Source organism: Scyliorhinus torazame, chromosome 1, assembly GCF_047496885.1.
Source record: "Scyliorhinus torazame isolate Kashiwa2021f chromosome 1, sScyTor2.1, whole genome shotgun sequence".
NCBI lineage: Eukaryota > Metazoa > Chordata > Chondrichthyes > Carcharhiniformes > Scyliorhinidae > Scyliorhinus > Scyliorhinus torazame.
The window spans coordinates 113872200-113944288 of record NC_092707.1 but is presented as its reverse complement, the minus strand read 5'-3'; the positions used below and the strand labels follow the sequence as shown (position 1 = coordinate 113944288).

Below are 72089 nucleotides of genomic sequence, written 5' to 3'. Positions count from 1 at the left end.
CACTCCAACCTCCGACACAACTCACTCTGCACTCTCACCTCCGACACAACTCACTCTGCACTCCAACCTCCGACACAACTCACTCTGCATTCCAACCTCCGACTCAACTCACTCTGCACTCCAACCTCCGACTCAACTCACTCTGCACTCCAACCTCCGACACAACTCACTCTGCATTCGAACCTCCGACTCAACTCACTCTGCACTCCAACCTCTGACACAACTCACTCTGCACTCCAACCTCCGACTCAACTCACTCTGCACTCCAACCTCCCACACATCTCACTCTGCACTCCAACCTCCGACTCAACTCACTCTGCACTCCAACCTTCGACTCAACTCACTCTGCACTCCAACCTCCGACACAACACACTCTGCACTCCAAACTCCGACACAACTCACTCTGCACTCCAACCTCCGACTCAACTCACTCTGCACTCCAACCTCCATTTCAACTCACTCTGCACTCCAACCTCCGACTCAACTCACTCTGCACTCCAAACTCCGACACAACTCACTCTGCACTCCAACCTCCAACTCAACTCACTCCGCACTCCAACCTCCGACACAACTCACTCTGCACTCCAACCTCCGACCCAACTCACTCTGCACTCCAACCTCCGACTCGACTCACTCTGCACTCCAACAACCGACACAACTAATTCTGCACTCCAACCTCCGACACAACTCACTCTGCACTCCAACCTCCGACACAACTCACTCTGCACTCTCACCTCCGACACAACTCACTCTGCACTCCAACCTCCGACACAACTCACTCTGCATTCCAACCTCCGACTCAACTCACTCTGCACTCCAACCTCCGACTCAACTCACTCTGCACTCCAACCTCCGACACAACTCACTCTGCATTCGAACCTCCGACTCAACTCACTCTGCACTCCAACCTCTGCCACAACTCACTTTGCACTCCAACCTCCGACTCAACTCACTCTGCACTCCAATCTCTGACACAGCTCACTCTGCACTCCCTCCTCCGACTCAACTCACTCTACATTCTCACCTCCGACACAACTCACTCCGCACTCCAACCTCTGACACAGCTCACTCTGCACTCCCTCCTCCGACTCAACTCACTCTACATTCTCACCTCCGACACAACTCACTCCGCACTCCAACCTCCGACACAACTCACTCTGCACTCCAACCTCCGACTCAACTCACTCTGCACTCCAACCTCCGACACAACTCACTCTGCATTCGAACCTCCGACTCAACTCACTCTGCACTCCAACCTCTGCCACAACTCACTCTGCACTCCAACCTCCGACTCAACTCACTCTGCACTCCAACCTCTGACACAGCTCACTCTGCACTCCCTCCTCCGACTCAACTCACTCTACATTCTCACCTCCGACACAACTCACTCCGCACTCCAACCTCCGAAACAACTCACTCTGCACTCCAACCTCCGACTCAACTCACCCTGCACTCCAACCTCCGACACAACTCACTCTGCACTCCAACCTCCGACACAACTCACTCTGCAGTCCAACCTCCGACACAACTCACTCTGCATTCCAACCTCCGACACAACTCACTCTGCACTCCAACCTCTGACACAACTCACTCTGCACTCCAACCTCCGACTCAACTCACTCTGCACTCCAAGCTCCGACACAACTCACTCTGCACTCCAACCTCCGACACAACTCACTCTGCACTCCAACCTCCGACACAACTCACTCTGCACTTCAAACTCCGACTCAACTCACTCTGCATTCCAACCTCCGACACAACTCACTCTGCACTCCAACCTCCGACACAACTCACTCTGCACTCTCACCTCCGACACAACTCACTCTGCACTCCAACCTCCGACACAACTCACTCTGCATTCCAACCTCCGACTCAACTAACTCTGCACTCCAACCTCCGACACAACTCACTCTGCACTCCAACCTCCGACACAACTCACTCTGCACTCCAACAACCGACACAACTCACTCTGCACTCCAACCTCCGACACAACTCACTCTGCACTCCAACCTCCGACACAACTCACTCTGCACTCTCACCTCCGACACAACTCACTCTGCACTCCAACCTCCGACACAACTCACTCTGCATTCCAACCTCCGACTCAACTCACTCTGCACTCCAACCTCCGACTCAACTCACTCTGCACTCCAACCTCCGACACAACTCACTCTGCATTCGAACCTCCGACTCAACTCACTCTGCACTCCAACCTCTGACACAACTCACTCTGCACTCCAACCTCCGACTCAACTCACTCTGCACTCCAACCTCCCACACATCTCACTCTGCACTCCAACCTCCGACTCAACTCACTCTGCACTCCAACCTTCGACTCAACTCACTCTGCACTCCAACCTCCGACACAACACACTCTGCACTCCAAACTCCGACACAACTCACTCTGCACTCCAACCTCCGACTCAACTCACTCTGCACTCCAACCTCCATTTCAACTCACTCTGCACTCCAACCTCCGACTCAACTCACTCTGCACTCCAAACTCCGACACAACTCACTCTGCACTCCAACCTCCAACTCAACTCACTCCGCACTCCAACCTCCGACACAACTCACTCTGCACTCCAACCTCCGACCCAACTCACTCTGCACTCCAACCTCCGACTCGACTCACTCTGCACTCCAACAACCGACACAACTAATTCTGCACTCCAACCTCCGACACAACTCACTCTGCACTCCAACCTCCGACACAACTCACTCTGCACTCTCACCTCCGACACAACTCACTCTGCACTCCAACCTCCGACACAACTCACTCTGCATTCCAACCTCCGACTCAACTCACTCTGCACTCCAACCTCCGACTCAACTCACTCTGCACTCCAACCTCCGACACAACTCACTCTGCATTCGAACCTCCGACTCAACTCACTCTGCACTCCAACCTCTGCCACAACTCACTTTGCACTCCAACCTCCGACTCAACTCACTCTGCACTCCAATCTCTGACACAGCTCACTCTGCACTCCCTCCTCCGACTCAACTCACTCTACATTCTCACCTCCGACACAACTCACTCCGCACTCCAACCTCCGACACAACTCACTCTGCACTCCAACCTCTGACACAGCTCACTCTGCACTCCCTCCTCCGACTCAACTCACTCTACATTCTCACCTCCGACACAACTCACTCCGCACTCCAACCTCCGACACAACTCACTCTGCACTCCAACCTCCGACTCAACTCACTCTGCACTCCAACCTCCGACACAACTCACTCTGCATTCGAACCTCCGACTCAACTCACTCTGCACTCCAACCTCTGCCACAACTCACTCTGCACTCCAACCTCCGACTCAACTCACTCTGCACTCCAACCTCTGACACAGCTCACTCTGCACTCCCTCCTCCGACTCAACTCACTCTACATTCTCACCTCCGACACAACTCACTCCGCACTCCAACCTCCGAAACAACTCACTCTGCACTCCAACCTCCGACTCAACTCACCCTGCACTCCAACCTCCGACACAACTCACTCTGCACTCCAACCTCCGACACAACTCACTCTGCAGTCCAACCTCCGACACAACTCACTCTGCATTCCAACCTCCGACACAACTCACTCTGCACTCCAACCTCTGACACAACTCACTCTGCACTCCAACCTCCGACTCAACTCACTCTGCACTCCAAGCTCCGACACAACTCACTCTGCACTCCAACCTCCGACACAACTCACTCTGCACTCCAACCTCGGACACAACTCACTCTGCACTTTTACCTCCGACACATCTCACTCTGCACTCCAACCTCCGACACAACTCACTCTGCACTCCCACCTCCGACTCAACTCACTCTGCACTCTCACCTCCGACACAACTCATTCTGCACTCCAACCTCCGACTCAACTCACTCTGCCCTCCGACTCAACTCACTCCGCACTCCAACCTCCGACACAACTCACTCTGCACTTCAAACTCCGACTCATCTCACTCTGCATTCCAACCTCCGACACAACTCACTCTGCACTCCAACCTCCGACACAACTCACTCTGCACTCTCACCTCCGACACAACTCACTCTGCACTCCAACCTCCGACACAACTCACTCTGCATTCCAACCTCCGACTCAACTAACTCTGCACTCCAACCTCCGACTCAACTCACTCTGCACTCCAAACTCCGACACAACTCACTCTGCACTCCAACCTCCGACTCAACTCACTCTGCACTCCAACCTCCATTTCACCTCACTCTGCACTCCAACCTCCGACTCAACTCACTCTGCACTCCAAACTCCGACACAACTCACTCTGCACTCCAACCTCCAACTCAACTCACTCCGCACTCCAACCTCCGACACAACTCACTCTGCATTCCAACCTCCGACACAACTCACTCTGCACTCCAACCTCCGACTCGACTCACTCTGCACTCCAACAACCGACACAACTCACTCTGCACTCCAACCTCCGACACAACTCACTCTGCACTCCAACCTCCGACACAACTCACTCTGCACTCTCACCTCCGACACAACTCACTCTGCACTCCAACCTCCGACACAACTCACTCTGCATTCCAACCTCCGACACAACTCACTCTGCACTCCAACCTCCGACACAACTCACTCTGCATTCCAACCTCCGACTCAACTCACTCTGCACTCCAACCTCCGACACAACTCACTCTACATTCCAACCTCCGACTCAACTCACTCTGCACTCCAAACTCTGACACAACTCACTCTGCACTCCAACCTCCGACTCAACTCACTCTGCACTCCAACCTCTGACACAGCTCACTCTGCACTCCCTCCTCCGACTGAACTCACTCTACATTCTCACCTCCGACACAACTCACTCCGCACTCCAACCTCTGACACAACTCACTCTGCACTCCAACCTCCGACTCAACTCACTCTGCATTCCAACCTCCGACTCAACTCACTCCACCCTCCGACACAACTCACTCTGCACTCCAACCTCCGACACAACTCACTCTGCACTCCAACCTCCGACACAACTCACTCTGCACTCCAACCTCCGACACAACTCACTCTGCATTCCAACCTCCGACACAACTCACTCTGCACTCCAACCTCTGACAGAACTCACTCTGCACTCCAACCTCCGACTCAACTCACTCTGCACTCCAAGCTCCGACACAACTCACTCTGCACTCCAACTTCCGACACAACTCACTCTGCACTCCAACCTCCGACACAACTCACTCTGCACTTTTACCTCCGACACATCTCACTCTGCACTCCAACCTCCGACACAACTCACTCTGCACTCCCACCTCCGACTCAACTCACTCTGCACTCTCACCTCCGACACAACTCATTCTGCACTCCAACCTCCGACTCAACTCACTCTGCCCTCCGACTCAACTCACTCCGCACTCCAACCTCCGACACAACTCACTCTGCACTTCAACCTCCGACTCAACTCACTCTGCATTCCAACCTCTGACACAACTCACTCTGCACTCCAACCTCCGACACAACTCACTCTGCACTCCAACTCCGACTCAACTCACTCTGCACTCCAACCTCCGACACAGCTCACTCTGCACTCCAACCTCCGACACAACTCACTCTGCACTCCAACCTCCGACACAACTCACTCTGCACTCTCACCTCCGACACAACTCACTCTGCACTCCAACCTCCGACACAACTCACTCTGCATGCCAACCTCCGACTCAACTCACTCTGTGCTCCAGCCTCCGACTCAACTCACTCTGCACTCCAACCTCTGACACAACTCACTCTGCACTCCAACCTCCATCTCATCTCACTCTGCACTCCTACCTCCGACACAACTCACTCTGCACTCCTACCTCCGACACAACTCACTGCACTCCAAACTCCGACACAACTCACTCTGCACTCCAACCTCCGGCACAACTCACTCTGCACTCCAACCTCCGACACAACTCACTCTGCACTCCAACCTCCGACACAACTCACTCTGCACTCCAACCTCCGACACAACTCACTCTGCAATCCAACCTCCGACACAACTCACTCTGCACTCCAACCTCCGACTCAACTCACTCTGCAGTCTAACCTCCGACTCAACTCACTCTGCACTCCAACCTCTGGCTCAACTCACTCTGCACTCCAACCTCCCACACATCTCACTGCACTCCAACCTCCGACTCAACTCACTCTGCACTCCAACCTCCGACTCAACGCACTCTGAACTCCAACCTCCGACTCAACTCACTCTGCACTCCAACCTCCGACACAACTCACTCTGCACTCCAACCTCCGACTCAACTCTCTCTGCACTCCAACCTCCATTTCAACTCACTCTGCACTCCAACCTCCATTTCAACTCACTCCACACTCTCACCTCCGACACAACTCACTCTGCACTCCAACCTCCGCCCCAACTCACTCTGCACTCCAACCTCCGACACAACTCACTCTGCACTCCAACCTCCAACTCAACTCACTCCGCACTCCAACCTCCGACTCAACTCACTCGGCATCCAACCTCCGACGCAACTCTCTCTGCACTCCAACCTCCGACACAACTCACTCTGCACTCCAACCTCCGACTCGACTCTCTCTGCACTCCACCCTCCATCTCAACTCACTCTGCACTCCAACCTCCGACTCAACTCACTCTGCACTCCAACCTCCGACTCAACTCACTGCGCACTCTCACCTCCGACACAACTCACTCTGCACTCCAACCTCCGACTCGACTCTCTCTGCACTCCAACCTCCGACACAACTCACTCTGCACTCCAACCTCCGACACAACTCACTCTGCACTCCAACCTCCGACTCAACTCACTCTGCACTCCAACCTCCGACACAAGTCACTCTGCACTCCAACCTCCGACACAACTCACTCTGCACTTCAACCTCCGACTCAACTCACTCTGCACTCCAACCTCCGACACAACTCACTCTGCACTCCAACCTCCGACACAACTCACTCTGCACTCCAACTCCGACTCAACTCACTCTGCACTCCAACTTCCGACACAACTCACTCTGCACTCCAACCTCCGACACAACTCACTCTGCACTCCAACCTCCGACACAACTCACTCTGCACTCCAACCTCCGACACAACTAACTCTGCACTCTCACCTCCGACACAACTCACTCTGCACTCCAACCTCCGACACAACTCACTCTGCATTCCAACCTCCGACTCAACTCACTCTGCACTCCAACCACCGACACAACTCACTCTGCACTTCAACCTCCGACTCAACTCACTCTGTGCTCCAGCCTCCGACTCAACTCACTCTGCACTCCAACCTCTGACACAACTCACTCTGCACTCCAACCTCCATCTCATCTCACTCTGCACTCCTACCTCCGACACAACTCACTCTGCACTCCTACCTCCGACACAACTCACTGCACACCAAACTCCGACACAACTCACTCTGCACTCCAACCTCCGACACAACTCACTCTGCACTCCAACCTCCGACACAACTCACTCTGCACTCCAACCTCCGAAACAACTCACTCTGCACTCCAACCTCCGACACAACTCACTCTGCACTCCAACCTCCGACTCAACTCACTCTGCACTCTAACCTCCGACTCAACTCACTCTGCACTCCAACCTCTGGCTCAACTCACTCTGCACTCCAACCTCCCACACATCTCACTCTGCACTCCAACCTCCAACTCAACTCACTCTGCACTCCAACCTCCGACTCAATGCACTCTGAACTCCAACCTCCGACTCAACTCACTCTGCACTCCAACCTCCGACACAACTCACTCTGCACTCCAACCTCCGACTCAACTCTCTCTGCACTCCAACCTCCATTTCAACTCACTCTGCACTCCAACCTCCATTTCAACTCACTCCACACTCTCACCTCCGACACAACTCACTCTGCACTCCAACCTCCGCCCCAACTCACTCTGCACTCCAACCTCCGACACAACTCACTCTGCACTCCAACCTCCAACTCAACTCACTCCGCACTCCAACCTCCGACTCAACTCACTCTGCATCCAACCTCCGACGCAACTCACTCTGCACTCCAACCTCCGACACAACTCACTCTGCACTCCAACCTCCGACTCGACTCTCTCTGCACTCCACCCTCCATCTCAACTCACTCTGCACTACAACCTCCGACTCAACTCACTCTGCACTCCAACCTCCGACTCAACTCACTCCGCACTCTCACCTCCGACACAACTCACTCTGCACTCCAACCTCCGACTCGACTCTCTCTGCACTCCAACCTCCGACACAACTCACTCTGCACTCCAACCTCCGACACAACTCACTCTGCACTCCAACCTCCGACTCAACTCACTCTGCACTCCAACCTCCGACACAACTCACTCTGCACTCCAACCTCCGACACAACTCACTCTGCACTTCAACCTCCGACTCAACTCACTCAGCACTCCAACCTCCGACACAACTCACTCTGCACTCCAACCTCCGACACAACTCACTCTGCACTCCAACTCCGACTCAACTCACTCTGCACTCCAACTTCCGACACAACTCACTCTGCACTCCAACCTCCGACACAACTCACTCTGCACTCCAACCTCCGACACAACTCACTCTGCATTCCAACCTCCGACACAACTCACTCTGCACTCCAACCTCTGACACAACTCACTCTGCACTCCAACCTCCGACTCAACTCACTCTGCACTCCAACCTCCGACATAACTCACTCTGCACTCCAACCTCCGACACAACTCACTCTGCACTCCAACCTCCGACACAACTCACTCTGCACTCTCACCTCCGACACAACTCACTCTGCACTCCAACCTCCGACACAACTCACTCTGCATTCCAACCTCCGACTCAACTCACTCTGTGCTCCAGCCTCCGACTCAACTCACTCTGCACTCCAACCTCTGACACAACTCACTCTGCACTCCAACCTCCATCTCAACTCACTCTGCACTCCAACCTCCGACACAACTCACTCTGCACTCCTACCTCCGACACTACTCACTGCACTCCAAACTCCGACACAACTCACTCTGCACTCCAACCTCCGACACAACTCACTCTGCACTCCAACCTCCGACACAACTCACTCTGCACTCCAACCTCCGACACAACTCACTCTGCACTCCAACCTCCGACACAGCTCACTCTGCGCTCCAACCTCCGACACAACTCACTCTGCACTCCAACCTCTGACTTAACTCACTCTGCACTCCAACCTCCGACTCAACTCACTCTGCACTCCAACCTCTGACTCAACTCACTCTGCACTCCAACCTCCCACACATCTCACTCTGCACTCCAACCTCCGACTCAACTCACTCTGCACTCCAACCTCCGACTCAACTCACTCTGCACTCCAACCTCCATTTCAACTCACTCTGCACTCCAACCTCCATTTCAACTCACTCCACACTCTCACCTCCGACACAACTCACTCTGCACTCCAACCTCCGCCCCAACTCACTCTGCACTCCAACCTCCGACACAACTCACTCTGCACTCCAACCTCCGACTCAACTCACTTTGCATCCAACCTCCGACACAACTCACTCTGCACTCCAACCTCCGACACAACTCACTCTGCACTCCAACCTCCGACTCGACTCTCTCTGCACTCCACCCTCCATCTCAACTCACTCTGCACTCCAACCTCCGACTCAACTCACTCTGCACTCCAACCTCCGACTCAACTCACTCCGCACTCTCACCTCCGACACAACTCACTCTGCACTCCAACCTCCGACTCAACTCTCTCTGCACTCCAACCTCCGACACAACTCACTCTGCACTCCAACCTCCGACACAACTCACTCTGCACTCCAACCTCCGACTCAACTCACTCTGCACTCCACCCTCCATCTCAACTCACTCTGCACTTCAACCTCCGACACAACTCACTCTGCACTCTAACCTCCGACTCAACTCACTCTGCACTCCAACCTCCATCTCAACTCACTCTGCACTCCAACCTCCGACACAACTCACTCTGCACTCCAACCTCCGACACAACTCACTCTGCACTCCAACCTCCGACTCAACTCACTCTGCACTCCACCCGCCATCTCAACTCACTCTGCACTCCAGCCTCCGACTCAACTCACTCTGCACTCCAACCTCTGACTCAACTCACTCCGCACGCTCACCTCCGACACAACTCACTCTGCACTCCAACCTCCGACTCAACTCTCTCTGCACTCCAACTCCGACACAACTCACTCTTCACTCCAACCTCTGACACAATTCAGTCTGCACTCCAACCTCCGACTCAACTCACTCTGCACTCCAACCTCCGACTCAACTCACTCTGCACTCCAACCTCCATCTCAACTCACTCTGCACTCCAACCTCCGACACAACTCACTCTGCACTCCAACCTCCGACACAACTCACTCTGCACTCCAACCTCCGACACAACTCACTCTGCACTCCAACCTCCGACTCAACTCACTCTGCACTCCAACCTCCGACACAACTCACTCTGCACTCCAACCTCCGACACAACTCACTCTGCACTCCAACCTCCGACACAACTCACTCTGCACTCCAACCTCCGACACAACTCACTCTGCACTCCAACCTCCGACACAACTCACTCTGCACTCTGACACCACTCACTCTGCTACCCAACATAGCAGAATAAATACAGCTTCGCAGTGCATGATGAGATCAGAATTGACATTTCAGGTCGATTCAAAACAAAGAATAGACTGTAGCTAAAAATCATTCCAATATTTTTCACCCGCTTGCTGCAATGAGTTAGTAACTCACAGTAATAGTAAACATTACTGAAGTTTATCACAGGATTTACACATGGAGGCTAATCTAATAAAACTAAGTTTTGATCTTCTGCTTTGAAGGACTCCTAAGGTTTGAAAAGTTGAACCATTCGGCCCAAAATATAGAGTGCAACCCCTGTTAAATAGTTCCTGGACACGTTTGATTCTTTTGTTGCTATCCTATAAAGCATATGGCTGCCCCCACATCATTAGCACTGATAGATTTTCCAGTGGGTAATGCTCCTACCTGAGGTATCAGTAAGATCCCGAAGAGATAGGAACACTACTGCTCCTGTCAAGGATTTACATTTAACCCAACATTGGGAGTACTTGGTTAGTGTGTTTATTCATCACATTAGCTCAGTCCCAGCTTTGAGTGAGACTGAAACTTTGAGGCCAGCGGTTTCCATGGTCATATTGCAAATGAATGTTCCAGAATCAAATGGCAAAGCTTCTTGCTCCCTAGAAAGTGTGGAACTAGTTCATTACAGGTAGATATGCTGAGGCCTGCCAATGGCAGCGCCTGGAGCTGATCTGTTTGCGATTAACCGGCCCGCTCCTGTTGGTGAAATCAGTATCCCGCCTTAGCATGGCGAGAACCAATGATCACCATTTAATCCCAATCTCCACACAATTAATGGGAGCGACCTCCTAACTAACAGCCTCCCAGAATCTATGGCCTCCTCAGCAAGTGGTCTCGCAGGCACTGATTAGCACTCCTTTGTAAAAATGTGGTTAGCGGAAGGGCTCCTGCGGGGACCCGAGGAGGTGAGTAGCTATCTATCCCAGGCAATGAGCCTCGGAGGGGGGTGAAGGAGATCCTGGAGGGCCAGGCTGTCGGAGTTGGCCGCCATCAGAGGAGGGGGTTGTGAAACAGGAGCATGGCCTGGGCTGGGTGGGGAGGAACGGGTGTTTCAGTGCCTGCAGATCCGCCATGCTAACCCCTGGACCATGTGGTCCCGTTCCGGGGGCAACCCCTGCCGCAGCCCACCTGCCCCACCGATCACACGTAACTCCCACTGACTGCGGAGGCCTCTGGTCACACAGCTGAAGGCTATTGCTAATTGGGAAGTGAGCACTTTACAGCTCCCAAGTGGATTCCTGTGGGTAGGCGTGTGTGCCCGTAGCCTCTGGAACTCCTCCCATCAGCTACACACCCACTGGCATGTCACGGACGTATCCCTTTGAATATCACGGCCACACGTTATCGACTGCGTGAGCTCCAAGTAAACCTGGTCCAGAGGCTCAGCATCTGACTGGGACCCAGCTAAGTCCTGGGATCCAGCTGCTCTCCAACTGCTGTCTCGCCTGAATGTTCCTGCCTCCACCTGACGTACACCCAGTAACTGTGTGGTGCTCACCAGAATGCGCCCCAGAAGCCTGACCACTACTGTCGCCCACCGAGGTGTGTGTCTCTGCCCTGGGTTGAAATTCTCCGGAAACGGCGCGATGTCCGCCGACTGGCGCCCAAAACGGCGCAAATCAGACGGGCATCGCGCCGCCCCAAAGGTGCGGAATGCTCCGCATCTTTGGGGGCCGTGCCCCAACCTTAAGGGGCTAGGTCGGCGCCGGACGAATTTCCGCCCCGCCAGCTGGCGGAAAAGGCCTTTGGTGCCCCGCCAGCTGGCGCGGAAATGACATCTCCGGGCGGCGCATGCGCGGCAGCGTTAACGGCCACTGACAGCATTCCCGCGCATGCACAGTGGAGGGAATCTCTTTCGCCTCCGCCATGGTGGAGACCGTGGCGGAGGCGGAAGGGAAAGAGTGCCCCCACGGCACAGGCCCGCCCGCGGAACGGTGGGCCCCGATCGTGGGCCAGGCCACCGTGGGAGCACCCCCCGGGGCCAGATCGCCCCGCGCCCCCCCCCCAGGACCCCGGAGCCCGCCCGCGCCGCCTTGTCCCGCCGGTAAGGTAGGTGGTTTAATTTATGCCGGCAGGACAGGCATTTTAGCGACGGGACTTCGGCCCATCCGGGCCGGAGAATTGCGCGGGGGGGCCCGCCAACCGGCGCGGCGCGATTCCCGCCCCCGCCGAATCTCCGGTGCCGGAGACTTCGGCAACCGGCGGGGGCGGGATTCACGCCAGCCCCCGGCGATTCTCCGACCCAGCGGGGGGTCGGAGAATCTCGCCCCTGGTGTGGGTGGGGATCACAGCTGTGCTGCAAATATGGTGGTGTCCTCAGAGCTCCCCTCTGAGGTGTTCTCATGGGAGCGGGGGGAGGACCACGCTGAACAGGATGGCACCATCGATGAGGATCCTGTGGGATAATGAACATGTGGTCAGTGGGAGGGATGGGTCAGTCTGCATGGCATTAACACCTTACGTGTGACAGGTCATCTGGGTGGGGGCAGGTGTAACCTTACCTCTGCACCTCACACCAAACTCTTCGTCTGTGACAGATCTTTCCTTGGCCACCCCCTGTAACCTCCAGCACCCGTTCCCCTTAGGGGTTGAGGACTCCGGTGTCCCGCCATCTGTCTGGGCCCTCTCCGGTCTGTTGTGGGCCAACATCTCCTGTGGGGACACAGAGAGGTCACCGTGAGCCGCACAGTTTGTTCATCGTGGGGTGGTTGGGTGGGGGGAGATGGGGTGGATGAGGGATTATGGGGATTGGGGAGAAGGGGGTGGGGCTTGTGCATGAGGTATGGGAGGATGACGGGAAGGGGAGTGGGGCGTGTGCAGGAGGTGGGGGGTATGAGGGTATGGGGAGTATGGAGGGATGGGGAGATGGGGGGATGGGGAAGGGTGAGATGGGGGCATGGGGTGATGGAAAGATGGGGGTATGGGGAGATGCGGGAATGGGGAGAGGGGGAGTTGGGAGTATGGGAGATATAGAGGTGGGGCGATGTGGACGGCACTGCTGGATATGGGTGGGCCGGGGCACAAAACTCTGCTGGGTAAGGGTAGTGCCAGCTGCATTCTTGGGGGGGGCGCCAGGAGTCCAGTGCCAACTCCCCCGTGTAGCCCGGGGGAGGGTGTTGAACTTCCTATGGCACTGGATGCTGGTCTTCCCAGCGACGCGACCCAAGCTGACTGCTACTGCCATTTCCTTCCAGGGGGCACTGGCTGCCTTGTGTGGCTGACCCTCTGATACCATCAGGGGACAGGGCATCCCGTCTGGCCTCTACCTCGTCCAAACATCTGCCCAGGTTGGCATCCCCGAATCGTGGGGCTGGTCTCCTCGGTGGCTTGGCTGCGTGTTGTGGGGGGGGTTGGTTGCGGAGGATCGGTTTAAGTGCTGCTCTCCTCTGTTAGCAAGGGGTTGGCGAGTGCGGTCTCAGCAAATCAGCCAGTGGGACCATCAGTGGCGGCGTGAAGCCCGTGGGACCTCATTAAGTGGACCAATTAACGTTTTATAGCAGTGACGGCCTCGCCGAACTGAGTGTCAGGAAATGTTTGGCAGTTCCCGCTTGCTACCACACTTGGAAACCTTTCCATTAAATCGCACCCTATACGTGAAGCTTATCCAAATCACAGGAGCTAATACTTAATACATTGTTGCTTCCTAAACAGCATTTCAATCAAAATGGATATTGAAGAGTTCATTTCCATGTTCCTTTTTTGTTTCTGCTAAAGTCTTGGAAATGTTTATTTCTATTCCATTCTTGATAATAGCGGGCAATGATAAGCTGTTAGTTTTTTTTAAAATTTAGAGTACACAATTATTTTTTCTCCAATTAAGGGGTAATTTAGCGTGGCCAATCCACCTACCCTGCACATCTTTGGGTTGTGGGGATGAAACGCACGCAAACATGGGGAGAATGTGCAAACTCCATATGGACAGTGACCCAGGACCGGGATTCGAACCCAGGTCCTCAGTGCCGCAGTCCCAGTGCTAACCACTGCGCCACATGCCGCCCAATAATAGGCAATTCTATGGGATGTTTTAAAACAAACTTACTGTGAGATGTATATAAAAATTAATCTTCCAGATGATCCTTGAATTATGAAGCTAGCCTCAGTAACGACGACCATGGAACTATCACCAATTGTTGTAAAATCCTGTCTGGTTCTTTAGGAAAGGAAATCTGCCGCCCTCACCCTGTCTGGCCTACATGTGACTCCACACCCACAGTAATGTGGTTGACTCTTAACAGCCCACTGAAATGGCTCAGCAAGCCACTCAGTTCAAAGGCAATTATTGATAGGCAACAAACGCTGGCCCTGCCACATCCCATGAAAGAATAGAGAAAATAAAATGGGCATTGGGTTGAGCATAACCTACCAAAGCAGGATATTGTACCTGCTACTCATTTAAATAGCTGTATATACTGTTCTAACCCCCTTGGATGTCAAGGATTGTGCTCCATTCAATTTCCCTTTACATAGCTGAGTATGAACTCCCCCAGTAATTGGGGATGGGGTTTCCCCTTAACAAAGGCAAACCACACAATATAAAACCCTGACCTGGGTGTGGGTCAGGGAGGGTTGCCCTTCTGGGAGAGGCGTCATCATCTTCCGTCGTTTTGTGTACATAGTTCACCTCTACCCTACCGTGTATTGCTGTCGTCTCGTCCATTTCGGTTCTACACATCCATTCTTACATGAATCTACACCAGCCACAAAATGCACTCACTCTAAGCACATAACCTGTAGAGAGATTTCAGGCAGAGGAATTGTGTGTAAAATATGCCCCAAACCTCCCCATCCAATTTACAGATCTTCCAATCATATTCTGCATCTTCACAACAGGAGCATTTGGGTAGAAAACCAACATAAACAAGGATATTCAGACTCTGAGTCTCTCATCTTCTTGCTGATAAAAAGTGAGGGAAAGATAAATGAGATTCCCTGGGTGTTAAGAGTTCAACAATTATTTAATCTGCAAAAGGGCAAGATAGTTGTAATTTTAGCTGCCAAAACTGATTGGGATGAGTGACTGAGGTAGATGAATAGTAGGAGCTTATATTCGACTGGATGATAAGGGAGTTTCAGTGGACACTGTACAAATGGAAAGGCTGAAGCTAATAAAAATATGCAGTAAATCTAAAGAACTGACAATCGGTCATTAAACATTGAGGGGAAGGGTGGATACGGAGAGGATGCTTCCCCTTGTGGTAGAGACGAGAATGAGGGAGACACAGTTTAAAAACATTTAAGACAGGGATGAGGAGAAATATTGGGCGGCATTCTCCGAGTCTCGGCGCCGAAATCGCGCTCGGCGTGGGGGCAAAGAATAGGGCGTCAGACCCGGGATCGGGTCCGACGCCTTCCCGTGATTCTCCGCGGACCAGAGAATCGCTGCCAGTCACCCGTGCGCGGTCGACGCGGCGCCGGTCAGGGGTCATTGAAAGAGGCCACCGCGGCGATTCTCCACTAGCAGCTGGCCGAGATCCCGCCGACATGGTTCTAACATGGTTCCACCTGGCGGGAGCTCGGAGTGCCAGCCACGGACCCAGTCCACGGCCGCCCTGGTGGAGGAATGGGGGGGGGAATCCGTCGCCGGGGGGAGGCCTCCAAGACGGCCAGGGTTCCGATCAGGGGCCACCAATTGGCGGGCGTGCGCGATCTGGGAAGGGGCCTATATTGTAGGGGCCGGCGTGCTGTGTGGGTCCGCCCTGTTGTGCGGGGTCGCCACCACAGGCAGCCGCCGTGCGCATGCGCGGACCCACGCCGGACGTGCAGGCCCCATATTGACAGCCGGAACTGCATGGAGCACTCCGGGGCCCTGCAAGCCCCCTTCAAAATGGGAGAATCACTCTGGACATTCTCCAAGAAAGTCCAGAGTGATTCGCGCCCATTTTCTTGCGGACGTGGGGACATAGAACAGTGGGGACAGCACTCCCAGAGAGCAGTGGAGGCTGGGTTGTTGAGTATTTTTAAGGCTGAGTTGCGTAGATTCTTGATTGACGAGGGAGTTAAAGAGTTCTGGGGAGCAGACAGGAAAGTGGAGTTGAGTCCACCATCACATCAGCCACGATCTTACCAAATGGCAAACCAGGCTCGAGGGGCCAAATGGCCTCCTTCTGCTCCTAATCTGTCTGTTTATTTGTAGTTGGGATATTGCTGTCTATTATGTACATGGAGATTTATCCCAATCATCACATTCCAAATAAAAACTTAACTGCATTATTTCCAGTAAGTCTTTCTCACTGATAGATTGAGATGACCAGTGCTTCCAGATATTGTAATTATAAATATCATTAGAATCAAAGTCAAAATCAGAGATAAGTCACTTAAGGTGCAGATGTGAGAAATATTCAGGAGGGTGGAAAAAAGGAAAACTTAAGTCAAGAAGAATTTAAACCACAGTTTCGGTGCGTGAGTGGTATTTGAAGACTATTTTTATTGCATTGTACAGAGACATTTTCTTAGGCAGCCACCACAATCCCCTAGTCTTCCACTACCTGCTCCCATATTCTCACATTTATACTAATACTTTAGTGGCTGATTATGTTGCACGTGTTGGAGGATTCCTGTCCATTGCAATATAAACATCGATGGAAACGTGAGGGATAGTCAAGCAGTGACTACCTGGACATCTTCTCAGCTGTCTGCAGAACGAAAAATAAAACTTTGTTAAGAGAATCGGTAGCAAATAAGTTAGATATATAGTTAGTGACCTCACAGCCCTGAAAGCAATCTTTGTATGGCTGTTAAAGCTCCTTACTACAATCAGGTCATCAACTTGTTCAGGTTCAAAATTCAATGTCATGACTTATCATCTTGTATATAAATAGTTGACGGAAACTATGAAATGCAAGACTTACTTCAGAAGTAAGTTATGCCTTTTTCTATCGTACAACCCATTCTGAATTCCTCTCATCCAATGGATGCATTCTGTTCATGTAGACCAGCCACGTTTGGAATAATTAATAATAAAAATAATGGGGGGCGGGGAGGGGAACAGTTTCTCAGTCAGGAAATTGCACCCAAAATGCACGTGAAATTGCACTGATTCAGAGTAAGTTCAAGTTTCCATTGAAAATCATTTGCATAAACAAAAAAGTAACATCCTTCTTCAATCAGAAACGTTGACCTGTGGGCATGGCCAATTTGTTAGCAGCTTGTGATCTGCCAAAGTGAATCCTAAACCAATATAAAAGATTGTGGAAAACACAAATCGCAGTGGTTTTGGATGTAGCTCACTGGCGATATATTTCCTGGGGTGGGATTCTCCATTTTAGAGACTAAGTGCTGGCAGCATGATTGAATCGTGTGTGTTCCACAGTCACGATGGGGGCGTGATCCCAGAGTCATTAAGAGCATGTTAATGGGCCAGCACTGGCCCCACGTGGAACTAGTACGATTCCAACACACGCAGGCATGTGATTCGTCTGGCCGGGATTGGCACTGGAGAGCCTGACAAGCTGGAGTTGCATATAAGCACTCCACTCCCCACACACTCTCATTCCAGCCAAGAAGACCCCACCCCAGAGAGCGGCCCCAATATTCACAGATGCAGAGCTGGAGACACTGCTGGATGCCATCGAGGAGAGGCAGGACATCCTGTTCCTCGGGGTGCGAAGGAGGCTGTCACCCGCCGACGTCAACCGGGCCTGGGCGCAGGTGGCAGATGCCATGAGCACCGTGGGCCCCACCGCCAGCACCGGGCAGCAGTGCAGGAAGACGTTGTACAACCTTCTGAAGGTGGCCAGGGTGAGTCACCACCTCCGTGCCCCTGGCACAACCCCCACCCCATACAACACACAACCCATGAACTGCACCCCCCATCCCCATGCGGCCTCACTTGGCGGACCAGTAGACAGTGGACGAGGATGGGCAACCCCCCCCTCTCCCCCCCCCCAGGCCACCAGGGTGAGTCACCACCATGCCCCTGGCACCAACCCCTGTCCCACATAGCAGTAGCGCCCCCACACTAGAGGGCGATCAAACCCCACCTGCCGGCAGGCCACTCGCAACCCACCCCGCACCACGTGCCAACACTCAGAACTCCCGCCATGGCCAGGTGCCCTGCACATACAGAACACTGGCCACAGGCCCCTGGGGCCCCTGTGTTGCATGCGTCCAATTGTTGCACACTGTGCATTATCTGTCCCCTCCAGGGAGTGGGAGAAGACCGGGGCAGGAGCGGGGCTGGATTCGTGGCCCCTCACCGTCGCAGAGCAGAGGGAGATGGACCTGGTCAGTGGGGTTGGAGAGGTGGCAGTGGCTGAGGTCGGCATTGGAGACCCAGGTGAGCCCCCAATGAAGTGCAATGACCCATAACAATGGTGTCCCCCCTCCCCTCCCACACCACATCCACCTGCGATCTAACCATGCGTCTTGTCTTTTGTCTTGCAAGATCACCTGGTGACGAGGCGAGTCCTGCTGGTGACCCATGCCCCCAGCAGCTACCACACAACACCCGTCCTGGGACGACACAGACTTCTCATCACTGTTGTCACCAACACCCTCCACCATCGCAGAGACACTCACCTCAGTTAGGCACCATAGTGCAGAGGCTCCTGGGTCACTCTCTTGTGTGCATGACACACATGGTACATAAGGTGGCGATAGGAACCCCCAAGGGGCAGACAGTCAGAGGCCGGCCTGAACCCAGGGACCAGTTCCCACCCAGACAGGTCTCGGGATTCTGGAAAGAGCAGTCCCATCAATGTTGGAGATGCAGGTGCAGAGTGGGGGAATACATGAGGGGGTGTCAGCAACCATCCAGTGCCTGCAGGCACAGTTGTGCGAGTCCAATCACCTGTAGGAGCAGGAGGCGGTGCTCACCATGCATGCCACCCAGGCCAACACCGCACGGGTTGGTGCAATGCTATCGGCCATGGGTCAAGATGTCCAAGGCCTGGGGCACTCTGAGCGAGCGGTGGTCGATGCATTGGACAGGGCAACATGTCACAGACAGCAATGTACCAGGGCCATATGGACAGTGCGGCGGTGCTCCAGATCTTGGACCAGTCACAACATGTCATGGCTGCCGGAGTTGAAGGCATTGGCCTGGTGCTGGCTGGCATGACGGACTATCTAGATGGAGCATCAGGACACAGAAGATCAGAAAAGTAGACACCATTTAAGTTGCCACTGGTGAAGCATATAGGTTAGAGAAAGGGGCTACTGCACAATACTTGTACAGATGACAACAGTTCAGCAACGTTGCGATTTGCCTCAGTCCTATGGTCGGATGGGTGTGGGTGATGAGCTGGGCTGGGTGCAGAGGGTTTGGTGGGTGTGGGGCAGGGGATGTGGGGTGTGGGTGGAAGGCCAGCGGTGTGGATGTTGGAGGTGCACACAGCCCAGGGCCCCTAGGGCAGTCAGAGGTTACCCCTGGGGTCACCCTTGAAGGCGGCAGGGGACAGGGCAAGATATATGGGGGCGCCATGTGGTAGGGCCTACTCAGTAGGCGATCCATCACCTCGCACTACCCCAACACCCAATATCACCCCCCACCCCGGGCCCCGTCCCCACCCTTTCCACCCCAGGGCTGTGAAGGGACCGTGAGAAGGAATGGCCAGCACACATGCAGGGATCACCCCTGCTCATCTGAAGCAGGCTCCTATTCTGCAGGACCCTCCCAAAGAAACCCCTGCTCATGCAGCCACAGTGCGTCCGCAAGGGCCACTGCAGCCAGGCAGATGCCAATCATTACTGGTTAGATACCAAACTCCATTATCGGCAGGGCGTGAAGGGCAGACACGTTTGCATGGTAAGTACTTCCATGCCCAACCAGGTCCAACGGGCTGCCCGGTGGCCCTGGCTTGTACTGCAGCCCCTGCTCCTGCACGTCACCCCCCCCCCCCCCTCCCATTCCCACCCCCACCCCCCGACCCATTCCCCCTGACACTTTGCACCACACCACGGGCCTCTTTGGTGCCTGGCACTGGGGGGCCTCTAACCTCACCACCCGTTCCTGCCGACAGGGTTACTGGTGGCTGATGCCATCCATGACAGCAGCACGCTACCTGTTCTCCCTCCCTCAGCAGCCACGGTGCCTGTTCCCCAATTTTAAACACCACAAATGAACCTCACTATCATCACGTCCAGGATTCTCTAAAGGTAAACTTGCAGGTTGAGTCCGTAATTAAGAAAGCAAACGCAATGTTGTCATTCATCTCAAGAGGCTTGGAATATAAAAGCAGGGATGTACTTCTGAAGCTTCATAAAACATTAGTTAGGCCCCATTTAGAATACTGTGAGCAATTTTGGGCCCCACACCTCAGGAAGGACATACTGGCACTGGAGCGGGTCCAGCGGAGATTCACACGGATGATCCCAGGAATGGTAGGCCTAACATACGATGAACGTCTGAGGATCCTGGGATTATATTCATTGGAGTTTAGGAGGTTGAGGGGAGATCTAATAGAAACTTACAAGATAATGAATGGCTTAGATAGGGTGGATGTAGGGAAGTTGTTTCCATTAGCAGGGGAGACTAGGACCCGGGGGCACAGCCTTAGAATAAAAGGGAGTCACTTTAGAACAGAGATGAGGAGAAATTTCTTCAGCCAGAGAGTGGTGGGTCTGTGGAATTCATTGCCACAGAGGGCGGCGGAGGCCGGGACGTTGAGTGTCTTTAAGACAGAAGTTGATAAATTCTTGATTTCTCGAGGAATTAAGGGCTATGGAGAGAGCGCGGGTAAATGGAGTTGAAATCAGCCATGATTGAATGGTGGAGTGGACTCGATGGGCCGAATGGCCTTATTTCCGCTCCTATGTCTTATGGTCTTATGGTCCGAGGGCGGAACATCGCGGGAGGCTGAAGAGTATTGGGTCGGGCCAGTTAATGCGATGCTAATGGTGCTGATGTGCGGTCGCCATGCTAGCAGTTGGCCTCAGTGCCATGCATTGCTGGCGCAAAATCCTGCATCTGTAGCTTTAGGACTCGTCCAATCAGCTATGGACCAGCTGGTGTATCATTGACATCCCCCTCTGAAACTCACGGCTGCACCCGATCAACTACATCAGCTCCGGGATAGCCTGGCCCAGTGGCGGAGCATCTGGCTGGGACTCAGCTGGGTGCTGGGATCCTGCCTCCACCTGGTGTGCATTGGACCGGTTTAAGTGCTGGTTCACCTCACTAGTGGGGAGCTCACGAGCATGCGCTGCCGGCACAACAGAGAATCCCGCCAGCGGAGAATCCCGCCAGCGGAGAATCCAGCCTTTCAGTTCTTTCTAAAAAATTGGAGAGAATATTTCATCATAACATGGTTCTGTTAACTTTTTTTTTTACTTGGGCCTGTTTTCTATTATCACCATGTAAGTAAATATCCTTTGGATAACAATGAACAAAATACAGCCCATTTAAAAAAATTATCATTAATCCATTTTATATCCGTAGCCAATACATTTCTTCATATTATGTGATTTTGAGGACAAATTTCAACATTGCTAAATGTGCCTGACACCAGCCGCCGGAGAGATCCCCCCCCCACCCCCCCCCCCACCCCCCCCCACCCCCCACACCCCACCTCCCCCCCACACCCCACCTCCCCCCCCCCCCCCCCCCACACCCCACCTCCCCCCCCCCCTCCCCCCACCCCCTCACTGAATTTGGCTTTGGTTTTGCTTTTACGCAGACCATTTGGTCACAAGGTCAAACACGACCTCGATATCAATCAGATTTCAGCTTGTGCTCTAAAATGAAGTCCAGAACCAAAGTTCCAAAGAACAGCCATACAGGCTCGAAACAATACTCTCGGCGCGACGCGCTGTGCCTGGACGGGTGGGCGAAGCAACCGGTAGATGCCGGGAGAGACCTCCCGCAGTCTTCCCCAATGGTAAGCATGCCTCGCGAGATCAAGATTCTGCCTACAATGGGTGGGACCGAGCCTCGCATGGCTACGTAGGTTTAAAACCCGCTTTGGCATGCTGACCCGGGACCTATCGGGCTCTCGGCATCTACCAGCCTCCCAAGGGAGAGCCCAGCCGGGTGCCTCTGATGGCCTGGGAGACCCCTTGGGTGGACCAGTATTTGTCTTCAACACGTCATCAATGAAGATGAACATCTTGCCAAGGTCATCCCCACACCTCCACTACTTGCCTTCAAACAACCGCGCAACCTCAAACAAACAATTGTTTGCAGCAAACTACCCAGTCTTCAGAACAGTGACCACGACACCACACAACCCTGCCATGGCAATCTCTGCAAGACGTGCCAGATCATCGACATGGGTACCACCATAACACGTGAGGATACCACCCACCAGGTACATGGTACATACTCGTGCGACTCAGCCAATGTTGCCTACCTCATACGCTGCAGGAAAGGATGTCCCGAAGCGTGGTACATTGGCGAGACCATGCAGATGCATTGAAGCATTGCGCTGGTCAAGGAGACACAGCCTGAGTGAGAGAGATACAGACCGAGTGAGAATTTGGTAATTTGGTGCAGTGAGGTAATTCGGTGAAGAGTGGGAGAAGGTGCTTTTACCCGACTGTTTTGTTCTCTCTCTTTCTTCGGGCCTAATTTTGGGAGCCGTTTGGAGGAGGAGGAGCAGTCTCTGTGAGTATAAAAATCTAACGGTAACTTCCTGTTTTCCAGTTTTTCCCCCCAAAAGTGACATCAGAGGGAAGCTGTGATCTGATTGGTTGATAGCAAATCTGCCCCAAATTTAAAAAAAAACAGCTAAACTCGTAAACTTAAATTAAACAAATTAATTAATTAGTGATGGCTGGTCAGGTGATGTGCTTGAGCTGCTTGATGTGGGAGCTGGCAGATCCCATTGCGAGCTGCAGCGACCACATCTGCAGTAAGTGTTGGCTGCTCGAAGAGGTCCGGCTCAGAGTTGATGAGCTGGAGTCTGAGGTTCAAACACTGAGGCACATCCAGGAGGGGGAGACTTACCTGGGTACTGTGTTTCAGGAGGCAGTCACACCTGTCAAAGTAAGTAGTTTAAATCCTGCCAGTGGCCAGAGACAGCATGGTGTGAATCCAAGTCAGGCAGGTAAAGGGCACCAGCAGTCAGGAACTCAGGAGCCTCAGCCCTTGACCCTATCCAACAGGTATGAGGCACTTGCTCCCTGTGTGGATGGCGAACAGGGCTGCAGGAAGGATGAGTCAGCTGACCAAGGCACCATGATTCAGCAGGCCATTCAAGGGGAGGGAGTAAATAGGCAAGTTGTAGTTGTAGGGGATTCTATTATCAGGGGGATAGATAGTATCCTTTGTGAGCAGGATAAAGAGTCCCGCATGGTATGTTGCCTGCCCGGTGCTAGGGTGCGGGACATCTCTGACCGGCTTGAAAGGATACTGGAGAGGGAGGGGGAGGATCCAGTTGTTGTGGTCCATGTCGGTACCAACAACATAGGCAAGTCTAGAAAAGAGGACCTGTTTAGAGATTATAAAGAGCTAGGATTCAAATTAAAAAACAGGTCCTCAAGGGTCATAATCTCCGGATTACTGCCCAAGCCACGTGCAAATTGGCATAGGAAGGCATGAATAAGGGAAGTTAACACGTGGCTGAAAGAGTGGTGTGGGAAAGAGGGGTTCCTTTTCATGGGACACTGGCATCAGTTTTGGGACAGGGGGGACCTATACCGTTGGGATGGTCTCCACCTGAACCGAGCTGGGACCAGTGTTCTGGCGAAAAGAGTACATAGGGTGGTCAATAGGACTTTAAACTAGAGATTGGGGGGGAAGGGAAAGTCAGGGAACCAAGAGGTGAAGTAATCAGTGGGAAGCGTAGCTGCTTAGGAATACAAAAAAGCACGAAAACACAGAACTCAGGAGATGTTACGATAGTCCCCATCCCACAAAATATGACACAGTGTATGGAAAGGCTCAGTAAACCAAGGTCCACCACACTAAGAAAACAAAAAGGGACGGTCAATGGAGAATTAAAGGTGCTATATTTAAATGCACACAGTGTACGGAACAAGGTAGATGAGCTTGTGGCCCAGATTGTGACTGGCAGGTGTGATGTGGTAGGCATCACAGAGACGTGGTTGCAGGGGGTTCAGGACTGGTATTTAAACATCCAGGGATTCACAACCTATCGAAAAGACAGAGAGGTGGGCAGAGGGGGTGGGGTTGCCTTGTTAATTAGGAATTAAATTAAGACTTCCGGGTGCGGCGATGACCAGCTAAGTCGCACGTTTCGGCAGCTCCCGTTGGAACAGACTTTTGGGCTCTTGATAAGAGCCCCAACGGCAATTTTAAACGGCCAAAATCACTGTGCGGTGAAATAGAAGGGAATCCCCCCGGATATTGATGGAAAAAGAGAGGATAGCGGCAGGATTGCAGTGGATCCTTTGGAGCAGCGGCAAGGAAGGGAAGCTCGAAGCAAGATGGCGTCGGAAGGTGGCCGTTCGATATGGGGCCCGGAGCAACAAGAGTTCCTGCGGCGCTGTGTGGAAGAGCTGAAGAAGGAGGTGTTGGCCCCGATGCTACAGGCGATTGAAGGGCTAAAGGAGGCGCAGAGGACCCAGGAGCTGGAGCTTCGGGTCGTGAAGGCAAAGACTGCTGAAAACGAAGATGAAATTCAGGGGCTGGTGGTGAAGATAGAGACGCACGAGGCACAGCACAAGAGGTGTGTGGAGAGGTTGGAAGCCCTGGAGAATAATTCGAGGAGGAAGAATCTAAGAGTCTTGGGTCTTCCCGAGGGCGCAGAGGGGGCGGACGTCGGGGCATATGTGAGCACGATGCTTCACTCGCTAATGGGATCGGAGGCCCTGACTGGCCCATTGGAGGTGGAGGGAGCTTATCGAGTTATGGCGCGAAGACCAAGGGCAGGAGAAATACCTCGAGCCATAGTGATGAGGTTTCACCGCTATAATGACAGAGAGATGGTCCTAAGATGGGCGAAGAAAACTCGGAGCTGCAGGTGGGAGAACGCGGTGATCCGCGTATACCAGAATTGGAGTGCGGAGGTGGCGAGAAGGAGGGCAAGTTTCAATCGGGCTAAGGCGGTGTTTCACAAAAAGGTGAAATTTGGAATGCTGCAACCGGCGAGACTGTGGGTCACATACTAAGGGAAGCACCACTACTTTGAGACGGCAGAAGAGGCGTGGACATTCATTGTGGACGAGAAGCTGGAATAGTCTGGCGAGAGAAAGAGCTTCTGGGACAAAGTGGTGGGGTGACTATGTGGGACGAGGAGGGGGGTGAGGGGGGATGATTTCTTAATTGTTAACTCTTTAATCCTGTAAATTTTCTCTCTTCCCCTTGTTTGGGGGGGGGGGGTGAGTATGAGGAACTGTGGGCGCCGGTGCGTAGGAAAGCAGGGCTGAGTGGGACGCGCGGGCCTCGTTCCCGCGCTATGGTAATTACGGCGGGAACAGGGACGCAGGAAGGTGGGGGCCTCGCACAGTGAGAGGCCGAGGGCAAACGGGGAAGCCGAGGTCAGCCAGAGTTCGCTGACTTCTGGGAGCAACATGGGGGGTGTAATTACGCTAGAGGGGGATCTAGCGGAGGGGGGGGGAGGGAGCTAACTGGGTTGCTGCTGCTAAGGGGAAGGGGGAGCTGTTATGGGGCGGGTGGTCGAGGCGGGAGGGCACCGTCGGTGGGATATACGGGTACGTGGGAACCGGGTGAGTAGCTGGGGAAAAAAAGGGGATGGCTAGTCGACAAGTGGGGGGGGGGGGGGTAAAGAGCCCCCCAACCCGGTTGATCACGTGGAACGTGAGAGGGCTGAATGGGCCGATTAAAAGGGCGCGGGTACTCGCACACCTAAAGAAATTAAAGGCAGATGTGGTTATGTTGCAGGAGACGCACCTGAAATTGACAGATCAGGTCAGACTACGTAAAGGATGGGTGGGACAGGTGTTTCATTCGGGTTTGGATGCGAAGAATAGGGGGGTGGCTATTTTAGTGGGGAAACGGGTACTGTTTGAGGCAAAGACCATAGTGGCGGACAGTGGGGGTAGATACGTGATGGTGAGTGGCAGACTGCAACGGGAGGTGGTGGTTCTGGTGAACGTGTACGCCCCGAACTGGGATGATGCAAACTTCACGAGGCGTATGTTGGGGCGTATCCCGGACCTGGAAAGTTGGTAATGAGGGGAGATTTCAATACAGTGCTTGATCCAGGGCTGGACCGGTCGAGGTCCAGGACCGGGAGGAGGCCGGCAGCGGCCAAGGTGCTTAAGGATTTCATGGAGCAGATGGGAGGAGTAGACCCTTGGAGATTTATCAGACCTAGGAGTAAGGAGTTCTTATTCTTCTCCCATGCTCACAAGGTATATTCACGGATAGACTTTTTTGTCCTGGGAAGGGCACTGATTCCGAAGGTGACAGGGACGGAGTATACGGCCATAGCCATCTTGGACCACGCTCCACACTGGGTAGATCTGGAGGTGGGAGAGGAAAAGGAACAGCACCCACTCTGGAGAATGGATATGGGCCTGTTGGCGGATGAGGGGATATGTCTAAGGGTGAGGGGGTGTATCGAAAGGTACTTGGAGCTTAATGACAATGGAGAGGTTCAGGTGGGAGTGGTCTGGGAGGCGTTGAAGGCGGTGGTCAGAGGGGAACTGATATCCATAAGGGCACATAAAGGGAAGCAAGAGAGTAAAGAAAGGGAGCGATTGCTGAGAGAACTTCTGAGGGTGGACAGGCAATATGCAGAGGCACTGGAGGAGGGACTGTACAGGGAAAGACAAAGGTTACATGTGGAATTTGACCTGCTGACCACGGGTAAGGCAGAGGCACAGTGGAGGAGGGCACAGGGAGTGTAGTATGAGTATGGAGAGAAGGCGAGTCGGCTACTGGCCCAACAGTTGAGGAAGAGGGGAGCGGCGAGGGAGATAGGTGGGGTGAGGGATGAGGAGGGAGAGATGGAACGAGGAGCGGAGAGAGTGAATGGGGTGTTTAAGACATTCTATGAGAGGTTGTATAAGGCTCAGCCCCTGGAAGGGAAGGAGGGAATGATGCATTTCCTGGATCAGCTGGAATTCCCGAAGGTGGAGGAGCAGGAGAGTGCGGGACTGGGAGCACAGATTGATGTGGAGGAGGTGGTAAAGGGGATTGGGAGCATGCAGGCGGGGAAGGCCCCGGGACCGGATGGGTTCCCGGTGGAATTTTATAGGAAATATATAGACCTACTGGCCCCGCTTTTGACGAGAACCTTTAATGAGGCCAGGGAAAGGGGGAAGTTGCCCCCGACTATGTCGGAGGCGACAATATCGTTACTTTTGAAGAAGGATAAAGACCCGCTGCAGTGTGGGTCCTACAGGCCCATTTCCCTTTTGAATGTAGATGCTAAGCTCCTGGCCAAGGTAATGGCAACGAGGATAGAGGATTGTGTCCCGGGGGTGGTCCACGAGGATCAAACTGAGTTCGTTAGGGGGAGACAGCTGAACACGAACATACGGAGGCTGCTAGGGGTGATGATGATGCTCCCACCAGAGAGGGAGGCGGAGATAGTGGTGGCGATGGATGCCGAGAAAGCATTTTACACGGTCGAGTGGGACTACCGGTGGGAAGTGTTGAGGAGATTTGGTTTCGGTGAAGGGTTCATTGGATGGGTACAGCTGCTAAATAGGGCCCCGGTGGCAAGTGTGATCACAAACAGGCAGAGGTCTGACTACTTCCGTCTTTATAGAGGGATGAGGCAGGGGTGTCCCCTGTCTCCGTTACTGTTTGCATTGGTAATTGAGCCCCTGGCCATAGCACTGAGGGGCTCCAGGAAGTGGAGGGGAGTACTCAGGGGAGGAGAAGAACACCGGGTATCATTGTATGCAGATGATTTACTGCTGTATGTTGCGGACCCAGTGGAGGGGATGCCTGAGATAATGCAGACGCTCGGGGAGTTTGGGGAATTCTCAGGGTACAAATTGAACATGAGGAAGAGTGAGTTGTTTGTGATACATTCGGGGGAGCAGAGCAGGGGAATAGAGGATTTACCGCTGAGGAGGGTAACAAGGGATTTCCGGTACTTGGGGATCCAGATAGCCAGGAGTTGGGGAACTTTACATAGGCTTAATTTAACACGATTGGTGGAACAGATGGAAGAGGATTTTAAGAGATGGGACATGGTGCCCCTGTCACTGGTGGGGAGGGTGCGGTCAAAATGGTAGTCCTCCCGAGATTCCTTTTTGTGTTTCAGTGCCTCCCGGTGATGGTCACGAAGGTTTCTTTCAAGAAGATCGAGAAAAGCGTTATGAGTTTTGTGTGGGCTGGGAAGACCCCGAGAGAGGTGGGGGTTCTTGCAGCGTAGCAGGGAGAGGGGGGGACTGGCACTACCGAGCTGAAGTGAGTACTATTGGGCCGCCAATATTTCAATGGTGTGTAAACGGATGGGAGAAGGGGAGGGAGCGGCGTGGAAGAGATTGGAGATGGCGTCCTGCAAAGGAACCAGCCTACAAGCACTGGTGACGGCACCGCTGCCGTTCTCCCCGAAGAAATACACCACAAGTCCAGTGGTGGTAGCAACACTGAAAATTTGGGGGCAGTGGAGACAGCATAGGGGAATGACGGGAGCCTCGGTGCGGTCCCTGATAAGAAATAATCATAGGTTTGTCCCGGGGAGAATAGATGGGGGATTTGGAGCGTGGCAGAGAGCAGGGATTGTGCAACTGAGGGATCTGTTCTTGGACGGGACGTTTGCGAGTCTGGGAGCGCTGACGGAAAAATATGGGTTGCCCCAAGGGAATGAATTTCGATACAAGCAACTGAGGGCTTTTGCGAGGCAACAGGTGAGGGAGTTCCCGCAGCTCCCGACGCAGGAGATTCAGGATAGAGTGATCTCAGGGACATGGGTGGGGGATGGTAGGGTGTCAGATATATACAGGGAAATGAGAGACGAGGGGGAGAACATGGTGGATGAGCTGAAGGGAAAATGGGAGGAAGAGCTGGGGGAAGAGATCAAAGAGGGGCTGTGGGCAGATGCCCTACGTAGGGTAAACTCTTCGTCCTCGTGCGCCAGGCTTAGCCTGATACAATTTAAGGTTTTGCACAGGGCACATATGACCGGAGCAAGGCTCAGTAAATTTATCGGGGTAGAGGATAGGTGTGCGAGATGCTCGAGAAGCCCAGCAAACCACACCCACATGTTTTGGTCATGCCCGGCACTGCAGGGGTTCTGGGTGGGGGTGGCGAAGGTGCTTTCAAAGGTGGTGGGGGTCCGGGTCGAGCCAGGCTGGGGGCAGGCTATATTCGGGGTTGCAGAAGAGCCGGGAGTGCAGGAGGCGAGAGAGGCTGATGTTTTGGCCTTTGCGTCCCTAGTAGCCCGGCGGAGGATACTGCTTATGTGGAAGGAAGCCAAGCCTCCGGGCGTGGAGACCTGGATAAACGACATGGCAGGGTTTATAAAACTGGAATGGATAAAGTTTGCACTAAGGGGTTCGGCTCAGGGGTTCACCAGGCGGTGGCAACCGTTCATTAACTACCTCGCAGAACGATAAAGGAAACGGGAAGGTAGCAGCAGCAAACCAGGGGGGAGAGGGGGGGGGGGGAGGGGGAGGGAGGGGGGAGGGCTCAGGTGGGTCCTCAGGGGTGTTTTTGTAAAGATATTGGTACTTGGTTATGTATATTGAATTGAAGTGCTGATTTTATTATTTGGGAGAGCTATTATTTTTGTTATGGCAGTTGCCATTTAGTTTATATATTATTTATTTATTTGTTAAAATACGGTCACGGTTATTTATATTGTTTTGCTGTTGTAAATGGGGGAAAACCTTTGTATTGTTTTGTATGGCCGAAAAAGTTGAATAAAATATATATTTTTTTTAAAAAGGAATGAAATTAAATCAGTAGCAGTAAACGACATAGGGTCAGATGATGTGAAGTCTGTGTGGGTAGAGTTGAGGAACCACAAAGGCAAAAAAACCATAATGGGAGTTATGTACAGGCCTCCTAACAGTGGTCAGGACCGGGGGCACAAAATGCACCACGAAATAGAAAGTGCATGTCAGAAAGGCAAGGTCACAGTGATCATGGGGGACTTCAATATGCAGGTGGACTGGGTAAATAATGCTGCCAGTGGACCCAAGGAAAGGGAATTCATTGAATGTTTACAGGAGGGCTTTTTGGAACAGCTTGTGATTGAGCCCACGAGGGGACAGGCCATTCTGGACTTAGTGTTATGTAATGAGCCAGACTTGATTAAAGATCTTACAGTAAGGGAACACTTAGGAGGCAGTGATCATAATATGGTAGAATTCAATCTCCAATTTGAAAGAAAGAAGGTAGAATCAGATGTAAAAGGTGTTACAGTTAAATAAAGAGGCATGTAGTTACAGGGGCATGAGGGAGGAACTGACGAAAATCGACTGGGAGCAGAGCCTAGTGGGAAAGACAGTAGAACAGCAATGGCAGGAGTTTCTGGGAGTAATTGAGGGCACAGTACAGAGATTCATCCCAAAGAAAAGAAAGGTTATCAGAGGGGGGATTAGGCAGCCATGGCTGACAAAGGAATTTAGGGAATGCATCAAAGCAAAAGAGAAAGCCTATAATGTGGCAAAGAGTAGTGGGAAGTCAGAAGATTGGGAAGGCTACAAAAACAAACAGAGGATAACAAAGAGAGAAATAAGGAAAGAGAGGATCAATTATGAAGGTAGGCTAGCCAGTAACATTAGAAATGATAGTAAAAGTTTATTTAAATACATTAAAAACAAACGGGAGGCAAAAGTAGACATTGGGCCGCTCCAAAATGACGCTGGTAATCTAGTGATGGGAGACAAGGAAATAGCTGAGGAACTAAATAAGTACTTTGCGTCAGTCTTCACAGGAGAAGACATGAGTAATATCCCAACAATTCAGGAGAGTCAGGGGGCAGAGTTGAATATGGTAGCCATCACAAAGGAGAAAGTGCTAGAGAAACTAAGAGGTCTAAAAATTGATAAATCTCCAGGCCCAGATGGGCTACATCCTCGAGTTCTAAAGGAGATAGCTGAAGAAACAGTGGAGGCGTTAGTTATGATCTTTCAAAAGTCACTGGAGTCAGGGAAAGTCCCAGAGGATTGGAAAATCGCTGTTGTAACCCCCCTGTTCAAGAAGGGAACACGGAAAAAGATGGAAAATTATAGGCCAATTAGCCTAACCTCGGTTGTTGGCAAGATTCTAGAATCCATTGTTAAGGATGAGATTACTAAATTCTTGGAAGTGCAGGGTCAGATTAGGACAAGTCAGCATGGATTTAGTAAAGGGAGGTCATGCCTGACAAACCTGTTAGAGTTCTTTGAAGAGATAACAAATAGGTTAGATCAAGGAGAGCCAATGGATGTTATCTATCTTGACTTCCAAAAGGCCTTTGATAAGGTGCCTCACGGGAGACTGCTGAGTAAAATAAGGGCCCATGGTATTCGAGGCAAGGTACTAACATGGATTGACAATTGGCTGTCAGGCAGAAGGCAGAGAGTTGGGATAAAAAGTTCTTTTTCGGAATGGCAACCAGTGTCGAGTGGTGGCCCGCAGGTTTCAGTGTTGGGGCCACAGCTGTTCTCTTTATATATTAACGATCTAGATGACGGGACTGGGGGCATTCTGGCTAAGTTTGCCGATGATACAAAGATAGGTGGAGGGGGAGGTAGTATGGAGGAGGTGGGGAGGCTGCAGAAAGATTTAGACAGTTTAGGAGAGTGGTCCAAGAAATGGCTGATGAAATGTAACGTGGGCAAGTGCGAGGTCTTGCACTTTGGAAAAAAGAATAGAGGCATGGACTATTTTCTAAACGGTGACAAAATTCAAAATGCTGAAGTGCAAAGGGACTTGGGAGTCCTAGTCCAGAATTCTCTAAAGGTAAACTTGCAGGTTGAGTCAGTAATTAAGAAAGCAAATGCAATGTTGTCATTTATCTCAATAGGCTTGGAATATAAAAGCAGGGATGTACTTCTGAAGCTTTATAAAGCATTAGTTAGATACTGTGAGCAATTTTGGGCCCCACACCTCAGGAAGGACATACTGGCACTGGAGCGGGTCCAGCGGAGATTCACACGGATGATCCCAGGAATGGTAGGCCTAACATACGATGAACGTCTGAGGATCCTGGGATTATATTCATTGGAGTTTAGGAGGTTGAAGGGAGATCGAATAGAAACTTACAAGATAATGAATGGCTTAGATAGGGTGGACGTAGGGAAGTTGTTTCCATTAGCAGGGGAGACTAGGACCCGGGGGCACAGCCTTAGAATAAAAGGGAGTCACTTTAGAACAGAGAGGAGGAGAAATTTCTTCAGCCAGAGAGTGGTGGGTCTGTGGAATTCATTGCCACAGAGGGCGGTGGAGGCCGGGACGTTGAGTGTCTTTAAGATAGAAGTTGATAAATTCTTGATTTCTCGAGGAATTAAGGGCTGTGGAGAGAGAGCGGATAAATGGAGTTGAAATCAGCCATGATTGAATGGTGGAGTGGACTCGATGGGCCGAATTGCCTTACTTCCGCTCCTATGTCTTATGCTGTGACAACGGATGAACGGACATTGCGCAACAATCACCAGGCAGGAGTGTTCCCTTCCAGTCGGGGAACACTTCAGCAGTCAAGGGCATTCAGTCTCTGATCTCCGGGTAAGCGTTCTCCAAGGTGGCCTTCAGGGCGCATTTCAACGCAGAATCGCCAAGCAGAAACTTATAGCCAAGTTCCGCACATATGAGTGCGGCCTCAACCGGGACCTTGGATTCATGTCGCATTACGTTCACCTCCACCATCTGGCCTGGGCTGGCAAAATCCTACCAACTGTCCTGGCTTGAGACAATTCACACCTCTTTAACCTGTGATTATCCCTCTCTCCAGTTGCTCCGTCTGGACCTGTAAAGACTTAATTACCTGCAAAGACTCGCATTCAAAGTATCGTCTTGCATCATTGACTTTGTCTATATATATGTTTGTGGAACCCACCTCTTCATTTACCTAAGGAAGGAGCAGTGCTCCGAAAGCTAGTGATTCGAAACAAACCTGTTGGACTTTAACCTGGTGTTGTAAGACTTCTTATAGAAATCTTTGTGTCCTCGTTAGCCACAGGTGAGATCCCAGGGGATTGGAGGATAGCCAATGTACCATTATTTAAGAAGGGTTGTGAGGATAATCCAGGTAATTCTAGGCCAGTGAGCTTGACGTCAGTGATAGTGAAATTGTTGGAAAAGAGTCCCAGAGATAGGGGGCTGGATTCTCCCGTCGCCAACGCCGAAATCATGATCGGCAATCAGGAGAGAATCAAAGTTCTTGACCAAATCGTGGGCGGCGCCGCTTTCGTGATGCTCCGCCTCTGACCGGAAGAGTTCCTGACGGCGTCGGTCGCGTGCGGTCTCATCCGTCGTGGGGGGGGGGGGGGGGGGGGGGTGGATTCATGAGCTTTGACAAAGGGTCATCTGGACTCGAAACGTGAGCTCTTTTCTCTCCCTACAGATGCTGCCATACCTGCTGAGATTTTCCGGCATTTTCTCTTCGGTTTTGGAAATGAATGGTCTTATTAGAGACAGACAGCATGGTTTTGTACGAGGAAGGTCTCACAATTTTAATTGATTTTTTTGAGGATGTGACAAAAATGATTGACGAGGGAAGGGCTGTGGATGTTGTCTCCATGGACTTTAGTAAAGCATTTGATAAGGTTCCTCATGGCAGGCAGGTGCAAACGATTAGATCACATGGGGTCAGGGGTGAACTAGCTGGATGGATTCACAACTGGCTTGACCATAGAAGACTGAGGGTAGCAGTGAAAGGGTGTTTTTCCGAATGGAGGTCTGTAACTAGCAGTGTTCCACAGGGATCAGTACTGGGAACTCTGCTCTTTGTAATATATATAAATGACTTTGAAGAAAACGTAGCGGATCTGATTAGCAAGTTTGCGGATGATACCAAGATTGCAGGAGTTGCGCATAGCGATGAAGATTGTCAGAGAATACAACAGGATATTGATAGGCTGCAAAAATTGGGCAGAGAAATGGCAGATGAAATTTAACCCGGCCAAATGCGAGGTGATGCATTTTGGTTGATCCAATTCAGGTGAGAGCTATAAAATAAATGGTAGACCATCAGGAGCATAGAGACACAGAGAGATCTGAGCGTTCAGGTTCACAGATCCTTAAAAGTGGCAGCACAGGTGGAAATGGTGGTAAAGAAAGCAAATGACATGCTTGGGGTATCAAGTATAAAAGCTCGAAAATTATGTTAGTTATATAGAATTATAAAATTATGTTAGTTATATTAGGCCATATTTGGAATGCTGTGTCCAAGGGCAGCATGGTGGCGCACCGGTTAGCATTGCTGCCTCACCGCTCTGAGGTCCCAGGTTCGGTCCCAGCTCTGGGTCACTGTCTGTGTGGAGTTACACATTCTCCCCATGTTTCCGTGGGTTTCACCCCCACAACCCAAAGATGTGCAGGTTAGGTGGATTGGCCACGCTAAATTGCCCCTTAATTGGAAAAAATGAATTGGGCACTCTAAATTAAACAAAAAATGAAATGCTGTGTCCAAATCTGGTCACCGCACTACCAGAAGGACGTGGAGGCTTTGGAGAGGGTTCAGAAAAGGTTTATCAGGATGTTGCCTGGTATGGAGGGTATTAGCTAGGAGGAGAGATTGAATAAACTGTGATTGTTCTCCCTAGAGAGATGGAGACTGACTGGCGACCTGATAGAAGTTTATAAAATTATTAGGGGTGTAGATAGGGTGAACAGTTGGAGGATTTTTCCCAGGGCGGAAATGACAATTACAAAGGGGCACAAGTTCAAGGTGAGGGGGGAAAGGTTTAGTGGAGATGTGCGGGGGAAGTTTTTTACACAGTGGGTGGTGGTGGTCTGGAATGCACTGCCAAGTGAGGTGGTTGAGGCAGATATGTTAGCGACCTTTAAGATTTTTCTGGATAGGCACATGAACAGACGGGGTATAGAAAGATACAGGCAGTTGGTCTAGATAGGACACATGATCGGCACAGGCTTGGAGAGCTGAAGGGCCTGTTCCTGTGCTGTATTGTTCTTTGTACTCCACCATTCATTATGATCATGGCTGATCATCAAGTTCAATAGAATCACAGAATAAGGCAGTGCAGAAGGGGCCCATCGAGTCTGCACCGACGCATGAAAGACATCTGACCTGCCGACCTAATCCCCACACATTGTCATTTATATGGGATCCAGCACTGATTGCTGTGGTACCCCACTGGACACTGGCTTCCAGTCACTAAAGCAGCCTTCTGTCATCATCCCCTGTCTCCGACAGCCAAGCTAATTTTGAATCCACCTTATTAGGGGCAGCACAAGTGGATAGCACTGTGGCTTCACAGCGCCAGGGTCCCAGGTTCGATTCCCCGCTGGGTCACTGTCTGTGCAGAGTTTGCACGTTCTCCCCACGTCTGCGTGGGTTTCCTCCCGGTGCTCTGGTTTCCTCCCACAGTCCAAAGACGTGCAGGTTAGGTGGATTGGCCATGCTAAATTGCCCTTAGTGACGCAAAAAGGGTAGGAAGGGTTATTGGGTTACGGGAATAGGGTGGAAGTGAGGGCTTAAGTGGGTCGGTGCAGACTTGATGAGCCGAATGGCCTCCTTCTGCACTGTATGTTCTATGTTCTGTAAAGTTATCCTGTATCCCATGTGCATTTACATTCTTTATAAGTCTCCCATGTGGGACCTTGTCACAGGCTTTGCTGAAATCAATGTAAATTACATCAACTACACTACCATCATCTACACACCTGGTCGCACCCTCAAAAAATTCAATTAAATTTGTTCGGCATGGCCTCCCTCTGACAAAGCCATGCTAACTATCCCTGATCAAACCTTGCCTCTCCAAGTGGAGATAGATTCTCTCCTTCTGAATTTTCTCCAATAGTTTCCCAACACTGACATGAGATTCACTGGTCTATGGTTCCCTGGCTTATTTCCACAACCTTTTTGAAATAGAGGAACCGCATTAGCTGTTCCGGTACATTATTCATGTCTTCTTTTGCGAAGACAGAAGCAAGGTATGAATTTGGTTCCTCAGCCATTTCTTTATTTCCCATTATGAATTCCTCCATTTCTGACTGTAAGGGGTCTACATCAGTTTTTAATCAAACTGTTTCTCTTTACATACCACCTATAGAAACTTTTATAGTCAGTTTTTATGTTCCCGCTAACTTACTTTCATATTGTATTTTCCCCTTCGTAATCAATCCCTTGGTCCGCCTTTGCTGAATTTTAAACTTTCACAATCCTCAAGTTTATTGCCTGATGCACCGTCAATCACAAGAAGAGAATGGTGGGACAATCGAGGCTTTATTGAGCAAGATGTTGTGCCTCCTGTAGCTGGAACCAGAATGGCTGCAGCATCGGAGAGCACACACTTTTATATGCGGCCTGCTGGGCGGAGCCAGCAACAGGGATTTACCGTTGTACCCTTAATATACGGGCAGTGCCGTAATACATATAATATGCTACTAGTGGTGACTACCACATTGCCTTTTCCTGCTAATTTGTATGCCTCTTCTTTGAATCTAATACTATCTCTTATTTCCCTTGTAAGCCATAGAAAGTTCCCTTTCTACTCTTGCACCAAATAGGAATAAACAACTTTTGGAATTCACCTATTTATTCCTTGAATGTCTGTCTTTGCCTGTCCACTGTACTTCCTTTCATGAATGTTTCCCAGTGCATCATAGCCAACTCATGTCTCATACCATCAAAGTTACTTTTTTGAGATTCATGAACCTGGGGCGAAATTCTCCGGTATCGGCGCGATGTCATAAGAACATAAGAACATAAGAACTAGGAACAGGAGTAGGCCACCTGGCCCCTCGAGCCTGCTCCGCCATTTAATGAGATCATGGCTGATCTTTGTGGACTCAGCTCCACTCTCCGGCCCGTACACCATATCCCCGAATCCCTTTATTCTTTAGAAAGGTATCTATCTTTTTCTTTAAAACGTTTAAAGAAGGAGCCTCAACTGCTTCACTGGGCAAGGAATTCCAGAGATTCACAACCCTTTGGGTGAAGAAGTTCCCCTCCACTCCATCCTAAATCTACTTCCCCTTATTTTGAGGCTATGTCCCCTAGTTCTGCTTTCCCCGACCAGTGGAAACAACCTGCCCGCATCTATCCTATCTATTCCCTTCATAATTTTATATGGTTCAATAAGATCCCCCCGCATCCTTCTAAACTCCAATGAGTACAGTCCCAGTCTACTCAACCTCTCGTCATAATCTAATCCCCTCAACTCTGGGATCAACCTAATGAATCTCCTCTGCACTCCCTCCAGTGCCAATATGTCCTTTCTCAGGTAAGGAGACCAAAACTGAACACAATACTCCAGATGCGGCCTCACCAACACCCTATACAATTGCAGCATAACCTCCCTAGTCTTGAACTACATCCCTCTAGCAACGAAAGACAAAACTCAATTAGCCTTCTTAATCACCTGAGGCACCTGCACACCAACTTTTTGCGACTCGTGCACCAGCACACCCAGGTCCCTCTGCACAGCAGCATGTTTTAACATCTTACCGTTTAAATAATAATCCATTCTGCTGTTATTCCTCCCAAAATGGATAGCCTCACACTTGGCAACATCGAATTCCATCTGCCAGACCTTAGTCCATTCACCTAACCTATCCAAATCCTTCTGCAGACTTCTGGTATCCTCTGCACTTTTTGCTTTACCACTCATCTTAGTGTCGTCTGCAAACTTGGACACATTGCACTTGGTCCCCAACTCCAAATCATCTATGTAAATTGTGAACAACTGCGGGCCCAACACTGATCCTTGAAGGACCCCACTAGTTACAGGTTGCCAACCAGAGAAACACACATTTATCCCCACTCTCTGCTTTCTGTTAGTTAACCAATCCTCTACCCATGCTACCACTTTACCCTCAATGCCATGCACCTTTAGTTTATGCAGCAACCTTTTGTGTGGCACCTTGTCAAAAGCTTTCTGGAAATCCAGATAAACCACATCCATTGGCTCCCCGTTATCTACTGCACGGGTAACGTCCTCAAAAAATTCTACCAAATTAGTCAGACACGACCTACCCTTTGTGAACCCATGCTGCATCTGCCCAATGGGACAATTTCCCTCCAGGTGCCCCGCTATTTCCTCCTTAATGATAGATTCCAGCATTTTCCCTACAACCAAAGTTAAGCTTACCGGCCTATAATTACCCGCTTTCTGCCGACCTCCTTTTTTAAAGTGGTGTCCCGGTTGCTACTTTCCAATCCTCTGGGACCACCCCAGAGTCTAGTGAATTTTGATAAATTATCACTAGTGCGTTTACAATTTCCCTAGCCATCTCTTTTAGCACTCTGGGATGCATCCCATCAGGGCCAGGAGACTTGTCTACCTTTAGCCCCATTAGCTTGCCCAATACTGCCTCCTTAGTGATTACAATCATCTCAAGGTCCTCACCTATCATATCTTTATTTCCATCAGTCACTGGCATGTTATTTGTGTCCTCCACTGTGAAGACTGACCCAAAAAACCTGTTCAGCTCCTCAGCCATTTCCCCGTCTCCTATTATTAAATCTCCCTTCTCATCTTCCAAAGGACCAATATTTACCTTAGCCACTCTTTTTTGTCTTATATATTTGTAGAAGCTTTTACTATCTGCTTTTATGTTCTGAACCAGTTTACTTTCATAGTCTACCTTACTCTTCTTAATAGCTTTTTTAGTAGCTTTCTGTTGTCCCCTAAAGACTTCCCAGTCCTCTAGTCTCCCACTAATTTTTGCCACTTTGTATGTCTTTTCCTTCAATTTGATACTCTCCCTCACCTCCTTAGATATCCACGGTCGACGGTCGATTTTTCCCCTTTCTACCATCTTTCTTTTTTGTCGGTGTGAACCTTTTCTGAACACTGTGAAAGATCGCTCGGAAGGTTCTCCACTGTTCCTCAACTGCTTCACCATGAAGTCTTTGCTCCCAGTCTACCTTAGCTAGTTCTTCTCTCATCCCATTGTAATCGCCTTTGTTTAAGCACAAAACACTAGTGTTTGATTTTACCTTGTCATCCTCCAACTGTATTTTAAATTCCACCATATTTGGTCGCTCCTTCCAAGAGGATCCCGAACTATGAGATCATTAATCAATCCTGCCTCATTACACAGGACCAGATCTAGGACCACTTGTTCCCTTGTAGGTTCCATTACATACTGTTCCAGGAAATTATCCCGGGCACATTCTATAAACTCCTCCTCAAGGCTGCCTTTACCAACCTGGTTAAACCAATCGATATGCAGATTAAAATCTCCCATGATAACCGCTGTACCATTTCTACATGCATTCGTTATTTCTTTGCCTATTGCCTGCCCTACCATCCTGTTACTATTTGGTGGCCTATAGACTACTCCTATCAGTGACCTTTTCGCCTTACTATTCCTGATTTCCACCCAAATTGATTCAACCTTGTCCTCCATAGCACCAATATCATCCCTTACTATTGCCCGGATGCCATCCTTAAACAACAAAGCTACACCACCGCCCTTACCGTCCATTCTATCCTTTCGTATAGTCTGATACCCTTGGATATTTAACTCCCAGTCGTGACCATCTTTTAACCATGTTCCAGTAATGGCCACTAAATCATAGTCATTTTTGCGCCATCAACTCATTTACCTTATTTCGTATACTACGAGCATTCAGGTAAAGTACCCTTATGCTGTTTTTTATGTCTTTGTTATGAATCCTAACACCTTGATCAGTAACTTTTCGCAAATTATTTTTCCTCTTACCCTTTCTCCTAATTTTCCTTGTCTTTGAACCCATATCTCTACATAATAACCTGTCACGTAACCTGCTGCCTTGATCTCCATTAACCATTATACTGTCCATAGCTTTACACTTCCCTTCCCCCCAACTTGCTAGTTTAAAGTCCTTGTGACCAACCTATTTATCCTATTCGCTAGAACACTGGTCCCAGAATGGTTCAGGTGAAGACCGTCCCAACGGTACAGGTCCCTCCTGCCCCAGTACTGATGCCAATGCCCCATGAAATGGAATCCCTCTTTCCCGCACCACTTCTTTAGCCACGTGTTAACTTCCCTAATTTTCTCAACCCTATGCCAATTGGCACGTGGCTCGGGTAGTAATCCAGAGATTATAACCCTGGAGGACCTGTTCTTTAATTTAGTCCCTAGTGTTTGATAATCCCCAAACAGGTCCGACCGGCGCCAAAAACGGCGCAAATCAGTCGGGCATTGCGCCGCCCCAAAGGTGCGGAATCCTCCGCATCTTGGGGGCCGAGCCCTAACCTTGAAGTGCCCCGCCAGCTGGCGCGGAAATGACATCTCCGGGCGGCGCATGCGCGGGAGCGTCAGCGGCCGCTCACGGCATCCCCGCGCATGCGCTGTGGAGGGAGTCTCTTCCGCCTCCGCCATGGTGGAGACCGTGGCGAAGGCGGAAGGAAAAGAGTGCCCCCATGGCTCAGGTCCGCCCGCGGATCGGTAGGCCCCGATCGCAGGCCAGGCCACCGTGGGGGCAGCCCCCGGGGCCAGATCGCCCCCCCCGCCAAGGACCCCGGAGCCCGCCCGTGCTGCCTTGTCCCGCCGGTAAGGTAGGTGGTTTAATCCACGCCGGCGGGACAGGCATTCTAGCAGCGGGACTTCGGCCCATTCGGGCCGGAGAATCGCTGGTGGGAGGGGGGGGCGCCGCCAACCGGCGCGGCACGATTCCCGCCCCCGCCGAATATCCGGTGCCGGAGAATTCGGCAACCGGCGGGGGCGGGATTCAGGCCAGCCCCCGGCGATTCTCCCACCTGGTGGGGGGTCGGAGAATCTCGCCCCTGGTCTCAGAATCAACTACCTCACTATGTACATTGATAAGGAATTCTATCATATTATGGTCACTCATCCCCAAGGGTTCTCTCACAACTAGATTGCCAACTAATCCTTTCTCATTGCACAACACCCAGTCCAAGATGGCCTGTTCCCTTGTTGGTTCCTCAACATACCGGTCCAAAAAACTATCCCATATACACTCCAGAAATTCCTCCTCTATTGTACTAGGTCTAATTTGACTCACCCAATCTATATGCAGATTAAAGTCACCCATAATCACAGATGTTCCTTTATCAGATGCGTCTTTGATTTCCTATCTAATGGTATTCCTAACATTACCACTGCAGTTTGATGGTCTGCATACCACCCCTATGAATTTTTTTTTGCCCCTTGGTATTTCTTAACATGACCTGTACAGATTCCACATCGTCTGTGCTAATATCTTTCCTCAATATTATATCAATAGCTTCTTTAATCAACAATGCAACTCCACCAATGTTTCCTTTCTGGGTGTCCTTTCTATAAACCGAATAGCCCACAAGGTTTAGTTCCCATTCTTGGTCACCTTGAGCCATGTCTCCATAATCCCAACCACATCTTACCCCTTTACTTTACTTAATGCCCTTTTACATCTCTCCGGGCAACTAATTCATCTATTTTACTTTGGATGCTCCGTGCGCTCGGGTACAAAATGTTAAAACGAATCCATTTAACATTCCTTGTCCCATCCTTAACATTTTTACAGAGTTATTATCTGATACAGCTCTTTGATTTCTCTGCCCATCACTTTTATACTTTATATTAGAGCTTCCCACTTTATATTACAGCATTATACTTTAGGACAGCTTTCCACTTTATATCACAGCTTTACATTTTATATTACGGCAGTATACTTTATATTACAGCTTTATATTTTATGCTATAACTTTACAATTTATATTATAGCTTTACACTTCATATTTCAGCTTTATACTTTATATCACAGCGTTATACTTTATATTATAGCTTTACACTTTATATTACAGCTTTACACTTTATATTACAGCTTTATACTTTATGTCACTGCTTTACTTTATATTACAGCTTTACACATTATATCATTGCTTTATACTTTATTCTACAGCCTTACACTTTATATTACAGCTTTGCTTTATATTAGAGCTTTACACATTATACTACAACTTTGCATTTTATAGTACAGCTTTACACTTTATATTACAGCCTTATACTTTAGATTACAGCTTTATATATTATGCTACAGCTTTATACTTTATATTACAGCTTTAAACTTTATGTCACTGCTTTACTTTATATTACAGCTTTACACATTATATCACTGCTTTATACTTTATTCTACAGCCTTACACTTTATATTACAGCTTTATACTTTATATTACAGCTTTGCTTTATGTTAGACTTTACACATTATACGACAGCTTTGCATTTTATATTACAGCTTTACACTTTATATTACAGCCATATACTTTAGATTACAGCTTTACATATTATGCTACAGCTTTACACTCTATATTAGAGCCTTATACTCTAGATTACAGTTTTACATATTATGCTACAGCTTTACACTTTATATTACAGCTTTACACTTTACGTTACAGCATTGCACTTTATATTACAGCTTCCACCTACATCCACTGGTGAGATTAGCAAGGATGTGATGTCATAAAGGCTTCACCAATATGCTAAAAGCTTCCTTATGAGATCATGAAGAAGCTCAAACGCGTTTAAAATTTCAAAGTTGGACAGTAAGTAAATGTTTGCTATTGAGAAGTTTGAAAGCTCTTTGTAACTTGGGTGCAAATTTTCCACATTGACTGAATAAATATCGTTTCTGTGCGAAAAAGAAAATCGTCAGGACTTCAACCCACGTTTCATCTGGTTGAAATATCCTTGATGCTGTTTCTACATGTGTACAAACACCTTTAAGTTAGGACACAGGCTTTCCGCAAACAACTGGAGTACAGGTTCCTGATGTTGGAGCTGAGCCGCTGCTGTGGGTGCTCATTGAATGAATATTTACCTGGCAGATCGGTGGTGTGGGACCTCGGGCTCCGGGTTTACTGTCCTCGATGCGGAACCCTTGGAATCGCCTGCCTCAATGGGAAACCTCCTGGCTTGTGGATCTGTGGGGGAGCTCATTTCTGGGTTTGAAAGAGAGAAAGACACTGGATTAATCGTCAGCCACATGACGTCGATCAATAACTTTGATGACATTTTTTTGCAAAACAAAGCAACTTAAATAGCAGAGCTTCCGACTCACTGGTAAAAGAGATGCAGGGTAGTAAAGAACAACTCCCGCGAGGGTTTTCAGATTGATCAGAATGCTCAGGATCAAGGTGCTGACATCCACTTTGCTGCCCAAACGTCACAATAACAAGGGGTGAAATAGACGTTACCCGCTTGGCAACATGGCCTGGAATTGATCAGCAACACCACTCTCCCCCCATCACTTCATGGCATTGCTCTCTGCCCAGCCTCCTGGATTTCACTCTTATTGCAAGGTTTTTCAGCAGTTTAGCTGTATGGTTGATACGGTCCGATTATTAATGGTGCAATGTGGAATATAACCGGACCCCAACACTGCACAAAAACGGCAGCTGAGCGCAGTTGGTTTATTCTTGACATGTGGGCTTCACCGGCTCGGCCAGCGTTTCTTGTCCTTCCCTAATTGCCATCAGATGACGGTTGGTGGTGAGCTGCCTGCTTGAACCACTGCAGTCCCTGTGGTGTAGGTACACCCACTGTGCTGTTAGAGAAGGAATTCAGGATTTTGACCCAGGGCCAGTTCAGGAGCCTGATATAGTCCAGAGAACTTGCAGATAGCCTTGTTCTCATGTGTCTGCTGCCCTTGTTCTTCTAGGTGATAGAGGTCCGTGTTTGGAAGGTGCTGTTAAAGGAGCCATGTTAAATTGCCACGGTGCAACTTGTAGCTGGTACAGCTGCCACGGTGTGTCGGTGGTGACGGGAGTGGGTGTTGAAGGTGGTGGATGGCGTGCCAATCAAGCGGGCTACTTTGTCCTGGATGGTGTCAAGCTTCTTGGGTGTTGTTGGAGCTGCACTCATCCAGGCAAGTGGAAAGTATTATATTACACTCTTGACTTGCGCTTTGCACAGTGGTTAGCACTGTTGCTTCACAGTTCCAGGGTCCCAGGTTCGATTCCCGGCTTGGATCACTGTCTGGGCGCAGTCTGCATGTTCTCCCCTTGTCTGCGTGAGTTTCCTCCGGGAGCTCCGGTTTCCTCCCACAAGTCCCGAAAGACGTGCTATTAGGTAATTTGGACATTCTGAATCACCCACTGTGTGAACAGGCACTGGAATGTGGTGACTAGGGGCTTTTCACAGTAACTTCATTGCAGTGTAATGCACGTCTACTTGTGAGAATAAAGCTTATTTTCAAATTATTATTTTTAGACTGTGGACGGTGTTTGGAGAGTCAGGAGGTGAATTACTCTCTGCAGCCTCTGCTCTGCTATTCCAACCACAGTACTTAAAAGGCTGGTCAAACAAAATTTCTGATCATTGCTGATGCCACAGGATATAGATGGTGGTGGATTAATTTGATACAGTTCCTCATGAGAGTTTTGGCTGAAGTTAAAGTTTATGGAATTTAAGACAAATGATTGACCTGTTCAGCAAATTTGCTGAGTAGCAGTAGACAGAGTGGAAATAATGGGCAGGCACCCTGGCTGGATGTGAATGGTGTGATGCACAGGGAACTGTGTTGGGACTTCAGCTATTCACTAACAGCATTGATGATGGGAAAGAAAGCTACATAATCAGTTTTGCCGATGGCACAAACATAAGCAGCACTGTAAGTACTGTAGATGGAAGTTTAAAATTGTAAAGCAGTATTGCTGGAGTAAGTGACTGGGCAAATATTTGGCAAGTGGATTTCAATGTCGGCAAATGTGAGATCATGCAATTTGGACTTATTAAAGACGGAACTGGGAATTTTCTAAATGGTGAAAACAGAGGAGAAGAATGGTGAAAACAGAGGAGATCTAAAAAGAGTGGGGGTCCAAGTACACAGATTATTAAAATGTCATGAATAAGTGCTGAAATAATCCAAAAGGCCAATGGAATGCTGCCGTTATATAGAGAGGACTGGAAGGTAGTAATCATGCTGCAGTGATAGAAAGCCCTGCCTAGACTGCTCCTGAATATTGTGAACAGTTCTGTGCACCAGACCTTAGGAAGGATATATTGACCTTGGAGAGAGGCCTCCAAGAGTTAACTACAAGGAGATTCGACAAGCTATAATTATATTCCAGGAATTTAGAAGGGTGATATGAACAAAGTTTTCAAGACAGTATGAAAAACAGATAAGGTGATAAATTAATTCTGCTACTGGGGGAGTCTAGGGCTGAGGGACAAAGTATAAAAATTAGTGCTCGATCTTTCGGGGCTGGAGTTAGGAAACACTTTTTCATGTAAAGGTTGATGAGAGTCCAGGAATCTCCACTGCAAATGACAATTGATGCTAGATGAATTATTGATTTTAAAACGGAGATTGTTAGATTTTCGGTCACCAAAAATAAAGAATATGGTGAGCATATGGAGTTAGATCATGGACCAGTCATGATCTCATTGAATTGGAGGAACAGGCTCCAGGGATAAATATCCCCTTCTGTTCCTAAATTCCTCTCATTCGATAATAGTGATGCCATTGAATGTCAAGGGGATATGGTTAGACTCTCTAGAGATGCTCATTGACACTTGTGAGCTGCAAATGTTATTTGCTACTTATAAGCCCAAACCTAAATATTGTCCAGGCATTGCTGCATGTGAGCACGGGCTATTTCATTATTGGATACTGCCCTGGTGAACTTCTGAAACAATGTCCTGGGTTGAGTTGATTGACCACCAACGATCGTATCCCATCTTCCTTTGTATTAGGTAAGAATCCAGCCAGTGGAGAGATTTTCCAAATCCCACTGACTTTAATTTTGCTCGGGTTCCTTGATGCCACGCTCATTCAAATGCTGCCTTGAAGTTAATAGCCATCACATGACCTTCGGCTGTATTTCCCATGTTTGGACCAAAGTTGTAATGCGTTCTGAAGCTGATTGGCCCTGACGGAACCCAAACCAAGTATCAGTGAGCAAGTAATTGGTGAGTAAATATTGCTTGATAGCACTGTCGATGACACCTTTTATCACTTTGCTTGTGATTGAGAGTAAACTAATAATATGTTAACTAGCCAGATTAAATTGTTTGTCCTGTGTTTTGTGGACAGGGCAATTTTCCACATTGTCATAGTGATACCGGTGTTGTAGCTGTACTGGAAAAGTTCGGCCTCAGCACCAGAAGATTGTTCAGGTCCATAGTTTTCACTGCATCCAGTCAGCTCAGTCAGCTCTTGACATCATGGAGAGTGAATCAAATTGGTTGTCGGCTGGCAGCTGTGATGAGGAGGATCTCAGGAGGAGGCTAAGATGTTGACATTTCTGGCTGAAGATGGGTGCAAATGTTTCAGTCTGGTGTTTTTGGCATTGTTGTGTGATATCCACCATCATCAAGGGTAGGGGTGTGCATGGTGCCTTTTCCTCGAGAAGTTATTTTGTTGTCCATTCATGACCAGCTGTGGCTTTGATCTGATCTTTTGGTAGCAGGATTGCATTGCTGTTATAGCATGCTCTTTCTGTTGTTCATATCCTATGTTGTCACATCGTATTTCATTTTGGATGTGCCTGGTGCTGCTCCTTGCATGCTCTTCCATACTTCTGATTGAAGCAATGTGGTCCCCCAGCTTGATGAGATTGGTAGAATGAAGGATATGCCAAGCCCATCGGGTTATAGATTGTGGTTGAATCCAATTCTACTGCTGCTGATGTTCCACAGCATCTCATGGATGCCCAGTTTTTAGCTGCTAGATCTGATCTAAATCTATCCCATTTAGCACAGTGGTAGTGTCTTATTGGATGGATCATGTACTCAGTGTGAAAATGGGACTTTGTGGTGTTAACTCCAAAATTACAGTCATGGATAGATATCTCTGTGGCAGGTATAATGGTGATGAGCTTTCTTTCTTGTTTGTTCTTTTACAATCTGGCCGCCATATCCTTCAACAAGGGCGGCACGGTAGCACAGTGGTTAGCACTGTTGCTTCACAGCGCCAGGGACCTGCGTTGGATTCCCGGCTTGGGTCACTGTTCGTGCGCAGTCTGCACATTCTCCCCGTGTCTGCATGGGTGTGCTCCGGGTGCTCCAGTTTCCTCCCGCAGTCCAAAGATGTGCGGGTTAGGTGTATTGGTAACGCTAAATTGCCCCGTAGTGTCCAAAAGCTAGGTGGGGGTGCTGGGTTAAGTGTATAGGGTAGACATGTGAGCTTAGGTAGGGAGCTCTTTCAGGAGCTGGTGTAGACTCAACGGGATGAATAGCCTAATTCTGCACTGTAAATTCTATGATTCTAACTCAGCTAGCTCAGTCAGTACTGGTGTTACTATTGAATTCACCAACCAGAGTACATTCTGTGCCCTTGTTGACCTCAATACTTCATGCAAGTAGTATTTAACCCGGAGGAGTACTAATTCATCAGCTGAGGGAGGGTACTGGATTGTATAACAAGTAGGAAGTTTCCTTGTCCATGTTTGGCCTGATGCCATGCAACTTCATGGGGTCCAGAGCCAATGTTATTGACTCCCTGGACAACTTCCTCCCAGTTGTATACCACTGTGCCACCACCTCTGGTGGGTCTGTCTGGCCGGTGTGACAGAATACACCCAGAGGAATGGTGATGGTGTATTCTGGGATAGTAGCTGTAAGGTACAATTCTGTGAGTATGACAAAGTCAGGCTATCACTTGATAAGTCTGTAAGACAGCTCTCCCAACTTTGGCACAAGTCTCCAAATGTAGGGTCAATTAGGCAGGGTGTTCCTTTGTCATGTCTGAATACAATGCTGAGAGGTCTATCCATATTTTTCTGATTCAACTTTTCTGGTTTGATATAATTAAGTGGTTTGCTCGGTCTGTTCAGAGGGCAACAGAGAGGCAACCAAATTGCTGTTGGTCTGGAGTTACATGTACGCCAGACTAGTAAGGACGGCACTTTCCTTTCCTAAAGGACATTAGTAAATCAGCTAGTGATTTAAAGGCCATCATTATGGAGACTTAAATTCCAAATTTAATTAATTAACTGAATTTAAACACATCTCTAAATGAACAGTTCAGTAACATCTAATATGCCATTGTTCCTGATACATTCATATTGAAATAATATGTAAATTGTTCTTATTAAATTTTTGTAAACTATGAGTTTTTTTCTCATTACAAGTGTTAACTTTATTTGAGCTCCTTTGTAATTCCTAGATCACAATCCAAAACATTTAATCTATATTGTATATTGAAGATGTTTTGGATCAAGAGGTTGTTACACACAATAATGTTAACACTCTGCGGCATTTACTATATGCTACTGCTTATAAAATGTGCATCTTAAGCTGTAGATGCTCCTATATAAAGTTAACTTGATGAATGGAATTGGAATAGCATGAACCCATTACAAATCTCATTTCTGTTACGACACCCTGGACTAGTTTGGGGTCGATTTCAGCCCCACAGACCCCAGAGCCACAACACAAATGAATTAGCCAATAATTCATATAAAATTTGCATATTAATTGGCCCTTTCGCTGCTCAATAAGTTATAGCCACCATATTTATAAGTTGAACACAATAACTGTTTATTTATAAGAGAAACAAAGTTGAAAAACACAGTAATTATAACAGCTAATCTATTACTCCCTTTAAGCATCCCACCATCTCCCCAAACACACACAAACCAGACACACACAGAGGACGGGGAAGGGATAAAAATTATAAAGGTTTAAAGGCAAAAAGAAAGATGAGTGTCCTTGCTTCCGATGATGAAGTCATTGCAGCAGCTGTCCTCCCAGGATGCCTAGAGATCAAAGCCACCGGTGTAGTGTTAGAGATGATCTTCTGGCAGTAGCATTCAGCCAATACTCCCGGACAATATGATCTCCTCTGGAGAGTCACTTTAACTTTCATTAACCTGGGCCTTCACTCAAAGGAACAGCCTCAGGCCTGTTTAATTTTTCAGACTTTTTGTCTCATTTCAGCCTAGCTCCAGCCAGAGTTTTAAATTTAATTGGTTTCCATGGTCACTAGAATATCCTCCAGCCTAACTGAGGACAGGGAAGAATTCCCCACATAGGTTTTTCAGAGGTTTAAACGACTGAGAGAGTGAATCAAAACAGCTGCTCCTAACTCTGATCCCAGAAACGTAACTGAAAGAGAAAACACAGTCTCACAGAGGAATGAACATTGCAGAGAAAAACCCGACTAAGCAGTATGATGTGGGCAGCACAGTAGCACATGGTTAGCACTATGGCTTCACAGCTCCAAGGTTCGATTCCCGGCTTGGGTCTACACGTTCTCCTCATGTCTGCGTGGGTTTCCTCCGGGTGCTCCGGTTTCCTCCCACAAGTCCCAAAAGACATGCTATTAGGTAATGTGGACATTCTGAATTCTCCCTCTGTGTACCTGAACAGGCGCCAGAATGTGGCGACTAGGGGCTTTTCACAATAACTTCATTGCAGTGTTAATGTAAGCCTACTTGTTTCAATAAAGATTATTAAATGATCCATTGATAAGGCCCAGTAATTCAAAACAGTCCATTGGCCGACAGCCAAGTCCATCAAGGCGTGTCAGCATTGACCTCCCTGGAATCTGCTGATCTGAAATGTAAGAGCTTCTTGCAACCTGCTTAGCCTTAGGGTCATAGGTCAACCTTTAGTTTACCAGCCTCAAATTAAAGGAAAAATCCATCTTAAAGACATATGTACATTAATTGTCTCTGTACAAAAATTGAAATAGCCAAAAGAATAACAGAAATTTTAAAAAGGAGGAAAAGGGAACAGACATGAATTAAACAGGAGGGTCCTTACATTTTAAATAAAATTATTTTTATGAAATGGAGAAATACACTCAGATAAATATTTATGAATGTAACAATGTAAAAGAAATGAGTATTGGCATGGATGTTAGGTTATAGTTTTATCAAAGATGAAAACTAAGATTGTGGTCAAATTTAGCTAAAAATGCAGTTTCCTGGGCTAGATTGGAAGTAGTAACATTTGTGTTTGGAATTAAAATTAGGGCAGTGGCCATCTCCAACAAGAGAGGATCTAATCATCACCCATTGGCATTCAATGGCATTACCATCATTGAATCCCCCACTATCAACATACTGGAGGTTAACATTGAGCAGAAATGGAACTGGACTTGTCATATAAATACTGTGGCTACCAGGGCAGGTCAAAGTAACTCACCTCCTGACGCCCCAAAGCCTGTCTACCATCTACAAGGCACAAGTCCGAATGAGTACAGCTCCAACAACACTCAAGAAGCTCAACCCCAACCAGGATAAAGCAGCCTGCTGGATTGCTCCCCCTTTCACAAACATTCACTCTCTCAACCACCGATGCACAGTAGAAGCCGTGTGTACCATCTACAAGATACACTGCAGGAACTCACTAATGCTCCTTAGGCAGCACCTTCCAAACCAATGACCACTACCATCCAGAAGGACAAGACAGCAGTTACCTGGGAACGTCAAAGCAAATTGAGCATCAGACCAGAATGGGGATTATCTCTGATGCTCCAGGGCGCAATCAAAATAATTTATCCACAAAAGGATTTAGTTATAAAGACTTTTCAAAACATGAATATTAGCAACGCTTGCTTCAGCAGATAGCACAAAGTCTCCTTAGTAACAGGCAAATTATGGCATCATAATGAAGTCACATTTATCTCCGCTGAGTTTATTTTGCTTGGGTGGTCACACCTGGGATTGCTATTTTTTTATATAATGTCCGATTTTAGAAATAAGTTAGGAAGCCGAGAAACGTTGTTTAGATTGCGTGGAACTGGATAATTGAGGAATGTGATCGCTGAAACTGGTAAAGAAAGTGGATGAGAAGCAATGGAAAAACTGCTCCTGTCTAAAGGATATCAACTTGGAAACACGATCGGGGAGGGGACTTATTCCAAAGTGAAGGAAGCTTACTGCAGAAAGCAGCAGAGGAAAGTGGCCATCAAAATCATTAATCGACAGACAGCACCAAAGGGTAAGAGAACACAATGGGCAATTCAGACGTTTGGGTTGCCAATTCAATCGTTGTTTTGTGAAACGATTTGATCCCGGATTTAGAAATATCGGCTGGTGCAAAATATCCACCTGATGACGTGCAGTCATCACAGAATGAAGCAGATTTCACCTTGAACCAGCGCCGTGTTTCTGGAGTGGCTATTATTTCACACATCATATTAACTAGGGTTCACATGTGTTAATGCAGTGCAACTTCCCGGAAATTATATCCAGAATTGGCATTTGGAACAAGTCTAACAAGCAGGAATTAGAAATGGGAGATCTGTCACGTTTTTGCCTGGAGTCCACTTATAAGAACATAAGAACATAAGAACTAGGAGCAGGAGTAGGCCATCTGGCCCCTCGAGCCTGCTCCACCATTCAATGAGATCATGGCTGATCTTTTGTGGACTCAGCTCCACTTCCCGGCCCGAACACCATAACCCTTAATCCCTTTATTCTTCAAAAAACTATCTATCTTTATCTTAAAAACATTTAATGAAGGAGCCTCTACTGCTTTACTGGGCAAGGAATTCCATAGATTCACAACCCTTTGGGTGAAGAAGTTCCTCCTAAACTTAGTCCTAAATCTACTTCCCCTTATTTTGAGGCTATGCCCCCTAGTTCTGCTTTCACCCACCAGTGGAAACAACCTGCCTGCATCTATCCTATCTATTCCCTTCATAATTTTACATATTTCTATAAGATCCCCCCTCATCCTTCTAAATTCCAATGAGTACAGTCCCAGTCTACTCAACCTCTCCTCGTAATCCAACCCCTTCAGCTCTGGGATTAACCTAGTGAATCTCCTCTGCACACCCTCCAGTGCCAGTACGTCCTTTCTCAAGTAAGGAGACCAAAACTGAACACAATGCTCCAGGTGTGGCGTCACTAACACCTTATACAATTGCAGCATAACCTCCCTAGTTTTAAACTCCATCCTTCTAGCAATGAAGGACAAAATTCCATTTGCCTTCTTAATCACCTGTTGCACCTGTAAACCAACTTTTTGCGACTCATGCACTAGCACACCCAGGTCTCTCTGCACAACAGCATGTTTTAATATTTTATCATTCAAATAATAATCCCTTTTGCTGTTATTCCTACCAAAATGGATAACCTCACATTTGTCAACATTGTATTCCATCTGCCAGACCCTAGCCCATTCACTTAGCCTATCCAAATTCCTCTGCAGACTTCCAGTATCCTCTGCACTTTTTGCTTTCCCACTTATCTAAGTGTCGTCTGCAAACTTGGACACATTGTCCTTTGTCCCCAACTCCAAATCATCTATGTAAATTGTGAACAGTTGTGGGCCCAACACTGATCCCTGAGGGACACCACTAGCTACTGATTGCCAACCAGAGAAACACCCATTAATCCCCACTCTTTGCTTTCTATTAATTAACCAATCCTCTATCCATGCTACTACTTTCCCTTAATGCCATGCATCATTATCTAATGCAGCAACCTTTTGTGTGGCACCTTGTCAAAGGCTTTCTGGAAATCCGGATATACCACATCCATTGGCTCCCCGTTACCTACCGCACTGGTAATGTCCTCAAAAAATTCCACTAAATTAGTTAGGCACGACCTGCCCTTTATGAACCCATGCTGTGTCTGCCCAATGGGACAATTTCCAACCAGATGCCTCGCTATTTCTTCCTTGATGATAGATTCCAGCATCTTCCCTGCTACCGAAGTTAAGCTCACTGGTCTATAATTACCCGCTTTCTGCCTCCCTCCTTTTTTAAACAGTGGTGTCACGTTTGCTAATTTCCAATCCGCCGGGACCACCCCAGAGTCTAGTGAACTTTGGTAAATTATCACTAGCGCATTTGCAATTTCCCTAGCCATCTCTTTTAGCACTCTGGGATGCATTCCATCAGGGCCAGGAGACTTGTCTACCTTTAGCCCCATTAGCTTGCCCATCACTACCTCCTTGGTGATAACAATCCTCTCAAGGTCCTCACCTGTCATCGCCTCATTTCCATCTGTCACTGGCATGTTATTTGTGTCTTCCACTGTGAAGACCGACCCAAAAAACCTGTTCAGTTCCTCAGCCATTTCCTCATCTCCCATTATTAAATCTCCCATCTCATCCTCTAAAGGACCAATATTTACCTTAGCCACTCTTTTTTGTTTTATATATTTGTACAGGGGGGTGATATGGATATGCAACATTTCATAATCTATATAGTGTATTCAATTTAAACATAAAACGAGGTCAGAATCGAGGGGGCTAAGATACTCCTCCCCCCCCCCCCCTCCCCTCCACAGACCCAATAAAACAGTTGAAGTTGTAGATAATCCAGATAAAATAACATTTAAATCTCCAAACCAAATTCCACGTAAATTCAAAAACAATTGAAATGTTGAATGGCAGTTGCTTTATTTAGCCCTGTTGCTTTTCCTGATGTCCCTTTGGTGGCACCAGAAGCCACGCGGAACCTGGAATATTAAATCTGATCGAGGCTCCTGTTATGTTGTAATTTCGAAGGCGAATTGTGCGTTTTAAGGTGCAAATCACAAGGTGGTAAATTAACTGAAGCATTTCAGTTTGAAGGTAATGCTGTCTTTGCACACACATGATGCGGAGATGCCCGCGTAGGACTGGGGTGAGCACAGTAAGAAGTCTTACAACGCCAGGTTAAAGTCCAACAGGTTTGTTTGGAATCACTAGCTTTAGGAGCACTGCTCCTTCATCAGGTGAGTCACTTGATGAAGGAGCTACGCATCGAAAGTTAGTGATTCCAAATAAACCTGTTGGACCTTGCACACACATACAGCTGAGCTTAAGTTACTCACTCCTGGGACCATGGGTACCGCTAGCAAGGCGACCATTCACCATCTGACCCGAGGAGGTGGCGAGGCGCCTGTTGAACCACACTCCGTGCCCGTTTCAATATAAAACCTGTCGTTTTAAGCAAAATGTTATTTGGGTAGGACTAAGTACAACGCTTCAACCTCTAAATATTCATTTTCCATTTCTAGATTTCATCCACAAATTTCTCCCACGAGAGCTGCAAATAGTACAGAACTTGGATCACAAAAATATCATTAAGGTTCACGAGATCTGGGAGAGCGACGATGGCAAGATCTGTATAATTATGGAACTTGCTGAAGGGGGAGATGTTCTGGAACACATCAAAAGGGAAGGGCCCTTACCTGAAGAACTCGCAAAAACTTTATTCCGTCAACTTGTAGCAGCAATTCGATACTGCCATGACTGCGGTATTGCTCATCGAGACCTCAAGTGTGAGAACACTCTGCTGGATAAAAGTTTCAACGTGAAGTTGGCAGACTTTGGCTTCGCTAAGAATTTCCGGACCGGTACGGCTGAATTAAGCAAGACATTTTGCGGGAGCACGGCTTACGCTGCACCTGAGGTTCTGCAGGGAGTTCCACATGAAAGCATCAAGAGCGACATTTGGAGTATGGGCATCGTCTTGTACACCACGCTCTGCGGCCACCTGCCTTTCGATGACTCCAACATCCCGAAGATGCTGTGGCTCCAGCAGAATGGGGTGGCCTTTCCACAGCAATTGGAATTGAGCCGGCAGTGTCGAGATCTTGTTGGGAGATTGTTGGAACCCGATTGCAGTCTGAGACCTCCAATCCAGGAGGTCAGCTTCCATCCATGGTTAGCAGACAGCCAATAAACATGAGAATCAAATTGGTCGTTTTACATTTTTAAAACAGTTTAATATAGAGTATACAGTGCGTGAGTACTGGCTGCAGACACGGAGCCACCCGATTGCAAGACTCGCTCTCGAGTTACTGAAAACAGACGGCTGTAGTAGATCTGGCAACTGGAGGGCAGGCAGCACACTCCAGCAAAGCTCTCCTGTGCAATACCAGCATTATTGTCAAGATAAACATTGTAACAACACTGCAATTAGCTTCAGTGAATACTTTCTTTCAGATTATTACTTGTCATTAAAGGGTCACCATCGGCTAGTGGGCGTGAGCATGTATCCAAGTTACAGGTAATTGATAAACCCGGGTGAAAGCACCAAGGAATTAACTGTTGTCCCTTTTTAGTGCAATCCAGGCCACTCCTCGTGTTGTTTGCAAAAAAAAAAGGTTGGCCAAAGGGTGAGCACCGAGGATGTCAATAAGCACAAGTCATGTAGCTTATAAACATTCGGAATACCCCTTAAATTTTAAAGGGAAGCAATTGGGCGGGGCCGGGGGGGGGGGGGGGGGTAATAGTTAATTGATTCATTTTCAAATCAATTATTGCATTAAGCATCCAGAAATGGAAAGGTTGTTCATTCCTGTTCCAAGGGTAGGGTGTCGGCTGTGGTCAGATTTGTTTTCACAGAGAAACGAAGATACTGGGTCATCGAATCGGCGTGTTTGAGCAGACAAACCACACAGACCCCGCTGGAGAAGATATTATTTTAAAATATATATTTAATATACACATTTTTATCAGTGTGGGAGAGTGCTCGGCCCTGAGAGAAAGTGGTCAAAATAATTCACGTGCGTAAAGATTTTAAAGTCAATAGCAGTTATGTTAAAAAAAAGAAGTTATTCTGGGCTGAAATAATCAGATTGTGTGCTCTAATAAACAAGATATTCAACCAGAAACAACCTGGCCCACAGTGTCTTTCATTTCTGGCTGAAATTCTCCCACTTGGGCAAAAAACCAGTGACGTCTTGGACCAGAACTATCTGACCTGTAACAATCCGCTCTGTGTATAGGTACCAGTGCCTAACCAGACACCAGTCCTGAAAAATGAGCGCACCCACAGAAAGGAGAACCAGTATGTATTGAATGGGGGAATATTCAGTCACCTGACTTCATAACCAGAGTAAGGTTAATGAGTTACGGTGGTAAGATTAGAAGTTTTATCCGTGTTTTGTGGATGATGGGGGTCCCTTTATACTCCATTAATATTGCTAAAAAATAAGAGGCCTATTGACGAAGATTTTCATGCACCCATCCAAACACAAAAATGCCAATTTTCCAACTACAACACCTATTTATGCTACAGAAGAAAGTGTTGCCGATTGGTTGGGAAGTAGACTATGACTTGCACAGCAATCAGTTAATCCTTTCTCCTGAAGTATAAATGTTGTGATCATTTGAAATTTGGCATTCTTGTATTTGTCCTGATGAGTGTGAGATTATAATTTCGGCAACATGTTACTCCTTTCAGCAATATTCAAGCTCTGTACTACAAAGTGACGGAAAGCGTATTAAGTTCCATATTTTGACATTAAATTTCCATCTCGTTTTGTGACAGGTGGAATTCGATGTCAGTGAATGTCCAATGTTCCACTTTAGTGGGGCTGGTTTAGCACAGTGGGCTAAACAGTTGGCTTGGAATGCAGATCAATGCCAGCAGCGCAGGTTCAAATCACGTCCCGGCCTCCCCGAACAGGCGGGGTGACGAGGGGCTTTTTACAGTAACTTCATTGAAGCCTACTTGTGATTATTATTATTTAGTTACAAAATAGTTATAGCTGGAATGGGCGAAAGCTGGTCGATGAGCAAGAGCAGATTTGCTGCCAAATGAAAGCAAAATGCTGCAGATGCTGGAAATCTGAAATAAAAGCAGAAAATGCTGGAAAAATTCAGGAAAAATGTGGGGCAGTACAGTAGTTAGCACTGCTGCCTCAGCACCAGGGACCCTGGTCCAATTCTGGCCGTGTGTGACTGTGCGGAGTCTGCACGTTCTCCCCATGTCTGTGTGGGTTTCCTCCGGGTGCTCCGGTTTCCTCCCACAGTCCAAAGATGTGCAGGTTAGGTGGATTGGCCACGATAAATTGCCCCTCAGGGTGGTGTTGCAGGAATAGGGCGCAGGGGATTGGATCTGGGGTGTTCTTCAGAAGGGTCGGTGCATACTCGATGGGCCAAATGGCCTCCTTCTGCACTCTACGGATTCTATGATCTGGCAGCAATTGTAGAGAGAGAAAAACAGAGTTAACAACACAAGCCCAACACAATCCCACCCACACATGGTCTCTTGTCCCTTGTTGTTCAGGTTTGCTGCTACTGAGCACTGACCGTTGTTCTATTAACACATTCTGCTCTTACCTTTTGTAACTATTAACATTGTTCAGTCCTTAATGGCACCATTGCACCCAATTTGTCTTATGTCCATGCCACCTTTGTCAGTCTCTCCTTTGCTCTTATATATCCCTGCCCTTCTATTCTGCCCCACCTCCACCAACTATATAATTAATTACATTTCTACCACTCTCCAGTTCTGCAGAAGTCATATGGACTCGAAATGTTAATTCTGTTTCTCTCTGTACAGATGCTGCCAAACCTGCTGAGTTCATCAAGTATTTTGTTTTTGATTCAAGAATTTGCAGCATCATGTTTAAAAGACATTAAGAATCAGAAACTCAGGACTTCTGGTTGCGGTGATGCCGAGCTAGCCGCACGTTTCGGCGGCTCCAGCTCCGACGGACCTTCGGGCTCTTTTAAGAGCCCCAACGGGGAATTTTTTGTCGACCCAGCCCGGTGTGGGGTGTGGGAGAAGGGAGACCCCCCAAACGAAGGAGGAAAAAACCGGCGGCGGCGGCTGCAGCCCGAGGAATCATCGACCAAAAGGTCAGAGGGAGAGAAGTTCAAGATGGCGGCGGAGAAAGCGCAGGCGACATGGGGGCCTGAGCAGGATGAAATCGTGAGACGGTGCGTGGAGCTGCTGAAGAGGGAGGTGCTGACCCCGATGCTACAGGCAATTGAGGGGCTCAAGGAGACATTATAGACCCAGGAGACAGAGCTTCGCGTGGTGGAGCAGAAGGTGACAGATATTGAGGACGAGATCCTGGGCCTGACGGTTAAGACTCAGACGCACGAGGCACTTCATAAAAAGTGCACTGAAAGGATCGAGGCCCTAGAAAATGGAGCGCGAAGGAAGAACCTTCGGATACTTGGTCTCCCTGAGGGTGTGGAAGGAGTGGACTGTGGAGCGTACGTAAGTACGATGCTGAGCTCACTGATGGGTGCTGAGGCCCCTACGGGCCCCATAGAGGAGGAGTGGGCAAATCGGATTCCGTCGAGAAGACCAAAAGCGGGAGAACCACCGAGGGCAATAATCGTGCAATTTTACCGCCTTAAGGACAGAGAAGAGGTCCTGAGATGGGCTAAAAAGGTGCGGAGTAGCAGATGGGAGAACGCTGTGGTACGGATATACCAGGATTGGAGTGCGGAGGTGGCGAGAAGGAGGGCGAGCTTCAACCGAGCCAAAGAGGTGTTGCATAAATGGAAGCTGAAGTTTGGGATGCTGCAGCCAGCAAGACTATGGGTCACGTATCAGGAGAGACACCATTATTTCGAGACGGCGGAGGAAGCATGGACCTTCATCAAAGAAGAGAAATTGGATGGGAACTGAGGGACTGATGCTGCAGGAAATGTTATTGATTTTGTTAATGTTATGGGTGAAGTTAATTGAGAAGCAAACTGGGAAGGGGGGAGACATTGGGGAAATGTGGGCGCCGGTGATGGGGGAAAGACGGGACACAGTCGGAGAAAGGGGAAGGGGAGGGGGAGGGGAAAGGGAGCTGCGCCATAAGAGGCGGGTCAGGTAAACGGATGTTCCCGCGCCAGAAAGAATAAGGCGGGAAGACAGGCGCAAGGCGGATGGGAGTTCCCCCACACGGGGGGGGTCGAGGAGTGAGCAGGAGCAGCCGGGGTCAGTTGAAGTCAGCTGACTTACGGAAGTGACATGGGGGGAGCAATCAAGCTAGATAGGGATCTAGCGGGGGGGGGACAACTGGGTTGCTGCTGCGGAAATCCAAAAGGAAATGGCTAAAGAGTGGGTGGGCGGGGATGGTGTGCGACGCTGGGAGAGCGAGTGGGAGCGCGGAGGCGGGATATGGGACTGGCCTAGAGAAGGTAATGGCTAGTCGACACGGGAGGGGGGCAGGTAGCCCCCGAGTGAGGCTGATCACGTGGAACGTGAGAGGCCTGAACGGACCGATAAAAAGGGCCCGAGTGCTCGTGCATTTGAAAGGACTAAGGGCAGACGTGGTTATGCTCCAAGAGACTCACCTAAAGGTGGCGGACCAAGTTAGGCTAAGGAAAGGATGGGTGGGACAGGTGTTCCACTCAGGACTGGACGCAAAGAACAGAGGGGTGGCCATTTTGGTGGGGAAACGGGTAGCATTTGAAGCAAAGAACATCGTAGCAGATAGCAGAGGTAGATATGTAATGGTGAGTGGTAGGCTGGAGGGAATGGAGGTCGTGTTGGTTAACGTGTATGCCCCAAATTGGGACGATGCGGGATTTATGAGACGGATGCTGGGGCGTATACCGGACCTGGAGGTAGGAAACTTGATTCTAGGAGGGGACTTTAATACGGTGCTGGACCCGGGGCTAGATAGATCCAGCTCAAGGACCGGAAGAAGGCCGGCAGCGGCCAAGGTACTTAAGGGGTTTATGGACCAAATGGGGGGAGTGGATCCATGGCGATTTCTTAGACCTAGGGCTAGGGAGTTTTCCTTCTTCTCCCAAGTCCATAACGTGTACTCCCGGATAGATTTTTTTGTTTTGGGAAGGTCGTTGATCCCTAGGGTGGAAGAAGCTGAGTACTCAGCCATAGCGGTTTCGGATCATGCCCCACATTGGGTGGACCTGGAATTAGGAGAGGGCAGGGAGCAGAGAACACTCTGGCGATTAGATGTGGGACTGATGGCGGATGAGGGAGTGTGTGCAAGAGTGCGGGGGTGTATTGAGAGATACCTGGAGGTCAATGACGACGGCGAGGTCCCTGTGGGAGTGGTTTGGGAAGCACTAAAAGCGGTTGTCAGAGGAGAGCTGATCTCCATTGGGGCCCACAAAAGGAAAACAGAGGCCAAGGAAAGGGAAAGATTACTGGGGGAGATTTTAAGGGTGGACAGGGAATTTGCAGAGACCCCGGAGGAGGAATTGTACAGGGAGAGGAGACGACTCCAGACGGAGTTTGACCTTCTGACCACCAGAAAGGCGGAGGTACTGTGGAGGAAGGCACAGGGGAGGAGGTATGAATATGGGGAAAAGGCTAATCGCCTGTTGGCTCATCAATTGCGAAAGAGGGCAGCAGCGAGGGAGATAGGAGGAATTAGAGACGAAAGGGGAGACACGGTGCGAAGGGCAGGAAAGATAAATGAGGTGTTCAAGACCTTTTATGAGGAACTGTATAGGTCTCAACCCCCAGAGGGAGAGGAGGGGATGCGGCAGTTCCTGCACCAATTGAGGTTCCCGAAAGTGGAGGAGCAGGAGGTGGTAGGCCTGGGGGCACCGATTGAGGTGGACGAGGTCATTAAGGGACTGGGAAGCATGCAAGCAGGGAAGGCTGCGGGGCCAGACGGGTTCCCGGTGGAATATTACAGAAAATATGTGGACTTGTTGGCCCCGTTGATGCCGAGGACGTTCAATGAGGCCAGGGAAGGGGGGACTCTACCCCCAACGATGTCGGAGGCGACGATATCGCTAATTTTGAAGAGAGACAAAGATCCGTTGCAGTGCGGGTCCTATAGACCTATTTCACTATTGAACGTGGACGCCAAATTGCTGGCAAAGGTACTGGCATCGAGGATAGAGGACTGTGTCCCGGGGCTGGTGCACGAAGACCAGACAGGGTTCGTAAAAGGGAGACAACTGAATGTTAACGTGCGACGACTATTAGGGGTGATAATGATGCCCCCAGTGGAGGGGGAGGCAGAGATAGTGGCGGCAATGGACGCAGAGAAGGCATTTGATAGGGTGGAGTGGGAGTATTTATGGGAAGTGTTAAGGAGGTTTGGGTTTGGGAACGGGTTTATTAGCTGGGTTAGACTTCTTTATGGGGCTCCAACGGCAAGCGGAGTTACAGGTCGACATAGATCGGAGTATTTCCGATTATATAGGGGAACAAGACAGGGATGCCCGCTGTCTCCATTGTTGTTCGCGTTGGCAATTGAACCTCTGGCCATGGCGTTGAGAGACTCCAGGAAATGGAGAGGGGTGATTAGAGGGGGAGAAGAACACCGAGTCTCGTTATACGCGGATGACCTATTGTTATACGTGTCGGACCCAGCGGGGGGGGATGATAGAGGTTATGCGAATTTTGAGGGGGTTCGGGGAATTCTCGGGGTATAGGCTAAACATGGGGAAGAGTGAATTATTTGTGATACATCCAGGGGACCAGGGTAGAGAGATAGAAGGCTTGCCGCTAAGGAAAGTGGAAAGAAACTTCCGATACCTGGGGATTCAGATCGCTAGGAGCTGGGGAACCTTGCACAGACTTAATCTGACACGACTGGTAGAACAAATGGAGGAGGATTTCAAGATGTGGGACATGCAGCCTCTATCGCTGGCGGGCAGGGTGCAAGCAATTAAGATGATGGTCCTCCCGAGGTTCTTATTTGTATTTCAATGTCTCCCTATATTAATCACCAAGACCTTCTTTAATAAAATAGACAGGAGCATCACGAGCTTCGTGTGGGCAGGGAAAGTCCCGAGGGTAAGGAGGGGGTTCCTTCAGCGTAGTAGGGACAGAGGAGGATTGGCACTACCGAACTTGGGCGATTACTATTGGGCCGCCAATGTGGCAATGATACGTAGATGGATGATGGAGGGTGAGGGAGCGGCGTGGAAAAGACTGGAGAGAAAGTCCTGTAAAGGGACGAGTTTAGAGGCGCTGGTGACGGCGCCGCTACCGTTCTCACCTAAAAAGTTTACCACGAACCCGGTGGTGGCGGTAACACTGAATATCTGGGGACAGTGGAGGCGACAGAGAGGGGTGCGGGGAGCCCTGGTGGGGTCCCCTATCAGGAACAACCATAGGTTCGCCCCAGGAAGAATGGATGGAGGATTTCAGAGCTGGTACCAGTTGGGAATTAGGAGGGTGGGAGATTTATTTATAGATGGGACTTTTGCGAGCTTGGGAGCATTGGAGGAAAAGTATAAGTTGCCCCGGGGAAATTTCTTGAGATATATGCAGGTGAGGGCGTTTACTAGACAACAGGTGAGGGAATTTCCGTTGCTCCCGACACAGGGGATACAGGACAGGGTGCTTTCAGGGGTGTGGGTCGGAGAGTGTAAGGTGTCAGAGATTTATCGGGAGATGAGGGAAGAGGGGGAGGAGTCGGTGGGCGAACTAAAAGGAAAGTGGGAAGAAGAATTAGGGGAGGAGATAGAGGAGGGTATGTGGGCTGATGTCCTAAGCAGGGTGAATTCCTCTTCCTCATGCGCCAGGCTTAGCCTGATTCAATTTAAGGTGCTACATAGAGCACACATAACGGGAGCAAGATTGAGCATGTTCTTTGGAGTGGAGGACAAATGTGGGAGGTGTGGCGGGAGCCCGGCAAACCACGCACATATGTTTTGGGCGAGCCCGTCACTGGAAGGGTATTGGAAGGGAGTGACGGGAATGATTTCGCAGGTGGTGAAGGCCCGGGTCAAACCAGGCTGGGGGTTAGCTCTATTTGGAGTTGCGGAAGAGCCGGGAGTGCAGGAGGCGAAAGAGGCCGATGTTGTGGCCTTTGCGTCCCTAGTAGCCCGGCGTAGGATCCTACTCATGTGGAAGGAGGCAAAACCCCCCGGACTGGAGGCCTGGGTAAACGATATGGCGGGGTTCATTAAACTGGAGCAGATAAAGTTTGCCCTGAGAGGATCGGCTCAAGGGTTCACCAGGCGGTGGCAGCCATTTCTCGACTACCTAGGGGAACGTTAGAGGGAAGACAGATGACCAGCAGCAGCAACCCAGGGGGAGGGGGAGGGGGGGGTGGGGGGAGGGGGGGGGGGGTTAGTTTAGTTTAGGTCAATAGATAAGGGGGTTTTGTTACTTGTGTATGGTTAAAAATTTCTGTATTGTTACTGTTGCGTTTGTTTTGTAAGAGGAAAAATTGTTGTTGGGGAAAAAAAATTTCAATAAAATATATTTTTTTTAAAAAAGAATCAGAAACTCAGGATAAATTCATTTTGAATAAAACTATTTAAAATGGCAAGAGGTTTAGAATATAGAAATTGAAATGTACTGGAAAAATGATTTAAAACCTTAGGGAGATGACTGTTGGAGCACTGTGCAGTTTTGGGCTCCATATTATAAGCAGGTTGCGACATCGCGCAGACTGGACAGAACGTGGCCTGACATGATGAAACACAAACAAGTCACACTTTTTCACGTGTTTCGGTTTTCATTCCAACAATGGAGATTACGGGCGCGATTCTCCAGAAAGGTTTCTAAGTCTGGTAGCGAGCGGGAACTGCCACATGCTTCCTGGCACTCGGCCCAGCAAGGCCGGCAATGCTATTCAGCTGAGGAAGGAGCAGTGCTCCGAAAGCTAGTGATTTGAAACAAACCTGTTGGACTTTAACCTGGTGTAAGACTTCTTATGGCAATACTATTAACATTAATTTCCATTGAGTGTGGTATCTGCCAGGTCATAATTTGTGCAAGTCCTTTTTTTAAAAAATAATATTTTATTGAGGTATTTGAAAATTTTTATAACAGTAACATAAACAATGACATCAACATGGTAAAATAAACATTCCCCCCCCCCCCCCCCAGCCCAGTCTTCACACACCTCAACCATACAACAACAATCCGCCCGCCTGCCCCTTTGGAATACTGCATCTGCTGACATTTTAATTTTCCCCGAGAAAGTCGACGAACGGCCTCCACCTCCGGGTGAACCCTAACATTGACCCTCTTAAGGCAAACTTTATTTTCTCGAGACTGAGAAACCCAGCCATGCCATTAACCCAGGTCTCTACACTCGAGGGCTTCGAGTCCCTCCACATTAACAAGATCCGTCTCCGGGCTACCAGGGAGGCAAAGGCCTAGACGTCGGCCTCTTTCGCCCCCTGAACTCCCGGTTCTTCCGACACTCCAAAGATCGCTACCTCCGAGCTCGGCACCACCCGTGTTTTTAGTACCGTAGACATAGCCTTAGCAAAATCCTGCCAAAACCCTCTAAGCTTCGAGCATGCCCAAAACATGGGGACATGATTTGCTGGGCTTCCCGCGCACCTCGCACACCTATCCTCTACCCCGAAAAACGTACTCATCCTAGCCGCTGTCATGTGTGCCCTGTGGACTACCTTAAATTGTATCAGGCTAAGCCTGGCACATGATGAGGAGGTATTAACCCTGCTTAGGGCATGTGCCATAGCCCCGCCTCTACGCAAGCCCTTTTACCTGCTTCAGTGGCATGCAAAACTAAAATATGGGACCATTTAGTGGTTTCTTCCTCATCTAGGTGAGCGCGGTTTAAGTTTCCATATACTAGGAATCCAGAGGCGACTGGCAAAGGCGGGCGGGTGTTCCCCTTTCTTCTGTCTGCATTTGTTTAAACCCTCTACCGAGTCCCCTTTGTTGTATCTGATAGCGTCTAATATTGCGGCCTTCATTTCCTCTAGGGTTCCTCCTCCGTTTTGGGGATCTGGCAAAGCTGACCGGACCGACTGGCTGAGGCTCATTATGATCAATTTTACTGCCTCCCTCTCATCTAATCCGTACATAACCTTTTGTTGGCGCACCTCCTCAAAGAAGCTATGCGGGTCTGCGGTGGGCTGAAATGGAGTGATTTTAGTGCAAGTGTCCCTTAACTGGATGATCGAAAGTGGGGTGATGTAGGTGATATCTGGACCCGCCTGATCCCTTATCCTTCTTTCTGTGGTGACCGGATTCATGGGTGTCGGGGCAGCTGTAGGGGTTGGTGCGACGTGTGCAGCCGGTGCTGCTGGTGCCTTTCTTTTTGGGATGCGTGGCGGTTGCTTTTGAATCTCCGTTTTCTTTACATCTGTGCGCTTTCATTTAACTCTTCCCAATCTGCCATCTCTTCTTCATCTGTCTCGTCTGTCCCGAAGGTACACATGAAACCATTCTGAATGGAAAGTGACAACTGGAGCTTATCTATCTTTCGCTGGCATTTAGCATGGTCAACGGTGTTCTGCCTTTGTTCTTTAGTGGACTGGTGGAGCGCTCTTAAAGCTGCCTGTAAATTGGCACATTTTTTTTGCTAACTGAGTGACCTGGTTTTCAGTCACCTCTCTTATCAAGACTGCGCGCTGTGTGCCTTGATAGGCTTTGTCGTACTGGGTTTGGAAGCTGCTAAGGTGTACTCTGCAAAACTGGTGGGCGCATTTAACATCGGTGATTTCCCTGTCTTTAGCAGCTAATTTGTCCTGGAGTTCCTCAATAATTTTCTCGCTTTCCTTACTGTTTACCTCATTCTCTTCTTCCTTCTCTACTAACTGTCTGCAGAGCGTCTCGACAACCTCCTTGGTGCCTCACAACTGTGCCAAGCAGCACACTATTGCCATTGGCTTTCTGAACTTCGCTGCGTTTTCCTTATAGACTTCACATAAATTCTCCCACCAAGTTTGCCCTATCTTTCCTGGACCTGACTCAGTATTTGCACAAAAGTTCGACCAAAGGGGCCATCCTTTCCCCTCTAAATACTTCCTCAATACATCCTCCCATATGGGGCACTTCTCTGATTTGTCGGCTACTGTGACCTCAAGTTGCTGCTGTGGATTCATCATCTTTTCTAACATTTGCACTGCCATCACTTCTCTACTTATAATTTGGAACAGGGGGAATAAAGATCGAACAATGGGTACGGCTTATGGCTATATTCCGGTTCACAATCCCTCTAGATTTGCATGCAATCTGACGAGTTTACCTTACCCTTCCCTGTTAGTTACGCATGCGGTTAGTGCACACTTCCGAAATTCGGTTATTTGGTCGATATGAAACTTACTCTTGTGGGGCAGCACGGTGGCTCAGTGGGTTAGCCCTGCAGCCTCACGGCACCGAGGTTCCAGGTTCGATCCTGGCTCTGGGTCACTGTCCGTGTGGAGTTTGCACATTCTTCCCGTGTTTGCGTGGGTTTCGCCCCCACAACCCAAAGATGTGCAGGCTAGGTGGATTGGCCACGCTACATTGCCCCTTAATTGGAAAAAATGAATTGAGTACTCTAAATTTATTTTTAAAAACGTACTCTTGTGGTTCGTTCTCTTTTCTCCAATTTAATTCAAAGCTGTAGGCTCTCTCTCGGAGTAACAAGGTCACTTCTAATCGAGGTCCCGGCGGAGTCGAAAATAAATGTTGACTTCTTTATTTCTATGTGAACCACAAGCTGTTTCTTATATTGACTGAATGACCACACAACCAGTATATTGGTTCAAAAGACAGTTTATTAATAAACACAAGACTTATTTCTATATGCAATGATTCACGCGGCTACGCACTAAACTAGACCTAAAAACTAAGATGACCTTTACTTAACTTCGGGGTGACCGGCTCTGTGCGGGAGATAAGACTTTTATCTGTGTCCACGTGGGTCGGTTGGAAGTCGTCAGGTTCGTCTTGGCTGGTCTCATCCTTCAGGTAGCGATCGCGGGTCCTTGAACTTGGCTGGTTGATATGCTGCAATTGGTCGCACACAGGCCGGTCCAAAAGAGGCCGATCCCTAGTGCGCAGGGCTCCTTATCCTTCTTCTCTTTTGCGCCCTTTTGGGTGGTCCTAACTCCAGATCCAATGGATCGATAGCGTTTCGATCACCCTCATGGATCCTGGCCAATTAAGAGACGGATACCTCGGTATCTGGGCGGGTCCTAGCTGTTATTGTCCCAGGCACATTAGGCCTTTCCAAATAAGGGGAAGTAGCGCCGGTTAGTCTGCTACTGTTGCTATTCCTTGATTCAAGTTCTATTGTCCTGGGGAAAATGGTGATTGACTTTTAATGGGTGCAAGTTTCTGTCAGGTCTGGCTTCTTTGCACAATACACAGAGGCTGTGTACTTGTCTATGTCCAAGTTGACCACAATTCCCTTGGTCCTTTGCAAGTGGCCATTTTAGATGACTACAACACCAAAGCCCCCCCCCCGGCGAGCATCTACAGATCCCCCTCAGCTCTCCGTGCAACTCTTAATCCTCCATCCACCTCCCTCTCCCTTCAACCCCCCCCCCCCCCCCAAGCCCCCTCTCCCTTCAACCCGCCCCAACCCTTCCTTCACACCACTGTGAACCACATGTCTGGTTAACAATGTCCTCTCCCTGTCTCCTCAGGAAAAGCATTCCCACAACCATCGGGAGAGGGACCAGACTGGTGGTGGGGTGCCGGACATAAGAATCCTCAACTCCTGGGAGGAACGGACCCTGGTGGTGACTGTGTAGCCAAGGACAGAGCGGTTACCAATGCAGAGGCTGGCGAATCACTGGGCTCCACCCGGAGGATCTATCAAACGTGAGTTGTTATTACCTCACTGACTGACCTATCCCTTCCACTGACCACATGTCTATTCACCCGCAGGTCCTCCAGCCAAATACGCTGGTCCATCTCCAACCACCTCGGAGGGGAGCTCCAAGGAAGACATGACTGAGGTGTCCACCTGTCATCCCCACCCTCCACCAGCACAGATATACGCACCTCAGTGGGAAATGTTAGTGGTCAGGCTTCTGGAGCACAATCTGGTGTGCACAACACAGCTGCTGATTATAGAATCAGACAATCTCTACAGTGCAGTAGGAGGCCATTTGGCCCATCGAGTCTGCACTGACCCTTGGAAAGAGCATAGTACTTAAGCCCATGCCTCCATCTTATCCCCGTAACCCCATCTAACCTTTTGGACACGAAGGGGCAATTTAGGATGGCAATCCACCAAACCTGCACATCCTTGGACTGTGGGAGGAAACCGGAGCACCCGGAGGAAACTCACACAGACACGGGGAGAAAGTGCAAACTCCACACAGACACCTGAGGCTGGAATTGAACCCGTGTCCCAGGAGCTGTGAGGCAGCAGTGCTAACATTGTGCCACCGTGCCACACCTGATGCACATCAGATGGAGGCAGGAACCCCCAGGTGAGACAGTAGTTGGGGGTCAGCTGGATCCCAGGACCCAGTTGGGTCCCAACCTGATGCTGAGCCTGTGGAAGAGGTTTTCCCGGAGCTGATAGAGATGATAGAGAGCGGTCAGGACATTTAAAGGAAGAGGTCAGCGACACTCCACCATATCCATGGCCGATTGGAGGAGTCCCAGAGACTACGGGCGCAGGAGATTTCACAACGCATGGCACCAAGGCCATCACTGCTAGGGTGGCGACCGCAGTGGAGAGCCTGGTGCATGACTTCGGCACCATTAATGAAGGTGTCGCACAGTCAGTGACGGCCATGGCTGAGGGTTTGACAGAATGTCTGCCTCACTGGGGGGTGTCACCCAGTACCAGGCTGACCATGATGAGGTTCTGCGGGACATGTCCCGCTCTCAGATGGGAATGGCCGAGGAGCTGTGGATCTTGTCCCAGTCACAGGTGGGCATTGCCGAGGCCCCACAGAGCATGTCCCAGTCACTGAGGAGCATCGACACGATGGTGCAGACCATGGGGAACCACCAAGGCTGACAGAGCCAGATGATGCAGGGCAGCCAAGGCTCAAACCTGCTGCCCCTCCATCCCAAGAAGAACCCCAAGGCCTTATGGGCATCGGCCTGGAGGAGGGGGCACTGAATACCAAACCGGCCTCGTCTCATGGAATGGCGATGGTGGTCACCAGGTCCCCCGAGTTCCACCCCTCTTATAAGGTTGCGTAAGAAGGTGGCACAGCTGTGCATGTGCCGCTGACAAGTGAGCCGGGGCCCTCCGGCCCCAGAGGACGCCCGTCAGGGGCATCGAAGGATATGGGACATGGTAAGCAGCTGGCTGCCTCTACCTTAGATGTGCATCCTGGGGACACACATAGACGTAACGGTAGAGGTAAGGAGGCAAAGCACATCGAGGATCACTGAGGACACCAGGAAAGATGGGAGGGATGGGGGGAGGTATGGGGTGAGAGGGTGTGGGGGGAGGAGGGGTTGGCACCTTCATGAGAGTGGGAATTGTTACACACAATTAGCACCCTTTGTGCACAACCAGTATGATGTTTCTGTCACCTTCTTCCACAATGTGGGCTGACCTTCAAACCTTTGGCCCATCTCTCCAGGCATCTCCCCCTCCCCGTGGTACCAACTGCGGCCGTGGACATGTCCCCGGAGCTGTGTTCCATCCCCTGAGTGATTGGATTTTGGCTGCTGCATGTGTGGTGTTGCCTCCTGCAGTGTCCAGGCATTGCAGTTTGATTGGGATGCTAGGCAGTGACTCCCACATGCTACATGGCCCCCCGACCCCCACGGGAACACATTTGGGTTGTGTGGTTACTTAATCCTGATTGCCAATTCCCTATTAGCAATGGCCTTCAGCCGCACGGCCAGAGACCTCGGCACTTTCGGTGGTCAGTGGGGAAGGGACAAGGGTTGCCCTCAGAATGGGCACACATGGTCCAGGGGCTGACATGCTGGTGCTGTGTGTGTTTGCCCCCCCCAGCACATCCCCCGCCTATGGTGGCCCACCCCAGGGGAGGGTCGCCACCCACAGCCGAGGCCCCCCCCCCCCCCCCCCCCCCCCCCGCCGAGCACTGGGGCGGGAAGCCCACTCACCTCCTCACAGGAGCCTTTCCACCAGGTTCACATTTCTGTAAAGGGTACTGAACGGCACCAGCTGGGGAGGACTCTGAAAGATGGGAGGCCGTTGGATATGGGGTGGCTCTCACTAATTGTATGGAAATAGGGCGTAAGTGGAGATAAGCTCCGGGGACATGTCCACGGCCGCAGTTAGTGCCACGGGGAGGGGGAGATGCCTGGAGAGATGGGCCAAAGGTTTGAAGGATTTAGGGCAGCACGGTAGCCTTGTGGATAGCACAATTGCTTCACAGCTCCAGGGTCCCAGGTTCGATTCCCGGCTTGGGTCACTGTCTGTGCGGAGTCTGCACATCCTCCCCGTGTGTGCGTGGGTATCCCCCGGGTGCTCCGGTTTCCTCCCACAGTCCAAAGGTGTGCAGGTTAGGTGGATTGGCCATGCTAAATTGCCCTTAGAGTCCAAAATTGCCCTTAGTGTTGGGTGGGGTTACTGGGTTATGGGGATAGGGTGGCGGTGTTGAAATTGGGTAGGGTGCTCTTTCCAAGGGCTGGTGCAGACTCGATGGGCCGAATGGCCTCCTTCTGCACTGTAAATTCTATGATAATTGGTTTCTTGCCAAGCTCCAGCGAGATCCCAATTTCACCTACGGGAACGGGCTGGTTGCAGGGCAAACTTTGGCACCGGACATGGTTCTCATTTTCGGCTTCTCTCGCTATTCAACGGCCTTGTTTCGCTCAAGCGAGAGCACAACGAGGCTGGAGAATCGCGCCCAACATTTTAACTTATAATTATGAAGGGTTAGGACAGAGTGGAGCAAACTTGCCTCCAGTAAATGAAAGATCTGCCATGGCAGGACACAAGATTAAATACAAGCAATTTAAGAGACAGGAGAAACTTAACACAAACTGAGGGTAAGGAGCTTACAGGACATAGTGATTGAAACAAATATTTAAGATTAGAAAGATGGTCAAAAGAAAATAAAACAGGTGCACAGGATTGGGCTACTGCTCAGGTGGAGAATTAACACCAACTCAATAGCTCATTTTGCTGTTGCAATTCTATTGAAGTTGTAGAATACCATCCATAGGACTTTATCCTTCCTTTCTCCAACAAAGGCATTTATTTGTTGCAGAATTGCTGGCCTCTGACTTGCTTTTGTAGACATAGGGCTGGAGGCTATCCTTTCCTGAGGCTGAGTGCCGGCGCCGATAGAGGATCCATGGTGTTTCATGATGGGAAAATTGGCACAAAGCCCTCACCGGTACCGGTGAGGGGTTAGCACCAGCACCACGTGGAACACCCCCCTCACACATACCGGTCACACCGGAAAACATGGCGGCAGCTGTGCTGGACCACGTACCACCCCCCCCCCAGCACAGATCTTGGCTGAGTGTGATGGAGCTGGACACTGTCCGCAGCTGGCACGCCAGGCTCCCGACTGCTGGGACCACACATGGCACGCGCCGTCGGGAACTCGGCCCATCGGAGGCAGAGCATTGTGGTTGGGCTGGCTGATGGCGCTCCAACGGGGTTGCAACTCCGCCAGGCAGAGTTGGCGCATCGTCAACCAGCGTCAAAACAACGCCTGCCCCAATTTCGGATTCGGGAGCCATTCTTTGCCCTATCGCCGTTCTCGATTTCAGCACCGGACTACAGAGAATCCCGCCCATAGTATTTATGTGGCTTGTCCAGTTCAGTTTCTGGTCAGTGGTAGCCCCCAGGATGTGTTGATGTACAATGTAAATAAGGGAATTTTGTCAAGCATGTGGAGGATATCTCTTATGTAAACTGGAAAGGAGAATATAGTTTACAGATTATGATATAGAAAGAGAATGAAATATGGGCAAGGATAAAAAATGCTTTGTTTTATGGAAGGAGGTAAGTATCATGGTATTCAGGGAAAGACAGATCAGGTCCACATGAACATGTCAGCAGTGCAATCTTGTAAACTATTTACTTAACCTCATCAAAAAACATTAAAATCTTTGCCCACTTCAGGAAAACCTCAAGCTCCAGGAGATCACAGTTGTTCATCCCTCATCACAATCATAACTTGCCCCTACAACCAGGAAGTCCAGGAACAATCAAGTGATTCTCTGTGAAAATAAATACCCATTACATTAAACTCTACAATATTGATAAGCAAAGAGGTGAATGTCTGGTTCTACCATCTTTTTTCAAATGATCCATCTAACCACACTCTATTCTGCGCAAAGATGAAAAACAGGACGTTAGTCTTGTCCCTATTTGCCTTTATTTCTCAATTCCTGTGAGTATATTCTCAAAAAAATGAGTTCTAAGATTTAGCACCAGGCCCCAGAGGGCACGATAGCCT

The 72089-nt window shown here is 49.4% G+C and overlaps 1 protein-coding gene and 1 long non-coding RNA gene across 4 annotated transcripts; one reads left to right on the top strand and one right to left on the bottom strand.

Moving 5' to 3' along the window:
- Positions 1-16995: 16995 nt before the first annotated feature.
- On the bottom strand, positions 16996-50897 carry LOC140411123 (uncharacterized). 3 transcript variants are annotated; one of them, XR_011940829.1, is made up of 3 exons: positions 50827-50897; positions 43279-43399; positions 16996-17223 (listed from the first exon to the last, which is right to left on the bottom strand). It is a non-coding gene; the product is annotated as an uncharacterized lncRNA (long non-coding RNA). The 3 variants fall into 3 exon arrangements; XR_011940831.1 differs by lacking the exon at positions 50827-50897 and adding an exon at positions 50553-50571; XR_011940828.1 differs by lacking the exon at positions 50827-50897 and adding an exon at positions 43519-43675.
- LOC140411119 (testis-specific serine/threonine-protein kinase 3-like) lies at positions 50538-55046 on the top strand. The gene is made up of 2 exons (XM_072500177.1): positions 50538-51350; positions 54365-55046. The coding sequence occupies exons 1-2, from the start codon at positions 51206-51208 to the stop codon at positions 55030-55032; spliced, it is 813 nt and encodes a 270-aa protein (XP_072356278.1). The 5' UTR covers positions 50538-51205; the 3' UTR covers positions 55033-55046.
- Positions 55047-72089: the final 17043 nt, after the last annotated feature.

Bases quoted from the DNA above. Each gene is read 5' to 3' on its own strand.
- LOC140411119 (XM_072500177.1), top strand. From the start codon at position 51,206: ATGGAAAAACTGCTCCTGTCTAAAGGATATCAACTTGGAAACACGATC. The intron at 51,351-54,364 runs GTAAGAGAACAC...TTCCATTTCTAG, and splicing joins TCGACAGACAGCACCAAAGG to ATTTCATCCACAAATTTCTC.